At 40.9% G+C, this 56875-nt stretch overlaps 4 protein-coding genes across 4 annotated transcripts in view; all 4 read right to left on the reverse strand.

Annotated features, from left to right (window-relative positions):
• Positions 1–4842, reverse strand: part of arhgef40 (Rho guanine nucleotide exchange factor (GEF) 40) — a 33789-nt gene extending 28947 nt beyond the window's left edge. The window contains exons 1-3 of the mRNA XM_070855196.1: positions 4705–4842; positions 2328–2417; positions 1475–1582 (exon numbers count right to left, since the gene is read on the reverse strand). Coding sequence (XP_070711297.1) covers positions 1475–1582; positions 2328–2417; positions 4705–4842 — 336 coding nt within the window. The remainder of the gene's footprint in view (positions 1–1474; positions 1583–2327; positions 2418–4704) is intronic.
• An 11005-nt stretch (positions 4843–15847) lies between these two features.
• Positions 15848–19326, reverse strand: LOC139222850 (putative ferric-chelate reductase 1). Its single transcript, XM_070854741.1, has 7 exons — positions 19139–19326; positions 18065–18510; positions 17787–17978; positions 17571–17666; positions 17245–17380; positions 16951–17118; positions 15848–16829 (listed from the first exon to the last, which is right to left on the reverse strand). Exons 2-7 carry the CDS (start codon positions 18506–18508, stop codon positions 16786–16788), a joined length of 1080 nt encoding a protein of 359 aa, XP_070710842.1. The 5' UTR covers positions 18509–18510; positions 19139–19326; the 3' UTR covers positions 15848–16785.
• Positions 19327–26305: 6979 nt separating this feature from the next.
• On the reverse strand, positions 26306–35502 carry LOC139222874 (uncharacterized). The gene is made up of 20 exons (XM_070854769.1): positions 35435–35502; positions 35271–35336; positions 34998–35054; positions 34837–34902; positions 33537–33596; positions 33388–33447; positions 32344–32412; positions 32151–32213; positions 31860–31937; positions 31586–31645; positions 31411–31476; positions 31101–31160; positions 30623–30703; positions 30461–30514; positions 29931–29966; positions 28234–28311; positions 28077–28116; positions 27950–27995; positions 27408–27822; positions 26306–26975 (listed from the first exon to the last, which is right to left on the reverse strand). Exons 1-20 carry the CDS (start codon positions 35498–35500, stop codon positions 26493–26495), a joined length of 2004 nt encoding a protein of 667 aa, XP_070710870.1. The 5' UTR covers positions 35501–35502; the 3' UTR covers positions 26306–26492.
• A 3522-nt stretch (positions 35503–39024) lies between these two features.
• On the reverse strand, positions 39025–43939 carry LOC139223222 (uncharacterized; the record flags this gene model as incomplete). Its single annotated transcript, XM_070855197.1, has 18 exons — positions 43892–43939; positions 43634–43699; positions 43189–43272; positions 42969–43034; positions 42812–42877; positions 42620–42679; positions 42326–42385; positions 42011–42115; positions 41873–41923; positions 41677–41778; positions 41438–41527; positions 41219–41320; positions 41084–41128; positions 40918–40992; positions 40179–40247; positions 40027–40066; positions 39874–39931; positions 39025–39199 (listed from the first exon to the last, which is right to left on the reverse strand). Coding segments are annotated over exons 1-18 (1362 nt in total), but the record flags the coding sequence as incomplete, so codon positions are not given.
• Between the last annotated feature and the right edge of the window lie 12936 nt (positions 43940–56875).

Raw genomic sequence — 56875 nt, forward strand, 5'->3', positions numbered from 1 at the left:
TGTGTGTGTGTTGGAAAGTAAAATTAAAAAAAATGCTGTTCAGTATAAACCAGTTAAGTACATGGTGCATCTCATTTGCTGTTTGTCCTGTTCTGTGTGTGAGGGCACAAAGTGGACGCTGCATGTCTGCACACTGTTTGCATTATGTTTCCTCCAGCATACTGTTTCCATGCATCTGCTTTGTATATGTGGGAGTATGGCAATTACAGCCAGCGCTCTTTTATTTATCTTTTAGTTCACTGCATTTCATTTATCTCTGTCGACTTAGTGGAGCTTCCAAGGCAGGAAACCACCCCTTTTGTCTGCGTGTTACAGCGGCTGGTAAATCTCAAATTTCACCAGCCACTTTCACTAATTTTACCAGCCATCTAGAGTTTTAGAGTAGGCTCGACCCTCCACAGTGTAGTTAGTAACAAGTAAAGGGTCACACATGTGGCAAATTAGAAATGCCTTGAACTTTCCTTTGCCCTGGTGACACTATGTCATCAGGTACTGTGATACTGGACTGAAGACTCGGCACTTCGACGTAAGGCATAAAAACAAAGACTTTTTGAGAGACTGACATGACTTAACATTTGTGAGCAAAACATTCCAGTCATGGCTTTACCTTAACTTCACATCAATGATCCCAATAATAATGCTTGTTTTAAGACTGTTTGTGACTTGTCCTGGACTTGTGCTTACAGAGAAGACCTATGAATTTCGGAACTTGACTCAAGACTTGTCTCAATTGACTTGAGGCCTGACTTGAGACTTGCATTAGCAATAATTGAGACTTGACATGAGCTTGTCATTTAGATTTTGAAACTTGACGTAAGTCCTCTCAACTGAGAAACTGAAAAGACAAAAACAAGTCAAGCCTTAAGAAGTATTCCTCAGAGGAGAAGACTTGACTTAGGACGTTTTGACTGACCTGAAACTTGACTTGAGACTTGCTTAGGCAAGACATTATTCATGACTTGAACATTTCCCAAAAGACTTAAAAACAAGTCACCTTTTTGATGATATGGAGGTCTTGTGACTTGACTCAGGTTTGAACCTTAGAGCTTGAGACGAGACTGGAGACTTTCATTGTGAAGACTATTGACTTGACATGGATTTGTTCTTCATAACTTAACAATTGAACAAGTGAAGCCTCATGACGACTTGTGACTTGACGCCACCAGCACCTTGATAATTGTCTTGGATTTGTCTCAATTGACTTGAGTCACTCGAACAACCCCTTCAGGTCTTGACTCAAGTCTTTGTTTGACAGGACTGGTTAGACTTGACTTGGACTGGTTGCCCCAGAGACATAAAAACAGCTCTTCTAAACATCTACATAACAACGACTGGATGACCATCTTCACCAAAGGAATCAAAACAGCTGACAAATTTCTCACGCTATACTCTTTGCATTTGACAGCTGATTCTGTTTCTGATTATACAGCTATGTGTGTGTTCTCAGCCACAGTGTTTGCAATTTGGAACTCACACAGGCGTGCTGCTGGAGTTTGTGCAGGAGGTGCTTGGCAGGAACGAAGTAGTCCAGGAGGTAGCGAAGACTGTCGTGCTGATAGGTCGACTCCAGGACTGAAAAGACCTGGACATAAATGTGAAAAAGGGGCAAACACACTTGAGTTAACGTGGTTGTTCACAGTGCATTGGAGGATTAGATGCACAAAATAAAATGCAGAAGACTTTACATATCAGTGCTGATTGGGGAAACCATTTAATCTCCAGAATATCAGCTTCACATGAACTAAGAGCCTCCTTTGTTTCAGCTAGACCCCTTTGCATTTTTGAGTGTATCCAATGGATTTTGAAAGGGTTTCATTTGCTCAAGAGTGGAAGAATTTCCTCAGCCCAGACAGCATGTAATCAGAAATTAAAACACGGGGTTGCTTCATTTCATCCGCATCATCTTACCAAGCAGCTTTCTCCATTGCAACATGAGAAGCTACACGGCAACTTGGAACAAGCCGGTTACCAAATTCCCATACATGCAAAAGCATGAACAGTTTTGTCTAGTTGGCTTTTTCTTAAAATAAATTCTATAACTTAAAAAACAGAAGCAGTGTGTAGTTTTCAAGTCATATCAAGCTCCTGCTTGGAGGAAGAGGGTTTGGCTATAATTGACCAGCTGGCTGGACTTTGTTTGTGTTGGCTTCTGGCAGCAGTTTATATCTGGGGAAAGCCATGTTATCTGCACGTAACACCGCCTTCCCCTCATATTCCAACATGGCTTTATCGTTTAATTGGATCTGCATTATTTATATTCCTCTGTTTATTGCTGTTAATATGCAGGTAGGAATAAAGGTGTGTGTGTGTGTGCTGGTGAGACCTACCTGGGAGAGGAGGGGTGGTGCCGTGCTCTCAAAAGGAGGATAAAGCGATGAGAGCGCGCCCTGCACGCAATCCTCCATTGCCTCCGAACCCTGAGAGAGACGGTAAGAAAGGGTTAATCCTTAACCGGACGCTGAATCAACTCTAATGTCTGTGTTTGTGTTTAACAGTTGGGTTGTCTCACTTTTTGCTGACACAGACACACACACACAGATAAATATACACACATATTCTACTTTGAACTTCCTGTTGTATGGTCTGGGGAGTGTCAAACATTTCCTCCAAGGCCCAGTTAATGTAAGAACCCCCAGAACAAAAGAGTCAAAGCACTGCAACATGTTAACTCCCTCTCACACACACACACACACACACACACACACACACACACACACACACACACACCATACATGCATGCACATTTGCATGCATATTCACACACACACACATCATAACACTGGGCCGGCCTGTGAGGTGGAGGGTGACGGAGCAGTGCACGCAACACATACAGTGTTTATTTTTCTACATTGACCGTTGGCATGGCAACCTGCAACTTTTTTTCTCTCCCTTTTCCAGCTTTTCTCTTTCTCTCTCCCTCACTTCACATTTCCTCCCAAACCTCCCATCTGCCTCTCTCCCCCTTTACCTCAGTTTCATCCCCCTCCCAGCTCTTATTCTCCTCATCTCCTCTTTTTTTTTTTAACCCAACTTTCTTTGTTTCACCTCCATCCGACTCTCTGAATGTCATCTGACAACAATTACATTGGGATTCTCTTCAACAGTCGGCATATTGTGTTGAGTAACTACAACAGCCGAGGGAATGGATAGAAAGCCGTGGGAGAAAACCCAGGATGGGAGAACAGAGTGTACGGAAAAACTAAAGGGCGGCTAGCGAGAGAGGGGCCAGGAGGGAATGAGCTGGTGGTGGAGTGGGGGTTCATGGAAGAAGACCTAGGTTCAGCAGCGTTTGAAAATGATTTTTTTTGGTTTGTTTTTGTGTGCAGAGGGGGTTTGGGGTTAGCCACAGAGGAGGATAGAATGAGCATTACAAACAAGAAAGTATTTGTATTAGAGACAAACTGTAGTTTTCCTGTGACTAAAATCTTATGCAACGTATGCCCTAACAAAGTAAATTCAACAAGTCAGGCATCCAAACTAAGTTTGAAACAAATGTTGAGACTTATTTGCAATTGCTTTTTTGACCCGAGTCTGAAGGAGAGAGGGAGAAAAATGGAAATGTAGGCACAGAAAAGTACAAACAGTTGTAGGGAGGAACTGAAAAAAAGGCAATGGCCAGTAGGGGACTGAAAACTAAGGAGGAGAAAGTCTGAGACTTGTAAACAAAGCAAAACACAGATCTACAGTGGAACTCTGGTGGGATACCTGCTCTCCTGAGTTTGCTCAGGGTCACTCACAGGAGATGCTAGGCTCTGTTTCCTAACTATTCTCTTGGCTGCAAGGCAAATTTTTCAAGTGTGACTTCAGCTGTTATGGCACCAAAAGCAGAGTGGCACCCCTGGGCTCAAATTCTCGATGCGAGCTATACAGCAACTGTAAATGACAAAACCTCTGTAAATTTTGCTTAACTCAGCTCAGTTTTTGAGAAGCAGAGCAGCTCTAAGGTCACAATGGCTTTTTAGTAAACAGAACCGCTAAATCCCTATGGATGGTTTTTGGGAAGCTGCACATAAAATGTTCTTCTTGACAGAACATGGGTCTACAAATCATTCTTAATTCATCTTGAAAAAAAAAATTTGCTGCACAATTCCTGTTTGACAGAAGTTCATATCACTGCACTGAAAGATATTCTTTTATTGTGAAAAACAAAGCAAGACTTCTAAGACCAACACTAGATTACATGACTATCTATGGTGGACATTTTTATTATTTAGGGCCCATGTTCAGACTGATGACCGTCTTACAGACAAGTAACTGTAAGTTTGTGTAGAGACAGCAAGATGAGTGTACATCACCGATACAGGAGGAGGTGTAGACGACGGTAAACAACAGTCTGTCGGAGAGCATGTTGTAAAAGGTGTAGTGGTTGTAAAAGAGCCTTCTGGCTCACTGACAGAACATACTGAGTCTAGTAAAAGCTCAGCAGGGGGGTTCAGGGGATGCAAGGCAAGCCAGCAGGAACTTCCTCTTAGACTAAAGCCCTTCTTAAAGCATCCCACAAAACTTGAGTTAATTCAACACAACAGTAAATTAAAGCAGAAATTAAAACACGACAGTGGACCGACACTGATTTCCTTTCAGTGTCCATTTTCTCAAAGACAAAACTGTTAATGTGTCATCAGACTGTCTGTAAAGGCCAATCGAAGTGTGTGAAAAGCTCCTGTACTTTCAACTCTGGGAACAACTCTGCAATTTGAGCCCAACTGGCTCAATAGAGCCCCTCAGGATCACATATGCAGCTTGTGCCAGAGAGTGCAACTCAGTGAACCACTTCTCAAGCTTCATCACTTGAGTGTCGGTACAAATAGGCCACTCAGGTTTGGAGAAGTGTCCTAAAATCATGTTTATACTTGTTAGCGTCACAAATTTCTCACATTTAGACTGGCAGATAGCTAAACTCCATTCAGCTTATTTAGTGACAAGCTAGCTAGCCTGCAATAATATTTGGCTTGGATGTGTGATGTCCAATTGTATGCCACCAGCACCTTTTCCCCCCTATTTTTCTTCCGCTCAGTGTTTAACTGTGTTTGCATGCCTGCACGCACAACTTTCAACGGGATACGACTGCTCAAATCCAAAGAGTGAAATTGCAGTCTGATGCCACGATCACTCAAATACACTCTAATGTCTAATAGAAGGAAGCCAATAGTGCGGCAGTTACTCCACTAAACCACAAAATCCTTGTAAAAATGTGAATATCTCTATTTTCCCGTAAAAACCAGGGTAATGTGTTGGCAACACAGCTGTGTCGTGTGTTTTTTCTGAGTGAGGGGTCAAGTAGATTCATGTACACTTCGCTCCTGTCTAACCTACAGCTACAGTAGCAGTGCATTTAATGCAGTTAGTCGCTCCACTTTCCCATCACAGACCCATATGTGCTCGTGAAACAAAGCAGCCTTGAAATTGTAAATTAGATTTCCTTCCAGACTCCAAGACAGAAGAAAACTCTCCTGTAAAACCTTGTGCCTCATCAACAAGGGGCTAAAGGTGTAACTCAGTTACTCTTCAATCGGATACTTAATGCTAATCAACTCGCATGTCTTATTCATTGTTAATCACTTTGGACAAATCTGCACGAATGAAGTAGAATATCATGCAAATGAATCTGGAAATAGAGGCTTTGTTTTTATATACAGCACATTTTCCCACAAATGCCACTAGAACTATCTCCAGTGTCCTCTGGAGAAGTAGCTGTACTCACATTATCACCACATAAAGCCAAACTAGAAAGATGACGAAGAACAGATCTGAGTTAGGAGCTTGACAAGAAGCATGTTAGTTCATTTAAGGAATGCTAAGAATAGCTTTCACAAGAGAAGGGCACGACTGTCCTGAAATGTTCTAGAGGTTATAGACTTCTTTTTACGTGATACCTCACTGCAGCTAGTGCATGTCTGTCAAAGCACTGCCCGTTTTTCATGGAAATATTCAGAAGTGAGGGTGGTTTTGTTGTTTTAATGCAAAGTCTGTTCGATCTGAACCTGCATGCAGCGTCAATTGTAACACTGCACTGATTTTATGAAAAAGATTTTATGATTTCACCAAATGCATAGTCTATGGTGCACCTTTAAATATTTGCACACAGAGAAAACTGTCTAAAGATCAAAAAACCAAACATTAAGTGTTCCTTTATGGGTTGAGAAAATTCTCCTGCTTCTTCAGCTAAATTAACAGCTGGGTTCTGGATTTTGCATTTCATCCAATGCATTCGGCCACTTTTGCTCTGCACGCCGACTGTTGCTCAAATTGGTCAATACCAGTTGGACTACAAACGGAAACTACGATGCTTCTGATCACAAAATGTTGTCCCTTGTCGGCAGATTCTGCATTCCCATGTTGATATCTGCTTATAGAGATGAGACATGTATTGGCATGAAGCTGAAAACAACTTTATTTATGCAAAGTTATCACATAACAAAAGTTCCATTATGAGGACTGCATGATTAAAACTGAGCTTTCTCCATGACAACCGTGTAAACTCCATCCAATGTGGAGGACGGTGAATACTAAGTGGACCTTCACTTTTTTTTCAGTCAAACAATAAAAAGAGTTTTACTACTGATCCCAAGCTGCTCTACGACTGCAGATCTTGTTGTTCTGCCTCCTAATTGACAGATCAGCTTTCACCTGCTGTTCTGGCTACGTACAATTACAACATGGGCGGCAACTGCACATGCAGACGTCCTCTCTTCAAATCTACCAATCACAATGTCACGCGTGACATCTTAGTCACTTGGTCCACTGTTATTTTCAGTCTGTGGTCAATAAGTCACCGGAAATGTCTGTATGTGTGAGTGCTCATGAGGCACATAGAGTGTCAGTGAGGACAATCGGTGTGGATGAGTGAGTGTCGTCCTGTTTGTGTCAAATATGGACACACGGCACAGAATCAGAGTATGTCATTCTTGCGTCAGACTTCCTGTCTTTCTCCCCTGTGCACCGACTGAAAAGGAAGAGGGCAGTGGTAGTCTTTCACACAGATTGGCACAGAGGGAAAAACAGACAGAATGATAGACATCAAGAGGAAAATAGAGTGAGTGGTGATAAAATTGAGAGGACAAAGATAAAGAAATAAAGTGGATTTGGTATAAAAAACAGCACTTGAAGCGTCCTTCATACCTGTCCGCTTTATTGAAGTGTGAGTGAATTGAGAAACAGATTGAAAAAGAGACAGAGTGACGGACGAATTCAGAGAACCAGACAGACCCAGAGAGGCCGAGCGTTCAGACAGAAAAAGGAAAAGAGAAAAGAAAGAGGAGGAGGCTGACCAGTGGGAGAGATCGATGGGAAACAAGAGCAGCAGCAACCATGATAGAAACCAGATGTAGACCCCTACAGTACAAGACGGACAGAGGAATAGAGGAAGAGATATGGAGCAGAGAGGAACTCAGAGAAGGTGGGGGTGATAGAAGATGACATGATTAGGGGAAAAAATGAGAAAGATGCAGACGAGAGAATGAGGGAAAAGAAAAGAGGGGAGGTGAAGAAAGGAGACTGGGATAAGAAAGAAGCAGCCAGACAAAGGGAAAGGAGGATGAAGGGGAAGAAAGAGGAGAGGCCTGAGACTGATTTCCTCTCCTAAATCTTCCTGTAATCTAACCTGACCTACAGTAGGTCAAACAGCTTGCAGGGACTTTTTTTTTTTTTACAGATTGCTTTAGACGACGTAAGTGCTACAGTCCGTCACTGAATGGAGTAAAGGCCAGTTTCACAGTAGATATATTGTGCAAGACAGCACATGAATGTGACAATTGAACATGGAATTTGGTCACATTTATTGGTGCTGTTGGTCGCAGGTAGCACACAGTGGGTTTATCAGAGCACTCACACAGTTTTTGGCCATGGCATAATCGTCGACTGTATAGAAGCGGGCAGTGTAGACAAAGTGGGCACAGCCACTGATACAGACTGGGGACCGCCGTTTGGAAGCCTTGAGTTTCGCCCCCGTGAAAAGACCCGTTTCACCATCAGAATTTGAATTTTGATGGGAAGTCTAGATGAGCTGCACAATTAAATCAATTTATTCCCATTCATTATAGAGGAGGTTTAACAGAAAGTTAGCCGACTCGGCAGATCCGAGATGCTCCATGGGCCCAACAATGCAAAAGATCTTTTATACCGGAAGCCAAACATTTTTGACATCATGGGCCACTGAGAAACTTTCGTAGGAACGAACGGAGCCCCGCCTCCAACGCTGTATCCAGCTGTCTTTGTACATTCATGGCTTCAACACAGCATGATGTTCATTTGGTAAATTGTGGTCCCATTTAGAGGAACATAGACCATAAAGCAGGGTATGATTTGGTGGGACTGACCAATCAGTGAACTTACACTTCAAAAAAACGCTCCAAATAAACCAAGTAGCTGACGGCCTTCAAAACAAGATGGCGGCGCGCGTGAAGCTAAACTCAAGGCTGCAAAATGATGGTCTACCAACCAATGGGTGATATCGCGATGGCTACATCCATTTCTTATGTACAGTCCATGCTTGAAACTAGCACCTGAGACCATAAACTCATAAACACTATGTTGGATTATAGGGCAAAATAAAATGATTGGGTGCCCAATGAATGGGTCATAGGTGGCAAATCGCTGTGTGTAAATGTAGCCATCCTCAGTCTGTATGCACTGTACAGTATATGTCAGAGGGTCTTAACAATCACAGGAAACGGTTAATGAGAGATTTCTGTGATTGACAACATTGCTGACCCTGTCTGGATTGTTCTAGTGCTGTTATCTCCACCCACCTGGTGCTCCAAGCATGTTAGAATAAACACACACAATCATTTGCTGTAACTTTCAGGCATTTTTTCCCCCCCAGTCTGTACACCGGCCAGACTTAAGCACTGGTATATCCCATTAGCGTTTCAAAATCAGAGCTCACCAGACAGAGGGAATGGAAATACCCTCTGCCACATATTCTTGGCAAAGAAGCACTGATCTGCGTGTGTGGGTGTCGCTGTGCTGTATGACTCTGTTTGCATAACTGTTTGCTGATGCATTTTAACACCTATGTGCATGCGTTGGCAGCCATGTTTATCCCTGAGCGACTATGTGTGCACGCATTCATTCCCCAAGTGTTTTGGGACACATGTTGTTTGGAGGGTTATTTATTTGCTTCTGTTAAAGGGTTAAATCCACTCTGTTGAGCCTGGTGTTCGAGGAAAAGTTCAATTTCTATACATTTATAAGTTTATTGGTGCTATATTAGCTCTTCATGCGTACATCTGTTACCGCTTTCCACCCTAAACTTTCCCAACTGGTTATAGAGGAAGATGAAACTGTACTGCACATGTTCTCCCTTCCCTGAAGTCCATGCCATCCCTTGTTCCCCCTCTTTCTCTCTTTTTTCTTTTTCTCTCTCTCTCTCTCTCTCTCTCCCCTTTTCTCCCAGGTCCAATGTGGAAAATGCGGCATCACTGAAACCACTGTTGCTGCTCTCCAAGTCTCCTAAAATAAAAAAAGTAACCCTACCCTCCTCTTTTATTCCGCTCTTTCCCTCTCCAGCTCTCCCTTTCTCTCCGCTTTCTCTCCTGCCTGCCAAACTGCTCCACCCTGCCCAACACACAGAAGCGTGAATATAATCCAAATCTCTCTTAGCTCTTTTCTTTCTTCTTTAATCTAATTTGCCTCCCTGTGTGTACTGCATGCCCCCGCCTGACTCATCTCTATGCCTCTGAACGTCAGTGATCGGACCAGGAGTGGGTGGGAATGGTAAACAACATCCCCAGAGATGCAACAGAGAGCTCTTCTGGCTTTTTTTGTGACTCCCTTCTGCAAGTCAACCACAAACATCACCGACGTCACACAACTCAAATCATGTCACATAACTTGCTGCTGCTGGGACTAGACAGCTTTGCATGCTGCGAAGTGAGCGTTCTAACTGCTGACTAAACTTCAGATCAAAGGCACGCCTTTATGGGAAGCTAATGATTTAAGCAAAACACACATAAAAAGTGATGCTGTTTTGAGTTTTTGGAACACATATTCAAGTCTGGGTGTTTGTAAAATGTAAAAGTATCTCTATCAAGCATGTGCAAATCTTATAAATATACGTTCAAGTAGGTTTAAACCTGATAAAACCTAACTTAACAATGATAAAAATGAAAATAGACTTGAGGATACATGCACTTTGAGGCACTGAAGAAGTTTGGAATCTTTTTGTGGCAAACCTGCCAGAACCTGAACAGCATCAGTGTCTTTTCCTTATTGAAGAGGTAGATTATGTGAAGCATTTTCCAGACAAGCTTGAGTTGAGAGAAGGGGGACTTACCATGACTTCAGTCTGGAATTCCTACATAGTCCTCAGCTCCTTTCCTGCATTTGCTTCCTGTGCGCATTCTCCGCAAAAACTTTCTCCCCTCAGATTTGTCACCAAACAGCCTCCATTTCCTCCTCGGTCAGATTTTACGCCTTCAAATGTGTCTTTATGAGAAACTTCAGCGTGTGAGGACGGTCCTCCTCTCTTCTTCTCCACTGTGTTTCCCAGCCTGGGAATGTCCGAGCTGCATTTTTTTTTTCCCTCCCCTCCTCTCCCCTCCCCTCCCCTCCCCGTCTGCCCGGCGGTCCCACGCACTCCCACCTCCCTCCCTCCCTCCCCCTCCTCCTCTCACCTAACAAGAGCTCCACAGTCCCTCTCTTGCGCTCAAACTTTCCATTTTCCCCCCCAGAGTAACTTAAATGAATAGACAATGAAAAGCCGCCACCCCACCCAGGAGTAATTGCAAAAACAACCTCTGATCTTTTATTGTTCGACTATTTGGTTAAACTGTACGTTCTTTATTCTCAGTGGGAGATAATTAAGTCGATGCGTAATTTAGCTGAATTAGATTTTTTTTTTTTTTTTTAAAAACAGGGTTGGAGGTGTTTCTGTGTGTGTATATATTTATATGTAGTCCTAAATGTCTTCGCCAGCACGCCAAATTACATTCACAAAATGCTTATTTTTAGCAGAATGGCTTTTACTCCGCGACAACACTGAACCTGGCCTTTTGCCACTCATCTGATATGAAAGTAAGGTTAAAGTTCCTAAAGTCCTTTCTCCAGTTATTTAGTATGGCACTTCCACAACATTAGAAAACATACAAGAGACATTATTCTAAAGGATGGCTAAAATTGATGCAGCAGAGGTCGAGATATCCTGACTTTAACTCCCTAGTATGGATCCTACATTTCCCATAATGCAACTGTAACGTAATGTTTTGTTAGACTCCTCTGTTTTCATATGCGGCCTCTTTAAAGCTATTTACTAAAAAATACAACAGACTGATTTATACCAGGAGATACATTACTTGTGATGTTGATTAAAAGTGTCTGAGAATACAATTTAAACAGGCAGCATCGAAATGAAAAGTTACATTTGCGATATAATTACTGAGTATCAGATCTTATGGGAATCATTTGGTAACAAACCTTCTATCTACTCATGTTGAAGGGAAGATGTTCCTTAACTCACCAGTGTTGCATCATACAGGGTGTCTACATGTGTCTGCAAGTTGAATTTAAGACTTTTTAATGCCACCATTTAAATTTAAAGTCAATTTTGCAATAAACATAAACATCAAATGTGAAAATATGATCATAGAAATATGTATAATGTTGACTGGTTGGCTTAAAGAACATTTCAAAAAATTGTCCTTAACCCTTTCATGCATGAATTATGATAACCTCAGTCGGGATTTTTTTACCAAGTGTTTTTATTCATCTTTAGGCACAAAAAACAAGGTTTGAACTGTTTTAACCCATATTTTATAAAGATATATTCACATGTCCAGTAGTTTAAATATAGCTAGTCATGCATGATGTACAATTCAGTGGACATGTGATTAATCACAATTTCCTCCTAATATAAAATCAATACTTGGAAAATTTAGCAGTTGCAGGACTCCTTAGATGTTACTTGATGTCACCATTTCTTACCTGCAAGGTTGTTGTTTTTTTATAGAAGGTTTTTTTCTTCACTTGCAATGGCTTCCCACTGGGTAGCAGTGTATGAGATGATGCAGTAGCTTCCACTGTAGTTGCTGATGTGCAACTATGCCATCAAAACTCATGCATATACAAGAAAACAGCTTTTGAATAGCTGCACACTGTAGTGACCTCTATGCATGAAAGGGTTAATGATATTAATCAGTACAAACACTTTAACAGACATTTTAAGACTTCTTAGGGAGCCTGTGGCTGCCCTGTAAGAACTGTCATTTTGGCACAAGAGCATAACAAAGTGTGTTTAAAATGGACTTTACACTGTTATCCATGTAAGCCATGCGTTAATGCCATCCAGTAGACGTGCAGTGGAGAAACGCGGACATGATGGTGATAGATCTTTCCTAAAGTCACACTAAAAGCTTAAGTTGCCATTACTCACTTTTACTGCTTCACTGCTCCATAACTGGTTACTACACCACTGCTAAATTTACCCTCTCTGGTTCGAGTTCAGGCCACTAACAGAGAAGTTTTAAACATCTGTTCAACAGCGCCTTCACATGTTTGCTGTGTGATATTGCAATAATGGAAAAGAACAGGAGCTTTCTGTGAACAGAGATGATCTTCTACTAGTAAACTTCTTTGTTTAGTTATTATTCTATTTCCTAAATTACATGAAATGAATAAAAACAGGTGAAGGCAAACACTTCACCTCTTCTCTAAATCTCTTCTAAACTGAGTATTGTTCTTAAGTTAGTTTTTAAACACACTGTTTTTCCATTCATATCATTCCACTCCTTGATATTCCTGTCCATACTTGTACATTTCACATTTTATTTTATGATACATAGTGTAGATATTCCGTAATGTAAATATTCCATAGTGTAAATATTTATTTATCATCACAACACATGTTTATTTTGCTATTGCTTTATTTTCCAATGTTGCTTTTATTCACTGTTTCTTGTCTATTGTTGCTGCTGTAACATGTAAATTTCCCCCTATGGGGGATCAATAAAAGAAGTCTAAGTCTAAGTCTAAGTCTAAAGTCCAACATGGGCAACAAGATTCTTACTGTGTATAGATATGTGATATATTTTTTTAGCTTATTTTTTGGATTTATTATTTCACCAAAAAAAAAAATGTGGGTGAGAGTGATGGTGAAGAACTGAAAATTCAGCACACACACACATCTGGCAAAGACTCCTGGCAAGAATGACAAGAAGAACCAGGTAAATCTGTCCAGTCCCACCTGTCCAGGGTGTGAGTGTCCCTCCTGCATCTCTAGCTACGTTCACATTACACTCTTTATTCACACTTGGCACTTGTGCAGCTCATTTAAATGCTCAGATGTGTGTCTTTTAATGGTTCCTCTGTGGAACTGGGCCTTTCAAATTGTTCTGAATGGTGGAGCCATACACTGAACAGAAGGGGGCAGTGATAACAAGTGGTTAACCTGAGCAGGTAGATCATAAACCTCCACAGTTCAACATTCCACCAAAAGTTTATTTCCTTATTTATTTATCTCTGTTTGATTATTCAAAATTAACTCAATTCAACAAATCAGTCAATCAACTTTACTCACACTGCCTACCAAGACACTACTTGTATATTTTTGCATATTATGATGCACTGGCACGCTATGGAAGCTGATTAATCCTTTCCTACCTCAAGGTCAATCAGACAGACAATTACAGAATGAAAATGCAGCTGTATCACATTTTCTGTTTTTTCTGGGGTTTTTTTCAATGCAAATCTGACTACTTTTGATGTGGTGAACATTTCTATTGAGTTCTGCATTTAACATCTCCAAGGTCTTGTCACACATCACAAAACCGCAAGTTACATGACAACAGTAACAGCATAACAGCATAGATATGTAAAACATATTGAGGGGTGTATTATACAGAAATGTGAGCTCGCACTTTATTGTAAAGCGGTTATTTATGTTGATATTAGTAATGAGTACGAATTATGCATTCATAAGGTTTACATTTTGTTTAAAGTTGAAATCAGCGGTTCATGTATGATTTCAACTCAGTACGTTCAACAATGGAAGTGCTATTAACAAAAACCACACACCTGAAATGCTGAAATAATTCATGAGAAAAAATGATCTTATAACCTTGGTTTCAGTTAAATCATTTAAATGCTGGGACCACTTAAACATTATTAGATGTTAAAGTGCAGGAAATCGCTATTTCTAACTTCAAAATATACTTATTGTTAACCTTTACTGAGGACTCTTGGCTGTGCATGTGCACACATACCGTTTTATTAAACACCTCCCACCATTTTAGGGTGCCATGAAAACAAGCCTTCTGATGATTCTAATAAGTGTAACAAATCTCCCATTATTGCCACTCAGGAAAGCAAAATATAGCTTTTGTCAGCTCAGCATTATTAGTTTTCGACTTAGGTATCAAGAATAAAGCTGAAACTCTCTGATAGTCAGAGATTACACAACAAATATCAACTTCCATATTGATCTGTGTGAGTATTTATGACAACATATCCACTTTGACACGGCACTACTTACTCTGTTTTAGTTGCTGAATTTTGCTTTCTTTTGTTGCACTGGTTGCAAAATTAATGAGGCCCACTGGAAGGGACGGGGCTCGCTGACATCAAGGTTACTTAAAGGCAAGAAGAAATTATGCAAACTTCCTTCTGTGCCACATTGTATGACGATGTAAGATTCAACTGTTTTACACATCAGACATTTCAATTTTTTTTCTTATTGTTGAAATGTGTGAGGGGTGAATTGGAGCTCCCCAGAGGAAACTCCACAATACACACAGTGAAACATTGCAAACTCCAGTCTCCTGTTTTTTTTTTTTTTTAGTCATTGGCTAAGTGGGGCCCCAACTCAGAATGAATTCAGCAGTGTTATTGTGTAAATTCATGAAGACAGACAGGAGACACAATGAAGATGGTTAATTTTGGACACCACGGACGATGAGCAAGATGATATGTCACTTCCGGCGTCCATCTTTGTTTGGCTGGCGGAATAAAAAGTATAAGTTTAATGTTTGGGAAACTGGAAAAAGTCTGCATTGTACATCACGCAGAATATGTTGCGTTTCAGCTGGAGAGTCTTGAAGGCACCCCGAAAATATACTAACAGCGGTAAGTGTTGTCAGATGGCCTGTTTGGTTTGTGTTTAGCTGTAAGAAAAATAGCTACGCTACATCCAAACACGTTAAAAAGCACGGACTTGGGCTAGCTACTGCTAACTAATGTTATTTAACAACGTAACGCTAACAGCTACTGCCTATTAAGCTTTTTTTTTTTTTTTTTTACAACCGAAATAACCAAAGCCGTGCTTACTTGGCCATGTGAATTTACCCGGTTGCTTTGTTGCTAACGCTAAGCTAGCTATGCTATGTTATTTGATTAGCCAGTGTTGGCTAGGCTAGGCTATGCGGTGGCTACCGTTAGCTACACATTGCTTAATTTTACCAGCCCAGTTATCCAACTAACATGACAATAAAGTAATCAATGGTTAACTGAACATTTTCAGGAACTAACTAGGAGGTATTAATATTAAAGCTATTTTTTTTTTTCTTATAGTGAGTAGAAATTGGGACTACAACTTTAGTTATGTTGTGCAACCATGCTAATAAATAACTTTGCACCTTGGACTTTAGGGACACTGACAGAATCCCTTTTACCACTTTTAAAACAGCAGCTGTTCTATAGCACTACTATTCACTGCAATTCAGTTTCTTAGTTTGTTATAGTTGATTTTACCTTAGCCTAATTATATTAACCAGATATCATTGTACAACAATTGTAAACATGGTGTTTTAACCCAAATTAATGTAACATTATGTCTCAAATTCAAGAACATGTCCAAAATATTTTAGCACCATCTGCCAACAATATTTAACAATTTCTTAATGCCAATGAAATAAACAGCTTGTGGGAAATATTTATTCAATAAAAACTCTACTGTACTCGACATAATGCAATGTGCTAAATCAGTTTCACCAATATTTGGTATCATACATAGCACTCTTTAAGTGCTCATTTACATGTGGACTTGCACACAGACACGCACGTACAGGAAAATATCCGCCAATGAAGGCTTCATTGTAAAAGCATTGTTGCACCATCAATAATGGGTACATTTGTAATGATAATAACATAATACAAAAACACTTATCTGCCATTTGCTGCTATCATTATGTGTGACGGGAGAGGAGAAAACATTGCTGCTTTGCTTGTGCGTATCTGAAGAAACACGCGAATGTATAGTGATACACAGAAATAACTATGGTCCTTCACAAGGGCACATCTCACATCATGTGAGAGAAAACAAAATAATGTCATGGGTAAGTTCTTCATTAGTTCTTTAGTTTTTCTGCAAATAATTTTGATCCTCATACATTGGTGAAATTTGCCTGACAAATAGCCTGATGGCTCCAATAGGGTTGCCAAGTCATTTCCCCTGATGGTTACAATGTCAGCTGAAAAGGTAACCGGACAGTAAACCTAAAAGTTGTACAAAGCATGACATCTACTGGTTATAGCCAGGTACTGTTTCAATTGAACTGGATCTCAAACTCTCATTTGTTCCCCATTTTAGCCGTTCAAAGATTTACACCTTGAGCTGATTATTTGCCAGCAATTAAATTACTCAAAGGACAGAAATCCAGCAGTGCTATGGTTACAAAACAAACAAAAATGGATTATGCACACATAATCATGTTTAACGTGTTAAATTAAAAACTCTTCATAAGTAATTCCCCTGTTTCCCCAGAGCCCATAACAGATATGAAAGGAGATTGCAGAATTTAGATATGAATGGAAAAGTTGATGATTTTCTTGTCTTGATTCATGTGGGCTTCAGTTTCCTCATAGCATGGCCATACCCAGCACACCCACAGTTATCAGCAGAGCTGTAGTGGAGGATGGGAGAACAGAAAAAAAATAAATTAGACATTGTACAAACACATGTACTCCCTGACACATTTCGTGTAAGTTTGCTCTCTTAAGGAAAACAACTTTATCTCTGCTTACCTTGTGTCAGTGATTGCTGGAGTGTAATGGCGTGGTTAGTGGTCATGGCAATGGGGGGGGAAGTAGGGTTGTTGGTGGAAATCTCATTGCTGACAACGGTGCTGGGATTCTGCAGGTCTACAACTGTGCTTCTTAACCTGGTGTTGGGGTTTCCCAGAGCGCCAGAACCTGAGGGAGCAAGCAAACGACAAATAGATGGCTGATGTTATTAGCACTTGGGAAAACACTGACTGTTATCTGTTTTAGTTCACTGTTGAAGGTGTGTGGATAAGTATCTGTTATATGTTTGCTTACTGCTGTTGAAAGTTCCAGTGGAGATTCCGAGTGCAAAATTTGATGCTCTACTAGTAACTTGGCTTGGTACAGTGGCAGCAAATGTGCACTGGATTTTCTCTCCATTGACACTACCCTTCACAGAGTTCACGTTGAGCTAGAGAGCAAAAACAATTTCAGAGATATCATAGAAGGCTGTTTATATTACTGTTTCTAGTATTATTATAGTATAGTATAGTATAGATTCATAGCCAGACCAGATTAGCTTTATTTACTGCTGGTCACATTAATTACTGCATTTTTTCCAAGCATGCATTGTAGTTCAGTCTGAGGCAAGTAGAACTAACCATTGCCTCGATCAGCTGGCCATCGTTGAGGAAAGTGCCAATGAATTTTACAACACCATTGTCATTTGCACAGACGTAGGTGGTGTCGTTCCCTCCCTGTGGTGCAAAACCAGAAATGGTAAATTTACACAGATGACTTCAAGCAAACGTATGGTTGGGCCTTGGTTAGTCTTAGTTACTATGATTTGTTTGAATGATCTGGACAACTTGACATACCAATGAGGTGTCTGTTGACAAGGTGGCAGCAATGTAGCCTGTTGACTGTCCGGAGAGCCTAAATTCAAAGATTTGACCGCTCTGCTGCTCGACAGCCAAAAAGAAACATGATCCCGCTACGGAGGGATTGCATGCAGAGGGCTCAGCCGCACAGAGCTGTTGGCTCCCGCACCCTACATTAGAGATAGGCGTCTGAAGGGACAAGAAGCAAACATGTAAGCAGGAAAGTGTACACTCTGAAGTTCAACTTTTTTTTTTAGTTTTTTGGCATCACTCACCTCAAGAGTTTCCACTGTGACATTGGGCGTCAGTGGGGGAGCTGCAGCTACTGAAACATTTGTGCTTGCCATGGTGTTTCCAGTTGTTGTCATGCTTGACCCCGTCATTCCATTTGTTGTACTTGCCATGGTGTTTCCAGTTGTTGTCATGCTTGACCCCGTCATTCCATTTGTTGTACTTGCCATGGTGTTTCCAGTTGTTGTCATGCTTGACCCCGTCATTCCATTTGTTGTACTGGCCATGGTGTTTCCAGTTGTTGTCATGCTTGACCCCGTCATTCCATTTGTTGTACTGGCCATGGTGTTTCCAGTTGTTGTCATGCTTGACCCCGTCATTCCATTTGTTGTACTTGCCATGGTGTTTGCAGTTGTTGTCATCGAGGCGTCCACCGATAACCAGGCCAGTGTTACGAACAGGATGGCAAGGATCAATTTGTTGTCCATATCTGGAGTAGGAGGGGTACGTTTTTAAAATATTTAAAGGCAAAATATTTCATTAAACTTAATATCCAATCACTATAATCATGATGCAACATTGTATTCGTGAACAATTTACAAATATCCAGTCAGAAGGTACTGTCTTTGGGTGGTATAAGAACATACAATAGATTTTACTTTTAATGATAGCTCTGTTTGATTAAATTTGCTTTAAGGTGAAACACAGTATACCATGTGAAAACCAAATCCTAATTTTGTATAATGAATGTATATATTAAGGTTAAGAATAAAAATTTTTAAAAAGTTAAACAATATTAAATATGAATGCATTTCCATTAACACAGGAAAGCAGTTTTTGTGAATGCTGTTAACTGAAAACAAATCCAAATTATATAGAAATAGAAATGATAATATCATTATGCATTTTACTAGATATTACTAAAATGCTCACAGTTAACAATTACTCATTAATTAATTACTGTAATTTTAAGAACAAATATTTACAAAACAAGTGAATAACAAACCTAAATGGGAATCAAGGGGAAACTCATATTCCACTGATTACATGTACACCGTGTAGTCTAATGTTCCTTCAGATGTAATTTATTAATTGATTTAAGCATTGTTTTATCTTACCGGTAGGTTTTCTTGTCTTTATTTCCAGTGATGGGTAAAATTTGACAAAGAAGAAAAAAAGATTCCTTGAGTTCCTTGAGTTGAGGATCTCGTGTAGTTGTATTCTCAGGTGTGGCGTAGAGGTGGATTAATTTCGCCACCGATGCTCTGAACAGGATCCCTGGAAAGATGTGACACCTGTTTGTTTAGCATCACTATTTAAACTGGGGCTGGGGATAGTGACGGTATCAAACTCAAAAAAAAATGCGCACAACTTGACATCATGGAGGATGTTCCAAGAGGGTGGGTGGGGAATCAGGAATAACAGGTGTGTATGATGGAAACCAAATGAATTTTTGCCTTGTCACTGCATATTTAACTGTCTGTGTCAGCTTAGTTTCTCATTTGCATTACTTCCTTGACAACTCATAATGCACCTAACTGACCTGATTAACATGCTGAAGACAAGTATTGTCTTTATTGTCTATAGTGTTTTTGTCTGATAAAGCAAGTAGGAGGAGACAAATAGGGCTCCTCTAGTCTGACTAACTCATTTGAATTTTTGGGGAAATGCAGATTTGGTAATCTTGTCATTAGGCAGTTATTAGTAAGTTCAAGTAAAAGTCAAAATCTTCTTTCTGGGCCTACTCTACAACAAGTTGGTGTGGTTCTTTTTAAAAGAGAGACACTTTTGGAGATATTTCTACAAAATATCTCGCCATTTACATTCCTTTAATTCTCTCCCTTCACAAACATCCACCAGTAAGAGGAGGTCGTAAGAGGCAACAACAACATGTAGACGGCATATTTGTGTGCAAGTGAGTTCACGTTTAAAGTGTCACAGGTTTGTACATGAAACCAGTCATGAGACTGGTGGAACAATGTCCAGAACTGGTTTGTCAGTGGCAGTGCAAGCTCGTGTGTTTGCTTCAATACTCACGGTTGTGTTCTGTGGTTTCTTGTGAACATTTACCTTCCAAATCATCGAGCAGGCAACTCAGAAACGTCATATGTTATATGGTTGAGTGATCGCAGGAGCCGACTGAAATGTGATTTTATCAAAGAACCATGGTGGAAACACACTCTCCTAACACACTTTTTTTGTACTTTGTTTTTTGTATTTTGCACTATGAAAATGGACATGATATTAATGTGGGAAAGTATTATTGTAAATGCCCAAAAAGTTGAACAGGCAAGATAACTTCTCATGCACTGTCCTGGTGTAAGGTTAATTGTTTTGTGTTCCCATTAAGCATTCACTTCAAATACATAGCCTGCGTGTATCCACAAACTGTATAGCCTGCAGGTGTGAATTCTTTAGTGATCTCCGTAAAAGCCATTGTTTTATTTATGTAGTAATTTCCTGTGATGTGTGAAAAGGGGACATTTCACAACGACTGACAATAATATCAACATTGCAATAATGTGAACAGTGGCACTAGTCACTTGATCACATGGTTAAATGGTCATGAACATGAAGTAGATTAGAAGAACAAATGGTGCAAAGAGAAAAAACAATGGCACAGACTGACTCACCCTGTGGCATGGAAGTTTTGATCATGGCTTCTGATAAACCAGTCTGGTTGGCATGGTTGGAGTATGATTTCTTCTGAAAGGAAACTGGTCTTGTGATTTTTTTTTTTTTTTTTTTTTTTTCCAGCACATATTCATGGGATAACTCAGACACGAGTTACATAAAAGCTTGTTGCATTTAAGAATAGATGCCTTTAGTAGTATGTTGCAATATGACACAACAGCCTTGCAACATGCAGTTTGTCATGTTGTTACAAAGTAATGATAAGGTAGTCATTAGAGAAGTATGGGGTATAGTATACACACAAGTGTACTATGATTTCTTAGTCAGGTGATGCAGGCTGATATGGAAAGTTTTGTTACCCAGTGTGTAAGCGGGGAAAATAACAAAAATATTGAGAGTGGATCATCTGTGAGGCTTCTTGCTTTTCTTTTTTGTGCCAGTTTTCAATACCAAATACCTCAGTTTATTGCATTATTGGCTACAATCAGTAAGTCAATCATCTGAGGTTTCTGTAGAGAAAAACTCATAAAACTGGCTTTTGGTACAAGGAAGTGATAACAGGGTTTAGTTTGTTCATGGGGATTCAGTGTAAATTCTAGTTGTTTAGTAGAGAGATCAGCACGCTGAACGACTTTGCTGGTCCTGAGCTGACAAACAGGCATAAGTATAACTGTGTGTTTGCACTGTGCTTACTTACATCCACAAGTCTTAGACTGTATGCAAACCACATATTTACCAACCTCTCCTTCATCTCATTGTGTAAATATCCACCCAGCGCTGCTACAGTGTGTGAGGGAGTATAATGAGCATTGATTATAGCCTATGATGTTACCAGTGTATATGCTTTTGAATTCTCCACCATGGGTTTGAATAGTTATAAAACCAGACTGGTTATTGTCTCATGCTGCCTTTGTGCAGGCCTGCTGTCCTACGGTGCCATAATGTTCCTGCTGAGATACACAGACATGTCTTTGAAGTATGTCACAGCTCACCGTAGGTCAGCGGAGTGTGGTCCTGTCGCTGATTGTTTCCTCCAATATCCTGTCGAGATTTTTTTTCTTTCCTTACAGTGTTTATGCACACATTTCAGCGCATACACTGCCACAAATGATCAAGCAGATCACAGGAAACAAAATTCTTCAAGGCACTTAATGTATTTTGTCTTGTATTGGCCGTTGTGTCATTTCTCTTTGCGTTGTGGTTTCATGAAGATGACACTCTTCACTAGTGGACATACTTTATACCCTCAATCCTTACAAGTGAAGAAAAACACACATGAACGTGCCAGAACAGCACCCGTATATGTCTGCTTACATACAGCCCCCAGAAGGATTCCTGCTTTACCTGCATGTCCACAGAGCCTACTAGACTCTCCAGTCATACTAGAAACACAGAGTGACTAATGGTTATGTGATGGTAAAGGCAGTTAAACAGTCAGTGTCACCTGCGTTTTCACTTTTGCCCTCACACCTGATTAATTTCTAGAACAGACTGTTCCCAGCGCTAAACTGTGATACCTGCCATTCTTTTATCTGTGGGTGTGTTAGTTTCCGTTTGGTTTGATTCATTTCATCTCTTTGCGCTAATGTCAAATTTCATAGGAGAAAAAAAAATTGTTTAGGAAACAGGCCAATGGCAATCGTACTGTAGTTTTTTAAGACTTTCAGGGTTTAATATTGGACACATAAAAATCCTCTTGCAATGTTGTAATGTGAAATATTAAGATTATCGTCTAAAACTTGTTTGCAAAGTGTTCACTGTTGTCTTGTTTGCTCAAGGTTTGCCAAGAAAATGCTGCTCTGTTTGTTTGACAGTCAGTCAGTGCCACACTGTCACCCCCCCCTACCAGTAAATGGCAGAAAACAAATGACTGGCATCTCAGGCAAGCCAAATTCACAGAACGCTTGTCCTCTGAGAAAAGTAAATAAATGATTTCACCACATCCTTGTTGTTCCTAGGACAAGAGAAATATTGACGTAAGCACAGAGAAGACCGGTTTTGGAGCTGTCGCCATCAAACCAGGCTCCATCTGAATGGTCACTCACTGAACGATTCATTTACAGAGCATTTGTCTGTATTTTAAGTTTTCTAAAAAATGATACCATTAGAATATATTCAAATGTTATTATAATATATCATCATTTGGTTTGTAAGATTTTGACTTCCTTGTGAAGTCAGACCATAAGTGAACTTAATGACCTTTTCTTCTGAAGGGGTATCTGCTTTACTCTGCTGTCTTACTTACAACTTCATGTACAAAGTGCACAACTTACCATAACTTGCTTACTAAAACTACATTTATTGGGAGAGAGAAAGGGGTTTAAATTCACCATTTCACCAAATAAGATAAAGACTTAAATGGGACATTTTAACAATGTAAAAAATATTGATTCCAGTTGTAATCCTGTTTCCTGTCAGCACACGTAAGCAAGATTTAGTACGGCGTATAGTTTTCTCAGTGCTGTATGAAATGGCATCCACCAGTGTCCCTTTTCACAAAGGTAAAACAAATCTACCAAAACAAGTGGGTAAATTTGTTAAAAAGCAGTCAAAGGGGGAATGGGAAATGTTATTTCCATTAGATAAATGGTAAATCAAGACATTCATTTTTTAATAAATCTCATTTAGTCAATGAACACAGGCTAATCAAATGGAAGAATCAAGGAAAACCTTTCATGAAGGCAGACATTGCCTATAAATTGTAAATTTTAGTTTCCATAAAATTCAAAATATTGATTCCTTCATGTACTGAACACAGAATACCATTAATGGGGAGTTGAGTTTCAGTCTAACCCAGCTAATCTTTCTTGATCTTCAGTAGCAGTGAAGTTTCCTCATACTGTAACTGCATTCCTAGTCCTCCCTTTACTGTAAGCTCTTCACATTTGTTCTTCCTTCCCGTGGTTTAATTTTTAAAAGAAAACTTTGAGGTTTACGAGATTACATCTGCATACTTCCAGTAGATTGGATTATGTAGTGTACCGTGTGACATTAGAGGAAACCTTTAAGAATACAAGTGGCGTGGGGTTGTGGGACCCAAGAAAACCCCATGAGCATCAACATGTTGACAGCTGGTAGGGGTATTTTGAATTCTACACATTTTGGAGATTGTGCAGATTATATGGGCTGTACATTGTGTAAAACTCTCAGGTTCTCATTAAGCTGAATGGCAGCAGTCAGAAATGGTGGAACTGATATGACAACACTTCATGGCTATTAGCGCCCTTCACATTAGGACAATCTGCTCGCTCAGTGACTCCACAGTCAGTCTCATATTCATCTAAACTTGGAGAAATTTGAGGGAACTAACAAATTAGTCGAAATGTATGTTTTATTTCTTGTAAAGTATTACTGTAGTATACTGTAACCTCTTCAGGTTTCCACATGACTTTTGGCCAAAATGTCGTAATTGTAAAGGGTTGTTTCAACAGCCCTTAAGCTGGTGAAGCAGTTATGGCACATTTGCACAGTTCAGCCACAAAGCCTGCATCTCCGTCAGTTACCACGGATCCCTTGGTAAAGTTAAGTTTTATGGTTTAGATTTTATGGATTTTCACATCTAAGCACCTGATGCATTGCTTCAGCGTCTGGTGCACAATCAAAAAACAGAACTTTTTTGACTAAAAACTGGCAGTCAGAGTAAATTAATCTATTTTTTTTTTTACAATTTGTAATGAAGAATTTGTGTGTTTGTCTGATGTTAAATGTGCATTATTATATAATTTTAAATATTAACAGTGAATTAAATTAGTTTGTGTAAGCTTTCACCTCATTTGTCCAGTTTATGGATTGTATGATTGAGTCTCACCACTCTTATCATTCTTTAGATGTGCAGAGCTACAACTCCAATTGGTGCTGATGTTGGTGCTGTCCTGCTTGCTTTGGATGTCTATGCATTATGGAAACCGTACTTTTCTCCAGCTATTGAAGGTACAACAACACAAATAGATTATATAAATTATATATTTACTCGGTAACAAATAACTCCTTTTGACTGATGGAATCCCTGTAGCACTCAGTAAATATTAGACAGGCATTTACACAAGGTTAACACCCAACAAACTACTGTTCCTATTGCTGAACAAAATTCGTCTCTCACAGTCTGACATTTTGTGAAGGACAACACCTGCAACACCTTCATGATCTTTGAATGTCCTGATAATGTTAAGCAGATAAGTACAAGCAAATCAAACTGGCCTCAAGCACGTCACAACCGAAATGTTTTTTATTGAAGCTAGTTAAAGACTGAAACCTGTTCCACCAGAGGCTTCCACAGAAAACTGTCCATAGAAACCGTAAAGGGGAAGGCATGGTCACAAATTCCTTGTGATGGTAATCTTGCAAATTCAGCTGCCTTGCAAGGTTAAAAAGATAAACAAGAGGAGAGCAGACATATTTTCACACTGCACTGGCCCAGTGGAGACATTAAGGTCTAGAGGTTAGAGTACAGTCACCATAATCCCTGAGGGGCAAATTGTGTTGTAGCAAGCAGCTAAAAAGATATAATCATCAGCCTTATTTTGCAACTGTAATGGTTGGATTAACCATTACAGATGCAAAATAAGGCTTTAGACCTCTCATCCCATTGCCGCTTAAAGAGGCTGGATTTATATGATTGCTAAAAATTGCAAATTCCAGTTTTGCACTGGCACAGAATGTTTTTAGGAAGTTTTGTTTGTGCAGTTTTAGCTGTAGTGTAGTTCAGTATCAGAGCAAGTGTTTAAGGGGATCTTAATAAGTGGCCCACAGCTGGGCTGGGTCCCCCCCAGTAAATAAAAATAAAAACTTACCCTGTAAGGGGTACAAGAAAGTGTGACAACATTAATTTTTAACCTTTTGTTAGACAGTAGGTTCACATTTTCTCAAGTCTTAAATCTTAATTCAGTATTTAGACACTCTGTGAATTAAAGTGTTATTAGCCACTAAGAGATCCCTTCTTAAAGCACTGTCAATGTAAGTGTTGGGGGACAAAATGTACAGTCCTCACTTTTTACATAAATTAAGTCAAAGTTAAGCTAAAACTTACATCAAGCTTCAGAAATCTGTGTTAAATGAATCAATGGGGAATCTTACAAAATAAGTCTTTAGTACCATGAACTCTTTCTCCCCCAGTTAGTCTTTTAAGAACAAAACTTGATTTGTTTCACTCAGACTGCTGAAGCCTCTGAATAACCTAAACTTGATAACCTGAACATAAAACACTTTGCACTAAACTAATGTAGATTTTGGTCACCATGACTTGCAGCCAGATTGGACCACAAACAGGTTCAATGTACAAATGGGCATGAGAGTGTTACTCTAAGACTATTCCATAATTCATTTGGTCTATGGACCTTTTGGACTGTTTTCTTAACTTCCTGACATGGTGGATGAGCAAGATGTGATTAACAACTTGTGTTAACGTGGGGGAATTCATAAAGGGCTTAAAAAAACCAGACGGGCAGGATTGTTAACATTTTTCTGTTATTCATGCACAAGGTGATCACGTACATCCACCCCTGAATCCTCCACTTAAAACAAAAAGGTTTTACTCCTTCTGTTTGGTATCCTAATGTTCACAAGTAGTGCGATACAAAAAGGGACACGCAAAAAAAAAAGGCAAGAAAGCAACTTTTATTCAAGAAACTGCAATTAAATTCATTTGGATTAATACTTCATTAAAATTACTACTTTAAATAATAAATACTTTACTACAAAATAGCTCTAGGAAGAAACAATTACAGTAATAATCAATGATTGTAAAAACTACCTCAACTACAATGCCACCTCTGCTGAAAGTACATTAGATGTGGTAAGTGAATTATTAAGGCTTTCATTTGGTTTCATAATCACTGTCCCTCATTCTTCAAGCTCAAGAAGTTTTTTCAGGTCAGACTTCAACAGCTCTTCATCCACTTCCTCCTCCTCTACCTCCACCTCTATTCCATCCATGGTTTTCTGCAGCTGTTCCTTGATGCGGTTCAGCTCCAGCAGCCCGTCCTGCAGGTCCTTACAAACCTCTCGGATCTTAGTAGCAAACTCCGTCTTTGCGCCCTTTTTGAGCTCCATGGAATCCTTCGCCAGGAAGAAGACGTCGAGCGCGAGGAAGAGGCCCGACATGACTCCGGTGGTAACACTCATCACCTGGGCAGCTTTGGCGGCGCCCCCTGCAACGCCGAGGACCTGAACGGTACTAATCAGACTCTCCGTGTTGATCATTAAAGCCTTGCCGGCCCGGCCGCCCTCCTTCATTACGTGTTTAACATTCTGGTTGAGGTGCTTCTTTGAGATGCTCTCAGCGTACTTCTCGAAGTCCCACTCCTCTAGCGTCTCCATCCCCTCCTACAGGAAGGACAGCAGATTTTACATTAGGACCCAATAGTTGCTAACCAAAGCTGAAAAAAGAAAACCTTTAGTTCTGTGGTTGTCAGGTCTTTCATATTGACATATTGAGTATGTTCCTCTTATTTCAAATAGCTGCTCTAAATTTTGACTGAAAACCTGCGTATTAGCCATTGGCACAGGACTGAAAAACATGAAATTTCAAAATAAAACTTGGCTTACTGTTGTGTCTCAGAGTCTTGGTAGAATTTTTCATAGACAATTTAGACTTGTTTAGAGAGGTTAGTTGAAAAATATTGCAGCTCTCCATGTTTAGAGAAAGGTGGGTTATTATCTTAGATACATTTTAATATAATTTCTGATACACAAAATCATGAGGCTATGTTTTAACTCAAGCTTTACATGCAGCAGACACAATCTGCATCTTCTCACCTGCAAAAACTCCAGGCACTCCCTGATGTCCTTGATCTCCTCCTGGTAGTCCTGGATCATCTGCTCCACCTTCTTGCGGTCTGTCTTTGAATGGACTGTGTCTGTGATGTTGGCTGACGCAGACGCCACCCCACCAGCTGTAGCTACGCCGATGCCCACAGCTGTGACGATGAGCGATGCTCCCGCGGTGAACGGGGCCAGAATTAGGCCCGTGATGGTAGTGATAGACCCTGCAACACTGGCCACCCCACCGCCGACACTGGCTGTGACGGTTTTCTTGTGGAAAACGTCGGCTGAATCGGCCAAAGCGAGCAGCTCCAGGATACGCTGTTGGAGCGAGGCGCCGCGCTGGTTGAAAAAGCGAACAAAAAGACGAGCTGCCATGAAGACACGATCGGCTGCTTGTTCCACCACTCTGAGATGAGGAAAGACGTGTTATGGGAGAAACACCACAGCCGTAATGCAATTTTCCGTTCAAAATAAGTAATTAAGAAATATAACTCTACAGGTGAATTCATAACTTGTGTACATGTGCTGCTTACTCTTCAGCATCTTCATTCTGGCTTGCCTCATTCCACTCCTCCCAGCCTGATACGGAGAAGAGAAACCATCACAGCTGCAAGTCTCATCACCAATAAATGTACAAAGCACTGGCGATACACAACGTACCCTCTACTGTTCTCCACCATGCTAGAAGGCCGTCCTCATCCTGGAAGTGAACAAATTGAAGCTCGTTGGAATAATTCTGTACGTCCAGGGAAATTAAATTACAAATAAAACAAGTGTAATGTGACGGAATATTAAAAAGACATAAAAATAAGTTTACATCGAGAGGGTCCAGGACTGTCCCTTCACTAGGCGCCGGTATTTCAGCCATCTCTAGCACCTGAACTTCCACTGCCTCCTGGAGCAGAAAATACAGCACACTGTCAGTGGGCACCAATTATACACAGTAGTAAAATCCTGTTGTGCTGCCATCAAACTGGGGGGAACTTAACCCTGCTGCATTCTTTGGTCTCCTTCAAGAATACCATTGAGTTTTAATGCAACAATATTACACGGCTGTTAAACATGAGTAAGAGCTACAACTACAGCCAACTGACGACCCTTATGAACATGTCACTGATTATCTTGGCCAAAATATCAGTATACAATATTAACTACTATGAAGAAATATTAGCAATAATGTAAATAATAAACATTGACATATTTAAAAAAAGATGTCTACACTTATGGGTGGATTTTAGTTCCAGTGAAAAGGCATGACCTGTTGATGTTTAACGGCAGAGAGGCCACAGGCGTTTATCTCAGGTGGTTTAAAAAAAAAAAAAAAAAAAAATCTACAGCAATGAGAAGCGTGCAGGAACTTCAGCCTCGAACCAACGAGCTGTTCAAGCCTGAATGATGAATTAGGCCCAACCTCTGACAGCTAATACACATTTGGTTTATTCACGTGTCCATTTTGTGGATTACTTTACTTTCTTTTTTTTTTTTAAACTACCTTGGATCACCTGTTATGAAGTACAGATGGGGAATTAAGTTTTAATTCAGAATCATGTCTTCCTGTGCCTTTCGGTCGGTTCACATTATGAGTCTGTTTTAAGTTCACTGTTACACCTGTGTGGTGTTAGATGACTTCTAGTGTGAGCATGTTTACCCTGAGGTAACCAAATGTGTCGATGCAAGGTGTTGTAGTTTTATAATGTACTGCCCATGTTTTTAAATAATTCTTTTTGCTTTGAATTACATTTTATGTGCCTCGTACTATCAATGAAAGGTAAAAACAACATAACACAGTACAGATGTATTGAATTGCACCTCATCCAGTAGCCAATTTCTGTAAGTTAAGGGAAAAAGAAGAAAATAATATTGTTGGACAGTGGACCTACACTACAGACCAGACCGAAATATCAGATGCTGTATAATGAGTCCCTGTTTTCTAGAATGCATTATGGCATGCAAAGCAGGCCGAATGTCACTTTCCGTTGTACTTTACAGTAAATAGGCTGACCTGTCTCTTACGCTCAGAGTTTGCATGTGATTAAGGGATGTGGTTGCCAAAAGGAAATGATGTGGGAAAAATGCAGACTAGAATTCATCGAACAAACCACAGGCCGTCGTGTTTTGGTGCAGTTAAATATGTTCCAACAAACAGACACTGTCCTGTCCTCTGACTACACACCCCCTTTATGAAAATACTAGTATGCTTGGTTGATTGAAGCAGCCATAATGTGCCTTGATGGCTTTGTTTGCATAGCTTCAGAACGCCACTGCAAACTGATTTGCATGTGAGGACATGTGCTTGACAAGCACCAACTTAAATTTGCACAGTGGGAAATCCAGCTGCAGCTCAGCTCGTCCTCTATACTGCACTTTGTTTTTCTTTCCATTTGGCACTACAACCAAACAGTGTCCACCATTCTTCTGTTGGTTTTATTTAATTTTGTTCTGTTAAATTTGTTTGACTTGACCTGAAATGTGTTTGAAAGGTGCTTTACACATAAAGCTGCCTTGCCTACTCACCTGCGGCATCGCTTGAGAGTCGGATGTCGTCGAGTCCTGTGGAACCAAAAAAAAAGTAAATGATTTAAAAAAAAAGAAATTAAAAAAGTGTAAAAAAAAAAAAAAAAAACACTTTTTCAATAAAGAAAAAAGTTCCATTTTATATAACTCAAAGCACAGTGGAATATTTTAGTAGTAGGTGTGGACAAAATGCAGTATCACAAGGTACGGGAAAGAAGTCTATGAAAAATTCTACCAAGACTGAGACACAAAAGTAAGCCAAGTTTTATTTTGAAATTTCATGTTTTTCAGTCCTGTGCCAATGGCTAATACGCAGGTTTTCAGTCAAAATTTAGAGCAGCTATTTGAAATAAGAGGAACATACTCAATATGTCAATATGAAAGACCTGACAACCACAGAACTAAAGGTTTTCTTTTTTCAGCTTTGGTTAGCAACTATTGGGTCCTAATGTAAAATCTGCTGTCCTTCCTGTAGGAGGGGATATGTTGGACCCCTTCATTTAGCAGTGTAATGATGCGTTTACTTGTACCTTTGCTCCGGACCCAAACAGTGCACTGGGCAGAATCCTCTTCATTCTGAAAGTCTAAAGAAAAAGTGAAGAACACATCACTCATCGTTACAGACCCCCGTAAACCATAACTGCACAAGTAATAATACAAAAAAAAAAAAAAAAAAAGACTGTTTTACACACCATAGTTCTTTTCTTTGGCGCCTCTGTTGGCTCGCTTTTCACCTCACTGATGCTGCTGTTGGCATCTGTATACCAAACAGTCTGTGGACATGTTGAGGGGATTCGTTTTTAGATTAGTTCCTGTACTGTAGTTTGATTCACTGTATTTTTTCATTACTTTGAGAATAGATAGTTTAGCTCTAGAGCTGTTCGTTGTTCATGAAGGTGACTGGCACAAGCCTGTCGTTTTGTTTTCTCGTGGTATGTTTGCACATCATGTGCTTCTCCTTTGACAGAGATGCTTTTGATTTTTCTGGTTAGATGCGATGATGAGCATTAAAACCAAAAACAGACTGGATAAAGCATCTGGTAACTTTACATGTGTCAGCTGAGGATCATCTTTGGCAACAAAAAAAGCTCATTTAAATTCATCCAAGAAACTGGTGGTGGAAAAAAGCAAAGCATTCAAGAAAATGAGGAGATGCACTTCATGTCTCACTTGTCTCTCTATGGTGCTGTCACCCAGGCTTTCAGAGCTGGTGGAGTGCTCGCTGCTTCCCTGCTGAGACAATAAATGTTTGAAATGGAAACAAAGGACAAAAAAGAGAAATATCCAACGGTTGCTGGCATTTAGTTATGATAAACTGGGTGGTGAAGTTACGAACACGGACGAAGAATCAAGAATCTTCATCACTGTGGTCTGTGATTAATGCATGTGGTTCACCTCTGAAATATTCCAATTTAAAAAAAACAGAAAACTGGCCAACACCTCCATTCCTTTCATTAAGGGCATCATCATCATGCTGTACCTGCGTCTTCAATGAGGAAGCAGCATTCGCAGCCACAGAGTCTGTCTGACATTCCTCCTCTGGCATCTGTGACACAACAAAAAAACAATTGGCGACTCACCTTGTGCCATGTTTGCCTAATCGATCAAACAGGCAGTTACAAATTCTTAAGTTGAGGTTGGTCACCTGAACGTACCTGTGTGTAAGACTTAAAGGGATTTACTTTCAGCAGCATCCCTTTGAACATCCCAGGGGCCTAAAAGAAGAAAAAATAAAAGGTGAACATAAAGTATTTGGCACCCTTTGGTGGTAGTAATGAGAATAACACTGCAGGGTAAGCGGAGCAGGACCGTGTCATTTACTAAATGATCCCACTTCTGCTGTTCATAACATGACTTCATGAGGGTGATGTGAAGGCTGAGGGTCATTTTTATTTTGCCCAACACCCCTCAACAAAAACGCAGATCTACCTGCTTCTCTGGCAAGTTGTTGTTGTCTGCTAAGCTCCCCCTGCTGGAGGAGAGGTCGCTGTGCACAGGCCGGGGATCCTAAAAGATCAGGCACACGGGGGAGATGAAGAAAGGGTGAGGAGAGGGCAGCCGCCTTAGTGTGCACTTAAAGACTCCTTTTAGCCGACATGCTTGATAGAACGGAAACACCCTTTATTCACACTATGCTTTTCCTGCTTTGACAAGTCAAATTGTCTGTCATGAAAACAGAAAACATCCATTTAATGTCACCACCAGTATAATGACCAGTACCTTTGGCTGTGAGGCTTTGAAGGGGTTGACTTTCTGCATCATTCCTGCAATCATCCCTGGATTCTAAACAACACACACAGTTAGTGGACAATGGAGTCCAAGCACATCAAACAAAACTAATCCCAGTGCCATATAAACAAGCTGCACATATACCAGTCTTGCCTTTTAGGTTATTAGAGCAGACCGTGCTTACCTGTTTGCCTTGAAGTTCTTTGGACTCCGATGGATCTGCAGAATCGTTTGGAGAGTCGCTCTTTGGCACCTGCAGCCAAACAGGCAGATAAATAAAATAAAATCCTAACCAAGATTTGTGCTCTGCTGTGTGATCTTTATTTCCTTTATCTCCTCCCTCCTGTACCTCTGACTGCTGATTGCATGTGAACCTCTATGAAACCTTGAGACATAGATGTCGTCTATTTGCGTCTGTACATTTCTCCTGAATTCATTTCTTTAAAAAGGCCTTTTTTCTCGAACCCCGAGCCAGAAATCTCAACTCAGCAGCACTTACACACACCAAAATATATATGCTATAAACAAGATGGAAATTGTTTTATGCCTGTTGACAGTATTTTCTGATTTTTGGACTAATCTTAATAATAATAATAAAAAAAGAGACATCCACAATAAATGTCACTGTAAAAACATTTGGCTCCAACATGTCAACAAAATCTTTATCCAGTGTTCAGAGTTCTGTTCTGGAAATGTTTGCAGATTAATGCATATTTAATGACATAATGCACCATTTGCATATTCAAACAAAATTTCAGAGCACAAAAAATAATTCTAAGTAATCAATTCACAGTTTCCAATATCTGTTAGTTCAACTCTTTGCCTTTTTCACTTGAAGTCTCACTTCAAGCAGCTTCAACACCTGATTCAGTCTTTTTGATTCTTTTGAGATTAAAATCATTTAAACATCATTTTAAATCAAAGTAATAAGATTCATTTCAACACTCCCATTAAGTGTTTTGTGTCAGTTAGTCCCAATCAAAACGTCGGCTCAACATTTGCATCCCTAACCCTGTTTTTCCTGATACTTTGCCTCTTAAAATGATTTCTGGGTCGCTGGTCACCTCATGTTAAATGTGCAGAGGACATACTGCATAATACGACACCATCATCCTGAACTCCGCCACCATGTACACTGAGGTTTACGTTCATAGCGGTTTTGCAAATCTGAGTACATTAAGAGGACTCTGGTTTGGGGAAGTCATCATTTAAATCTCTCTTCACCCACCTGGTTAGAGTCTGAAACCCTTCTGTGTTCCTGTGACTCTGAAGATGGAGCTTCAGGGACCTGCGGGAGAAAACGGGCTGAGTGAATGCCTGACTGACTGACACAGATCCTCCATTACCTTTGGGACTTTCAGTCATTGCTGTGGTTACCTGGGAGGTAGACTTGAATGGGTTGACCTTCTGCACGACCCCTCGCAGCCCTCCGGGGCTCTGAAATACAAGTTTCAAATATTCAAATCAAATATAAACATTTGCTCTTGTCATTTCAAATGTCTCCAATCTGATGAGATGAAATATAAGACACTTATTTGTTGACCAGATCACAAATCTAATCACTGTCCGTCTCTGGTTTACTGGGCTGCAGGCACATGAGGGTGAGCCCTCCTCCAGTCGGTTTAAGCTGATGTTATTACAAGGACGATTCTGTCTGTGATATTCATGGACAGGATGCCCAGGTGGAGCTGAGGAGAGTTGAGCGTCCGGTTTGGGGACTAAAAGAACTTTCTGTTTTTTGCAGATGACGCTGGCCTGTTGGCTTCCTCAGACTGTGACCTCCAGCAGGCACTGGGGTCGTTTGCAGCCGAGTGAAACGGCCGGGATGAAAGTAAGCGCTTCCAAGTCAGAGGCCGGAAAACTGCAAATTGCCACGTCTGGGTTGGGAGTGAGTTGCTGCCCCCGAGTGGAGGAGTTCAAGTATTTCAGGGTCTTGTTCAAACGCTGAACATTTGATCTACCAAACTGCATTCCAACCCTTACCTATGTTCATGAGCTAAAAAATGAATAACAGATTGCAAAAGATAAGTTTTCACAAAAGCACTGAACTCATAGCCTACTTAACAACTTGTGTAAGGCAAACACACGTCCTTAAATTTGCAAATATTTGAACAGAATCTGGTTAGGATGTGTCTCAAATCTGGTTTCACCTACTGGATTTTAATCTTAACATAATAATATTTCTTGGATGCATTTACATTTGGACTCCATTTACACTCCATGCAAACTGGGTGGATCTCAAAAAGCCAAGTATAAACACAAGAAGCTAGGAGTAAATAAAAAGTCAATATCTGGATTTTGTCTGGATACGAGACACGTGAAAAGACGAGTGTAAATGGTGCCAAAGCATAAATGGGATCTAAGACACAAACAGCTTCACACTGTGCTTTCACTGCTAAACTGGTGTGTCTTGGCTTCTCACCATCAATTTCTCTTGACAAATTGAAAGAACTTTAAAATGAAGAAATCAGTTCATTTTTTTGCACTGACTTGCACGGGTCAGTTATTCAATCCGTGTAATTAAAATTAAATTTAAAATGTTACATCTATTGGCTCACGTTTGTCACAAAGAACCTCCTTAGAGTTTAGCTATGCTGTGTGGCTGCTTTCAATAAAACAGAAACCAATTAGACCCCCTGATACAAGTAAAGCTCAGTTATATTTGAGTCCTTCTCACCTGTGGGGAGTCCGTTCTCTGTTCTACGGATTCTGAGGAAGGCGCTTTGCTGATGGGGGTGGGAGCCTGAAGGGCAAAGAGCAAAACTTTAATAAAGACATTTTACATCAAGTAGTGGAAATTTTAACTAATACTTTTTTTAAAATGTTGTCATGTTTTACCTGTGCGGCAGACTTGAACGGGTTGACCTTGTTCATAACTCCCATCAGCCCAGTCCTCTGATGTTCATACACACAGATTCACAATGAAATAAAAACGCACCTGATTCTTTATGTAAAGATCATTTCTGCTAATAAAGCATATTGACGACCAATGGGAAACGACCGTACGTAAGGCTTTGTCATCTATGAATTCCCTGCTGTTTTCCTTCTATGAATAATCACAATAGAAATGTGAGCTCACAGCTTTGTGGAGGTTCGAGTTTGAATGCTCACCTGCGGGGCTGCGGTCGTTCCTGACTCCTGTTTGCTCAGGCTGTGTGTGATGGGGTTGTCTTGATCCTGGTGATGATTTAAGGCCTCAATTAATTGAACACACACACATGTAAACAAAAATGTCTATTAACCTCCTCCACCACCCTCTCACACACTCTGCATACCTCCTTGCTGGGTCTTGCTGGGACCACTGGAGTTGGGGCTGTTTGGCCCTTTCTGAACATATTCATGCTGAAATATATAGAGTGATAAATATTAAGGTGTGATTAAGGTTAACAAAATATAGCTCCAAATAAATACATTGTCATCAGCTGTTAAGGTCGTTGCTGTTCTCTTTTCTCTGTATAGGCTGACTCACCAAATCCCATTCAAATATTTACAAGTTTAAGGAAGTTGTTTACCTGGCCTTAGGCAAGTTGTTATGTAGGTTTTGAGTCAAGTGCTTTTGTGAGAACTTTTACTGAAGAAATCGGTGAAGAATTTTTTTTTTTCCACAGTATGTTAGGTCACGACACCCACTAGGCCCCCCCACTCCTTATGTCGAAAAAGTCAAACGATGACATTGCAGTAAGCCAATTAAAAAAGTTAGGATGCACTGGTACAAGTGATGCTTTGGTAAATATGAGTGCGCCGAATTGAAACACGTGTCCAACTGAGAGGTAATATGCGTTGAAGTGACTTTCTACAGCATTTAAAATAGCAAATAGGAACAATCATTTAAATTCACAGAATTTTGAACACAGTTTGGTTGTGTCGCTCTCGCACAGAAAAGAGCGTCACATCTCGCTCCTAGCAGTACCACGCATTGTTTGCCACCACAGAGGAATGTTTGACAACACTAAACGGCAGCAACAACACAATGAAAAGAGCAGGGTGCCTACCTCAGTGCTGCGACACACAGAAAAACAGCAAAACGACAAAAGAAAGAAACGCCGGGTTGCAAAGCACCGACAGTTTTAAAGTTCCTCAGTCCTTCACTTCCCCTTCATGACCCAGAGGCGTCAGACTGGTTTGGCAAAAACTGAGGCGGCCCTGAGCAGCGTCCGGTTACAGACTGTGCTCTGATTTCAGGGGGACTTTTGGTTAAAAGACGAACAATGAGCGGACACAGAGTATCAGTGGGAAGATGCTCCACACACCCTCAGACAGGTGTTTTGTTGGGAAAAGTCAGTCCCCCATCTTAGCTTGTGGCTTATTTAGGTCACCTGGGTTGGGGCGTGGCCTCTTTCTACACTTGGTGAAGTTCGTCTGAAGTTGGAGATTAGACCCCCCCTCCGGACCCTGCGGCGCCGCCTCACTCAGTGTCCCCGGGGTTGGCAGCAGGAGGACGGCCAGCTCACCTCCAGGAGCCCCGGGCTCCCCTGCTGGAGGCGGATTTAGGGATCATCAATAAATTACTGTTGCAAAAACATTTCTTTTCAATGCTCTCATGCTGACTTGACAATAGTAGTGAAAGTAATGATTACATAATTTTGCATACATATTTAATTAATCAAATTGATAAAGAAAAATGGGGTTTATTTCAATAGCTTTCATGTAATGTGATGTAGTGACTCTACAGGAAACTCTAAAACTCTAAACTCAAAAAGCTGTAATACTAGTTTTTATATGCAACTGAATACCATATAGTGAAATACTAACCCTTTAAACAACACTTGACAAAAGTCAGATTTGAAGAAAATTGGAGTTCAAACCACATAAACAGACTGATGGTCTGAAAAATACACCAAGTTCAGCGGTATTTACTTTTCCACATTATTCATTAAACCACTAATTGAATATTTAAGATTCTTATTATTACAGCTTCCATAAAAGAGCCTTCAAATTATGTATTTAGTACTGTATTTAGATCTGTGGATAATTTGAATTACTGGGTAAATCACACAATGTCAGGTACAGTTTTCACAGACAGAGACAGAGACACAGACACACACACACACACAGACAGAGGCAGGGAGGCTTGGAGCATCATCGAAGGCCAGAAATGTGCAAACAGGACACGTTGGCAAACAGTTTTTATTCACAGATTCAGTATTACATTAAAATATCCAAATATACTATAATAGAATTTAAGACTTTTATAAATACACTCTGATCAGGATAAAATAATGCAGGAAGGTCCACTGACAAATAAGAGAAAACTGTCCGTGCTCACAACATATGAACATAATAGTCAGCTTTAAGTTTGACAGTTAAATAAAACATTATAGAGGCACATACAGGTTAAAATCATTCAGGTTGGCATATCAGAACAGAAACTACAGAGATCCCAAAGGCTGTGTCCAATAAAATGGATTCTTTACAAACATAAATGGCAAAAATGTGCATAACATGTCTTTATAAGCAATTTAGGCTAGTGGGAATATATTTTTTGTGAAACCATTTTACATGCGGCTTTAAATGCAGGAAAACTTTCCCGACTGACCTGTGATACAAACTGTTGACGGTTTTGTAACTGATGTATCAAACCACAACCTACAGTTCAACCAGCACTAAATGTCGTTCGTCAACACTTCAGGTGTGTAGAAATTTGGCGTTTTGAAGCAATTATACAATGATATATCAAAAATAAATTACCCTATATACACAACATTAGTTTTATTGCGGCACATTGTTGCCACAACACGTCACGTGGGACACTCCCTGTATTTAAACCCTTTCTCCACAGATCAATGCATTCAGTGCTCAAAGAAGGAAAGGTGTCTATTTTAACCAGTCCCTGTGTGTACAATTAACATCTTACAATAAAATACAAGAATAAACTAGAGCTTCAAAAGTTACCAGACTTATTAATCAGCAACTATTTGCCAAAATCACAACTAAATGACGATTAGTAGCTTCACAGTGGTTGTGGTTTTTTTGCAGCAGTTTGCTGGAATATACGGTCACTTCCTGATAAAGTCTGGTTTTTAGCTAACTGATGTTAGAAAAACTTTGGCCTTATACACCCTTTTAATGTCTTAAACTGCCTTGTGAACAGTAGTTTTCCTTTAAAAGCAACAGTTCCTTCGTTTAGCCAGGAGAGGGGGTTGGTGATCTTTGAGAAACAACTGCAGTCAAAGTGGCATCAGGCTCAGATGCTGCCAGTAGCATCCTGTACCTCCTCTCTGATGGCATTGAGCTCCACTATCCCATCGTTGAGCACGTTCGCCACCTCTTTTATCTGACCCACCACCTCTTTCTTGCAGCCTTTCTTCAGCTCTCGGGAGTCCTTCATGAAGTACTTGTCCATGCCTTTGAAGAGTCCTTGGACCGAGGTGACTGCTGCGTCCGTTATCTCTGCTGCTCGCATCACGGGAGAGTCGACCAAGCTGATCATCTGCACGGCCCTGCGGATCTCCCAGTCCTGCGCGTAGTGCTGGGTTCCAGACCTGAGGAACGGATGGCCGCGCAGTTTGTACAAGCCCTGATTGAGAAAGTGGAGGATCTTCCCAATGTCTAGCAGGTGACCCTCATACGCCTGCAGGACTGTCTCCACCTGTGGAAGGAGAGGGAAAGACCACAGTGTTGGTTAGACATTGAACAAGTCAACGCTAAGTGATGTACTAGGGGACACTGCATGCATTGTAAAATTGCAGCCGACCTTCTTCCGTTCATGCATGTTGTTAACGTTATCCGAGATGGCCGCAGAGGCTGAAGTGATTCCGCCAGCCGTTGCCACGCCAACACCCACAGCGGTGACTAGGAGAGAGGCGCCGAAGGTGAAGGGTGCCAAAGCCAACCCGGCGATGGCCGTCACGCCACCCACAGCTGTGGTGGTGCCGCCGGTGATGCCGGCGATTTTGGCCTTGTGGTGGAAGTTGCTGATGTCGTCGGCGATGGCGTGCAGCATGAGAATGGACTGCCAGAGCACCTCAGCTCGCTCTGTGAAGACCTTGTTGAAGACACGCAGGCCGCGGTGAACCTTGTCTGCCAAGACGGTGAATGACCTGGGATTTGTTTGGGAGCCAAAGCAATGTTATGTTTGGTAATATTATAAAGACTACAATAACTTCAGTTCCTGCCTTGTGGTGGTTATGATGCCACAGTGAAGTCGACCTTTGACCTTTTGGATGTAACACCACAAAAATCTAATCAGTTCATCCACGAATCCAAATGAGCGTTTGTGCCAAATGTGAAGACATTCCCTGAAGGCTTTGCTGTCGTACCATTCTCAGACGGACACCCTGGACACCCATAATGCCTACGACCGCAGCTGTCACCACCGTGTTGTCCTAAAAACTAGTTCATGATCAGTTTAAACAGCTTTTGCCAATGGCAGGTTTATTTTGACGATATTTATGGGGTTTTTTGTTAAAATGTGATCCAGTTTGTTTATTAAGCCTTATAAAAAAAACCTCTGTATCCAAAACATTATGTTCCCTATGAACAGTGCAGACTGATGGATGGATGGATGGATGTCTGATGTTACTTATGCAGTATGGCTATGGCCATCTGTTGATCTATTAAGAGACCGACTAATTGTTTTAGCTCAATCTGCTCAATCCCCCATAACTACGGTTAAAGCAGCAGCAGAACCAATCCCTGCAACTTTCAAAGCATCAGCTCGGCCAGACCCGAACACTTTTACTTCCACCAAATTCATACAGACAGACAGACGTACTTGGACTCGTCCTCTTTTATGATCTTGTCCTCGTCATCTGATGGCACCTCATCCCATTCTGAAATACAACCAACCATCAGACGTTATTGAAAAAACGTTTCAGTTTCATTTGTCTGAATATGTTCAGTTAAAAGGAATCTGAGTGTGACTCACGCTCCACCGTGTACCACCACTCCATCAAACTGTCAGTGTCCTGTGACGAAACAAAGCACAGTGATTCACTACACTGCTGGAAAAGGTGAACACACATGTACGCAGGAAACATGTGGCGGTGAGGTGGAACATTTCTGTTAAGGGAGACTGACCCCTTCCTCGCTGTCATCCTCCAGACCTGCTGCAGCGTGTTCGTCCATCTGAGCGGCCAGCCACTCCGCCTGAGGGAGGGACGAGGGAGGGGGTGGATGGGACAGATTACTACTCGCTTTGCCATATTCACACAGAGTGGTCATCAAGCCCTGGCTTGGCTTAACCAAGCCTTTATTATAGATTAGAGCTTCTCAACGCCCTCGTTGGTGTGAGGGCTGGTGTGTATGCTATGCTGCAGAGCCGGCCCGGTCACATGCCGAAGGAATGTGTCCCATCAGGAACAGACAAATGGAGGTACATAAGCCAACAGTGGAAAAAAAACAACATGTGATACCAGTTTCTGAACTGTCCGTTTAAATTTTAAAAAGTGCCCTTGTATAATACCAGATACTCTTTAGTGTAGAGTTCAGGAGTTTTGAATAACACTGAGGCTCTGTGAGAACACACATGAAGAGAAAATCGACACAGAACTGTTTTATGCTGTAAGTCTGATCCAAGAGGTTAATTTCCGTAAGGCGAGGCAGCTCGAACTTGCTGGAAGATTCAAAACCAAAACAAAATGTGTCAAGTTGAGTGCGTTGCTGCATTATGAGTTACAGTCACATGATGGATTATGTGAAGGAAGTAAAGCTGTGGGTCAGACTAAGGAGAGACGCTACAGGCAAAAACTATTTTCATGCACTGGTCAAGTTTAACAAGTTTGGCTATTTCAATATCTTGAAAAAGGTGTGATCTCACCTTGGCGGCCTCTGACAGGTAGTCACTAGATGTCGCCCCTGGTGGGTCCTCATACTCTAGGTCCATGGATTTACTCTGGCAGCGACAAAGAGACAACCAGAAGTGAGAAAAGCTCTTCTCTCATTTTTAAAGATCTGACAGCAATAAGTTAGTAAGTTAGATTCACCTTAGCCTTGTGTTTTCTGAAGCCTTTGAGTTTCAGTGGCTTCTTCTGTAGAAAAATAAATAAACGTTTGAGACTATTATATTAAATAACCACAAAGTAAAGCGGTAAAAGTGAACATGAGGGCAGCAAACTTACCGGTTTGCAGGATTCCACTTCGTCTTGCCCGCTGTCGTACATCTCTCCGGGTCTCATGACGTCTTTTCCTGTTTGACTGATGTCGTCCTCGGCAAAGTCACCCTGCAGCAACATGTCAGAGATCAAGTCAATACAACAGAAACAAACAATCAAACAGAATTATTATATTGTCATAACGTCCCGTGCTTATGTTGTGCATTTCAGCAACATTTAACATACACTAGATGCTTGCTTGAATCCAAACGGTTCACTGTGGCCATTGGCTGCCTTGGGTTTGCGTGGGATGGGGCCTTTATATTTGGAATTCTTCTGAGAGAACAAACAGAAAGGACTGTATAAGTTAAGTAAAGTTCATGCTGCTGGGAGGAATAAAATAGGAATCTTCTTCTTTTCTGCAAAAAAATGTGAAGTAACTACAGTCAGTCAGTCTGATGCAGCGTCTTCAGATATAAAAATACCGGTTTGCAGTCCTCCATCCCGTTTAGTTCCCCGAGGTCCAGCTCCTCCGCTGAGAAGCTGCTCTTCTTTTTCTGAAGACTGGAGTCGTCCAGCATGTCCTCCTAGTTAAAAAAAAAGGTACATTTATGAAAAACCGAAATGTAACAAAACAATTCTTCTTACATGCAACCAAACATTTCACAGAGACACATTTACCTTCGAGCTTCGACGAACCATGTGCAGCAGTTTCATCTTCGTTGTTTTTTTCTATCGATGAAGGGAGGAAGCTTGTTATGTGAAAACACATAAAAAAATGTTCAATGAAATCTGAGTATTATGAGAAAAGAAAGCTACCGGTTTGCAGTCCTCCATTCCACATGGATCTTCATCTCCATACAGTCCAGCAGTCATATGGAGGGTTTTCTCATGCTGGATGTGCTCATCGTCCATAAAAGCAGCCTAAGTAACATAAAGAAACGACATTCTTAACAGGTAAGACAGGAATATTGGTACCTTAAGTCACAGAGGTTCAGTGAAAACTGTGCAGTATAGATATTCATCCATTAGTTGTTGTTTTTTTTAACCATGAATCAAGTCAACCATGAATATAAATGTCAATTTTTGCAATGTCAAACAACACATCTTATATATTATATATTAAAATAGCACCTTGCTGGTTGACTGAAGACTGTGACCTTGTATCTCCTCCACACCCTCATAAGCATCATCCTAAGAGTGAAATAACTATCAAAACCAAGTTGCTTCAGAATAAAGAAAGTGATGCAGTCATTTCATGTTACGGAAGTGGATTTTATTCAAAACTAAAAAAGGAATAAATGCTTCATATTTGCTAGACTGACTGAAAAAAAACCCTAAAAACGTGAATAAACCATGCCATAGCAATCATAATGTTCACCAGGTGGAGCTGGTTGTTGAGTTAAGTGAAGCGAATGTGACCGTTACCTGGGACTTCTTACGAGGTGTGTAGCCATGTGCGCCCAAAATGTCATCTTGTGATTTATCCTGAGGGGAGGAAAAAAAAAAAAGAAAGAAGATTCCAAACATGTTACGCTGCCTCGTCATTTTCATACCACAAATGCAACGCACGAGCAGAGCTCACACGCACAGCCTATGATAAAAAGTACACAGCCATACCTTTGAGCCTTTGCGAGGTGTGTATCCGTGCGCTCCCTTCGGCTTATCATCAGTCTGGAGGTGATGCTGCAGTTTTAATATGACACAATATGACACAACAGTATAAACAGAGATGATGCGAGATGGAGAAATGTAAAACACAGTAGAGATGCGATACCTTTTCTACAGTGATGGCAAATCCTCTGTGTGGCACAAACTTGATTTTCATCTTCTTTTTCGGCTTCTGGAGAAAGATCAGTTATACAATAACTCCAACTTTACGCTGAATGGTCAACAATTTTGCCGTGCTTTTAGTCATGACAACAACCAAACATTCACATGCACATTTCTATGCCTCATTCAGTATGACAAAACCATAGAAAACTGTGACCGTCCACCTGTTCGTGCTGGGCATCCCCTCCTTCCTCCTCCTCCTCCTCCTCCTCCTCCTCCTCACCACTGGTGCCATCGATAACGGTCCCCTGCAGGCACGGCGACAGAAACCCTCATGTTTACCCTTTAGGAAGACTAATACTAAAGGAATTAAAGCTGAAATAAATGAAATAAGTGAAAAATCTCCTCAAAAGACTGTAAACTATTGAGGAGAAAAAGAAATGTATTACTTATTCTCCAAGTGCTGACACTGGGATATGAATTAATGCACCATCTGCTTTCTTTTCAGCACTTTGAAATACAAAAAAAAAGCATTTGGGAGACAATTTGAAGTCTTTGGAAGTGAAGGGAAATGACGCCTCAGCTGTTGAGACTGTGTTTCTCATCCTCCTGCACCATGTCTGCAGCAGTCAGTTTATCATAGACTAGTTTGATAAACAGGTATGTTACCTCTGACCATCGGCGTATGGAGGGCTTCTTGCCGCTCGCCTTATTCAGGTCATCATCCTGTTGTGGCTTTACACAGAAAGAAAAAAAAAAAAAAGTCATCAGAGCTGCAGTATTGGTGCAAGAAGTCACGTACATGTAAGCTTTTCAGACACACTGTGCAACGGCTGGAATGTGTCGCTTCGCTTGCATGAAACTTCCTTGGCAGATTTAGAAGAAGATTTTAAGAACTAAATCAACAAAAACCTTCAGATCCAGTACCTTTAATCCTTGAGGTAAATGTCCGTTCGTGTGCTTTCCCTCCAGCATGGACGAAGTGGTGGATGCTCGTCTGAGCAGCTTACTGACTTTGGCTTTCAGGTGTTTCTTCTGCTGATGAAAAGAGGCGTTATTAAACCACCAGCGGTTCACTAACACTGCTCAGAAATGCATTGAGAAATCCATACTTTGTGGTCCGTCCCATTCTGCTCCAAGTCTTCATTCTCTCCTGCAACCATCTGCACATCTGGAAAATACTCCTGAGAAACAGAAGCACTCACTTTTACACTCTTTATAGACACACAGGTGTGTTCACATATAATGCTGTCATTTTTGTCTTGATTTATATGAGCAGGCTTTACTTCTGGGTCATGTGCTCCATTGGCTTTGCAGTATATCGTGTTCTCTGGACAGGACTGAAGTATTACCTTTGATGATTTGCGTGCGTTGGATAGTGTCCTGCTCCTCCCCTCCTTTGTGTCGTCAAACTTCTCCTACAAAGTGAAAATCATTTGTTTTATAAAAACACGCAAACACAATCACAAGCGGTCAAACTGCTATTTTGCATCATTTCATTTACCGCTGATTCTCTTCTGGTGAATCGGGACAATCTGAATTTTCTGTCCTTTTTCTGTTTACAAAAAAAAGGAATAAAATGATAAAAGGGACGTTAAACTATATCCTAGAAAATATATTGATAACAACCGCTGAATGTCACATGGCACCTTGCTGTGAGTCCCAGCACCGTCCTGATCCTCGCCACTTCCTCCATCAGAGTCAGCCTTCGTCTATGAGAAAAACTTTTTCAGCTTCGTTCTGCTTGTAAACAAACAATGCAAACTAGAGAAATAACTTCTTTCTTACTTTCATTGATTCTCGCCGTAGTCTGAATGTTCCAGACTTGAAAAAAGAAAGAAAGGAAAAACAAAAAACATGATTCATGAGCATTTGAGGTAGTATATAAAGTAACAAATTTAGGGCGAATGCGATGACAGAAATCACAGTTAATTACTGACAATCATTTCTTACTGGTTTGAAGTCGGGGTCAAGCTCGGGGCTGTCTTCAGGCCAGTCTTCAACACACCTTTCCTGTTTCAGGGTTTCAGTGAAGCAAACATTTATATGGGCAGCTTTACGTCTCCCTAGAGGGTTTTCCTGATACTGACTTAAAACACACCTGTCCAATGAGCAGGATGTCCTCAAAGACAGCATAGCTCTCAGGGTTGCTTGGTTTATTCTCCTGTAAAAAAAAAAACTAAATTCTTGAAATATGCCCATAGAAAGATGGTGGTCTATTCTCAAACCACCCATGTATTATGTACTACATTGGTATATGTATATCCTATATCCTAGAACATACTGTTGCCCGAGCTATATGGGCAGCGACTTGGGTCAAATTTCACTAGCATGCATACTGGAGTTTTCGGTTTGTGGGGAATAACGGGCCTCGGGGGCGGCCGGGGGGCTGGTTTAGGAGGAGTTTTTGGCACAGTTGGTTCAGGTTGAACCTAAACACAGTCCAAAGGAGACAAACAGCACAGCAGTTACAGCAGCAGAGAAATTAGGGAGTTAATCAAGCAGGGACATAACAACACTGTATTGCTCTTCGCATACATCATTTACTGGTGTGGGTGGCTTTTCTGGTTTCGGTGGCTTTTCAGGCCGGGGCGGCTTGTCTTTCCTTGGTGGTCTAGTTCGTGGAAGTGGTTTTGGTGGGCGTTTGAAGGTCGGAACCTGCAGGTTTGGTCATAAAACAAGATATAAAATGCAAGACATATAAAAGCAGAATGACAAGATGCATCCTACACTACAGCGGGCCACTCGGCAAAAGCTATTAGCAATAAATATTGAGTTAACGGTGGTCTAGGTATCAAATATCATCTGCTACATACATGAGTCATTTCTGGAGATGGGCTTGGTGACACGGACAGATTCCTGGCCTGAGTGAAGGGAGTCATCTGAAGAATATCATGCGTAGTTCCCTGAGGTGTCGTCAAGACAATATCACGCGGCCCGTCGGAGGACTTTGGCTGGACGTCTGGATGAGATTCAGGTTGCGTTGCCGTGAAGAGGTCTGGTGACGATCGCATGTCCAACCTCGTTTCTGGCAGACCGCTGAACAAAGGTGTGGAGTATGTGGGCTTTGAGGTGGTATTACTGGGGGTTATCTGAAATATATCTCTGCGGTCAGTCGTGGCAGGAAGTGGTTGGAAGATGTCTGGAGTCCCACTGGAAACATCTTGGAAGGGGTCGTTTTGTTTCGAGGTACCAAATGGGTCATCCGAACTGGAAAAGTCTTTGAATAAATCCCTTGTAATTGGGCTTGGGAATGGGTCGACAGTATTAGTGGATGAGGGTGAAAAAACATCCACATTTCCCTTAGAGGACATACCAAAAAGGTCCTCTTTCATAGACTGATCCTGTTTGTTTTCCTTGATGTGGAAGAGTTCTTCACTTTTATTTGGAACAGTTTGAAACAAATCTGCTCCTTTGGTCATGGCAGTGTAAAATGGGTTCGTCGCCACGGGTTGTGGAGACCGGAACAGATCATCCTCCATGTTTGAAGGAGACTTGAATGGGTCGAACATAACACTGGGAGATTTAGCGCGGAGGTTCACCTCTGAGGTGAGTTCAGTACGGAACAAATCCTCTCCTCTAGCAGCCTGGATGACAGCTTCCTCTTTGTTAAACAGGTCGAAGCTCTTTCTGGAGAGGTTCTGTGCTTGAGCGGGAACTGGCTTGAATACATTTGGTGAGTTTAGGGTAACATCATGAAAATGGCCATTGGCAGATGCATCTTGGGCCAATGTCGATGTCTGGAAGAGGCCTTGCGTACGGTTGTGGGTCAGGGCCTGGAATAAGTCCTTCTGAGGTTCTGAAAATCGAGCTCCATTTTCCACAGTCTTGATCTCAGGTTGAAGGTCCAGAGGTGAACTATGAAATTCAGGTGGAGGGGCAAAGATGGTGTCAAGGTTCACTTCTGATGTTTTCCATCCTGCTTCCTCCATTACATGACCTTTACTGCCCGATTCCTGTCAACAGGACAGAAGGTCATGAGGGGTGTGATCAATGAAAATGACAGCACTGATGTTAATGTTGTGATCAAGAGAAGTCTTTGTATGTACCAGACAATAATTATAAAAAGGATTAGTCCTGGCCAAATCCCCATTGACTCCATTCTGATAAACAAAGAAAGGGAAATGAGACGAAAAGGTGTTAGATTTCACTTCGACTGTTTGACGGAGTTTGCAGCGTTTAGCTGGCATCTAAAAACATACCTGAGGGCTCGAATGGAGGAGTTCCTGCACTCCATTCTGAAAGGATTGGACAGTGACACAGCAGGAATGTTACATGTTGAATGATTATTGGGGAGGAGGCAGTGCATATAATAAAAAAAAAAACACATAAGCAACATATTATATTGACTCTTTAGTGCCCCATTTGTTAATTTCAGACTACACACATAAAAATACACTGTCAACTTTATCCCATTCATATGCAGATGCTGACTTATTGATAGAAAAGTCTGGTCAGACTGCTTGTACACGCCCACATGTTGCGAAGTTCACATGATCAGTCGGTCACATTGTACTTCAAAAGGACAAAACAAGAGAGAGGGTGTGGATTTAACCTGCGTCACATCAGGGACGAGGTGATGATCCTCCATCTTCAAGCCGTTCTGAGGACAGAAGATTCGAGTTAATGGAAAAATATGAACAGTAGTTTCCAACAAGGCGCTATGAACGCAGGACTAACACACTCGCACGAACTACCCCTTAAACATGATCCGATTCATATGGCAAACTTGGGGCATTTCAGCTGAAGCTCACCTGTGCTGAGTGAAGCTGGTGGCCATCCGTCACATCTGTAGCAGCTGCTGAGAGATCACTGAGGGAGTCATCCTGCGGACCGAACACACGCTTATGAGCATTAAAACAAACCTATGGGAGGAAGCGTGGGAAGTCTCGCCTTGTGCTTTTCACGCATTCTGAATCGCAGCGATATGAATGTCATGTGACACTCGACAGAAATGTAAACACAAATTTGACAACACTTCTGGCTATTGAAATGATACCGCAGGAATTTCTACACTTGCTGTTGTTGTTGTTGTTTTCCAGCGACAAAGAATTTATGGTTTTTGTTGTCACCTCTGTGTTTAAACAAAAACAACATAGCTGGGAGTGTCTTAAAATACACATGTGAAATGTCAGTTTTCAACAAGGATTCCCGACCAACACTTTTATGTTGAGGCAGGGCTGAAAGCTGCCGTTATCGGTCTCTAACCTGTTTGTTTTGAGACTCGATTGCAGATGATCCACTGGAGGTTGATGAAACAAGAGTCTGACAGGGGCAGATACAGAAAAAATACACCACATTATCATAAGGAAGCTCATTTATTTATTCCTTTAAAAAGGAGGAGGGTCATAATAAAAGGAAGAGGAACCAAATGTGTTAAATCCTTTGTAGTGCAAGTGTGTGTTTACCTTGTACTGACTGTGGAAAGGGCTTTCGGAAACTTTCTTCAGCATATTTTGTAGTGCCACAATACTCTGAGGAAAAGACACAGTCCATATTAAAGCTGTGCCTCAATGAGAGGAACATATGGAGTATAGAATTGCAGATTTTGGCAGGTACAAAATTGAGGCTTATTGTCTTGATTCATATTAAAATGTGCAGGTACTTTTCTGTTGTATTATAATCTAAATTAGACGTAGACGAACTTAAATAACCATTAAATTAATTGTCTGATGCTGAAGTTCATCACTGTTGAACACAGAAAAACACACCTCTTCAGAATGATGCACTTGTGATGCTTTTCTATTAGATAACATGTTCAATTACTAAATTCTATTGATAGCAGGAACATGCATTTGACATTTCTGTCCTGTGGTTTGGGACAGAAAAGCCACATGATGAGGTCAAACCGCAGCGGGACAATAACAGATTCTTTCTGCTCTATGAGGCAAAAACAGCAGTCATGACACGACGGGGCTAAAGACATTCAGAGCAGCAGACATTATTATTTTCTGGGTTTGGCGAAATATGAAGATGCCAGCAAACAGTGTACTGAAATAAACTGTCCCACTTGTCCTGAACTGATGAGGGTGTTCACGTGTTTGAGCACAACATGTTAAATATGAAACAGGTGGAACAAGAGGGTGGAATTTAGGATCTGATTTCAGTGATTTCCCAACACCTTCAACAACAGACTCAGTTTAGAAAATAAAAAGCACTCACTGGTCTCCTTTCCCCAGAAACAGAAGTGTGTGTTGCTGCTGCTGCTGCTGCTGCTGCACTCTCTCCATGGTCATCCACCTCCTTCTCCTAATAAACATTTACATCAGAATCACATTTACTCGCCATGTGGACACAAACAAGGATTTTCACTCCAGTTTTTCCCACTGCTGTCATAGACACAGACATACTGCAAAACAAAGACACACAGCTGAACACAAGTATCAACATTTTAACTGGTGTACAGATGTAAATATACATATAAACACAAAAAGTGTGAACTAGAAGACAACAATGCAATAAAGCAGGTTATACTGGAAACAGAGTGGGAAACTAACTTTTACACAAGTTTCAAGCAAATTTGCAACCAATCATTCTCCTAAAACTTTAAAATTAACTTACCGATGCTGTGTCTCCCCTCATGATCACAAGCATTTAATTCTCTTAGAAAATAAAAGCAGATTAATTTTGGTATTTATACATTTCTGGTGATGAAGTTTCTGTTGCATGAAAACGCGTCAGTGTGTCCTATGGTGTGACAGGACTGTCGGTGTTAATTATCTCCCAGTTTCACACACCTGTGGGCAGCCGTGAGGAACACCTTCGCATCCGGCATGTAAGATTTTCAAAATAAAAGTCCCGATTTACGAGCGCTCAGTCTCGCTCTATTTCTGTCTGTCTTCAAATCATTGCTTGGATTCAAATGGACCAATCTGGAGCCATCCGGTGAAGTTTTAAGTTACTTGTCATATTTAAGAACAGAACATTTACTGATCCACCTGGAAAATCCTGGAACCAGTGCTTATTTGCATTTTTTTTTATTTCTTTGATGCCAAAGTGGGCTTTGAGAGCAGCGATTTACTAAATAAATTCTGAATCAACAATATTGGCCAAACTCTTGTACTCAAACATGGACTAGACTCCACATGACAAATCAAAGAAACTGGCTTATTTTTAAATTCAGACCCACATATTGCTCTATAATTCTGAAAGCAAACTTACTCTGCATACTATATAATACTTCCGGCCTCTTTGTGACTGGCTTCAGCAAAACTGTCACATTTCCATGGGCTGTCTTCATCTCAATGCAAACCGACCGGTTGTCCTGGCCCAGCCCAACATGAGGACACATGAGGAAACTCTGTTGGTGTTTTATTTATTGGCCTACACCTTCACACAGACAACAACTTCTTAACATGAACTCAAACACACACAGGAGATTACAATTTTTATTCCTTAATCAATTCCAGCAATTCAGTTAATTAAAACATTTTCTAATGGAAATAAAGCGATTATGTCACCTCAAACTCACTTTGTTCTGTTACATCTGGATATCTGGATTTATAACGCTGCTGTATTAATGTGGATGTTGCATTTTACTGCTGTAAACCGCTGAGTAGATGTCCTGACATTGCAGCAGTGGTGCGAACCTTGTCGCTACTAGGAGAACCAGCTCCGGCTGTTTGTGCCCCTGCTGTGGGTGAGAGTGCAGACAAAGCGGCAGGCTCTCCAGAACTGCAGCCAGGAGGACTGGGTCTCCCACTCAAAGTGACTGGTCAACCAGACTATGGGGGGCCTGACCGTCATTGGAGGCTTCTGACCTGGCACCAAGAAAGTCTGCAAGGATGTGCTGAGGCCTGCAGATAAAGATCCCTCACGCTGTTGATGGAAAGATCTCCTCCAGGTCATGGCTTTCGCTGCAGGTTTACTCGCTGCCTTATTTATAATTCCACTCATCCCATGTAGTAGCACACCGGCAGCTGCAGGTGGAGGAGGTGTGCAGCTGCAGCAGCATCTGTGAAGCCACACAGGGACTCAGTTTCTCTGTGTTGGCGTCCCACTCCCAATGCATGCATTTCTGATATCTCTATATCTAAAATTCTGTCTGTACATTCTTTCACACTTGGGGCAAAGAAACTCACACGTTTCATTAACAATTTAAATTATTTTACACACTCACCTACCAGGCTCTTGGTTGGGTTTCCAGGTACCACCACATGTATCTCACACGGACACTGAGAAACACTTGTTTCTGACAAATCTACCTGATTTATTCCACCTAAGCAATTAACAGGAGAAATTACCAAATGGGAACACAGCAGGAGGAAAAGTTAAAAACAGGGAGACTCAGAGAAAACAGGTGGCAGGTAAGCCAGCAACAGGTATTTGAGAGAGGAAGGAATGATGGTGTGATTTGAGCCATATACTCTTCTATATCCTGTGTAGAACAAGGCTTGAATTCATTTAAAATCATTCACAAGCTTAATATCAAATGCATAATGATCTGTTAAGGTGTCACAAGACTCGTTGTTATGCTTCCAAGAAAACACGTGATTGTGAAGAAAGTGAAAGAAAAAGTCAGTAAAGGTAGGGGGGGGGGATTTCTGTATGCAGACAACAAAGAAGTTTTGGCATGGTATGACTTTGGCCAACTACTCCTTCACACGGCATTTTTATTTATGGCTGTCATGTGAGCCAGTCCTACTCTACAAAGTGAAAGGTTTTGGGCTGAGCCAACACCTTTTTACATATAACTTTAACTCTGCGCTTTTTAGGTGGACTATTTCCCCACAAATCATATCAGAATATATATGCATGATGATGATTTGTTTTGCCTCTCGCCCGAAGTCAGCTGGGATAGTCTCCAGCTCCCCCCGCGACCCTGACGGATAAGCGGTATAGAAAATGGATGGATGGATGTTTTGCTTAGTCATGCCTTATGGTTTTATGTACTGATGCCCCTTTACAAATGAAAGAGAAATGTTTTTTGGGGGGAAAGATTGCAGTGGATCTGATCTAGAAATTAATATTCCATTGCCATGAAAATACATTGGATAACTTAGTTCATGATAAGTCCAACACACAAATCGAAAGAACGGCAGGGAATTCCCTCGGGGCGGGACCTTGGCACAAAAGAATAAAAGAGTCAAATCAGATGCAGATCATCTCAAACACACACCGCTTCTCATCGCCTTCATCTTGTTAACAGGTGAGTATCAGATCACTACCAAAATACATTAAAAAAGTTAAATTGCATTATACAATGAGCTGTTACGATGCCTGTGTGGATATACTGTGAGTGTTATAATACTGTGCAGTGTAAAGAGCTGATTAATATAAATTGTGAATTGTAAACCTGTTGAATATCAATACAAATGTGCACTACAGACAATAGTTGAATAACATAATCAAACACACAATTTTAATGTTGAATTGCAGCCACTAAACAATATTTTAAGAGAAAGGGTTCTTTTTCTCATCTCTCTTTTGACCAGATGTTTCTGTAAAATGGATGAATCTGACATGCATGCGAGAGTTGATGTGGTTCATGGATTCACAACATTACTAGCTGCACACGATGAAGTGCGTCTTCTCAACAAGCTGCAAGGACTGGTTTCAAATATCAAATGGAGCCCAAAGGATGTCGCTGGCTTGTTCGATGCTCTTCTGAAACGATTTGAGTCAACAGCAAATGACAGATCAAATCTCCTCTCATGGATGATGACAACGTTGCACTGTATAGAGATTAATTACATTACTCCCAGTTGGAGATGTCGAAATGGAAAAACACTTGTTGAGCTGGTCCAAGATCAGACTGTGACAGACGAGGCTCTCAAGAGATATTTAGCTGATGACTCAGAAAAACAACTGGATGAAATTCTTGAGGAAATCCTCCAACAAAAGCTAAATCAAATTGACGAAAAGCTTTTAGCTGATGTGAAAGACATTGTATCATCATTTAATAAGGTTCCTACTTCAAACAATGATGGATCACAGCTGGGTGCCTTGAAAAAGGACTTGCTGAGGCTGTATCAGGCTGCAGAAAAAAGTCACTACAGGCCACGGCTGACACAGATGGTGAGCTGGTGTATTATGGCTCTTTCTGAAACAGCCCTGTTAATTCAAGTGGGCACTGGGGAGGGGAAGTCCTGTATCGTGGCCATGTTCGCAGCTTTTCGAGCTATGAGAGGGGAGAAGGTGGACATCATGTCCAGTTCATCTGTCCTAGCAGAAAGAGATTTGAAAGAATGGCGAGGCTTTTATAAAGCTTTGGGAATAAGTGTCGACTGCAACACTAACAAAAGAGCTGAAGATTTAAAAGAGTGCTATGAGTGTCAGGTTGTTTATGGCACTGTGGAAGAGTTTGCTGGACACTGGCTTCTGCACCGCTTTCAAAGGATGGACATATTTGGGCAAAGGAAATTCCAGTGTGCAATTGTTGATGAAGTGGATTCCCTGATGTTGGATAAGGGTAATCATATAGTCTATTTAAGCAGTGATATGCCTGCTTTGCAACATCTCAATCCTCTCTTGGCATTGATATGGGCCACTGTTAGTCAGCACAGTGGAGCTGGCACAGATGAGGAGAGTGTGCTGACAGCTGTGGAGGCAGAAATAAATTGTGCTCTGCATTTTACACCATGTGAACGGAGCCAAGGTGAACGTAGCTGCTACGTCCCAGGCTTTCTCTCAGATCTGGTCAAGTCTAAACTAAAGGTTTGGATTAAAAATGCATTCCGCGCACAAACCATGACAATGGATCACGAATACGTTGTCGAGAGACACTGGGTTGTGCCTGTTGACTACAGCTGCACAGGTGTTGTTGAGAACAGCATGCAATGGACAGATGGGCTGCAGCAGTTTCTTGAAATGAAACATGAATCCAAGCTGAGTGACATGACAGCCATCACAAACTATATGTCCAATGTTGGCTTGTTACAAAAGTACGCTAACCAGATCTTTGGGGTCTCTGGGACTCTTGGCCAACAAGCAGAGACTGAGACCTTGCAGAAAATCTATGACGGCATCAGGACCTGCCGGATACCTTCATTCAAACGCAGAAAGCTGTTTGAAGTTGGAGGAGTGACTGTAGGTGACGAAAAAGAATGGGTTGAGAAAATATGCAATGTTGTCACTGCAGAAACCAACTCTACTCCATACAGGGCTCAGAGGGCAGTGTTGGTCATCTGTGAGACCATCAGACGAGCAAAGGTTCTTCACCAAGCTCTAGGAAATAAAGTCCCGAACAAAAAGTTATACATAAGCAACAACATGGACAATACTGCAATCTTTGCCAAGGATCTTGGAGCAGGAGACGTCATTATTGCAACAAATCTTGCAGGTTGTGGGACAGACCTTCAAGTTTCTGACCCAGTAAAGAGAGCTGGAGGTTTGTATGTTGTGCAGACCTTCCTGCCAAAGAATGCTCGTGTAGAGGCACAGGCATTTGGCCGCACTGCTAGACAAGGATCTCCTGGATCTGCACAACTCATTGTCTGCTCCAGCCATCTGCCAAAACCACTCCAATTGGTAATTTTAACAAGGGAGCTCCTCTCTTTACTGAACGATATAACAGATCTCACTCCACTTCATCAACATTGTTTTGTGAGGCAATTGAGGTTGTATCAAAAAATTCATGGGGGTGTCCAATCAAAAGATATGTCATCGATGCTGTCACGTATTCTGTCTGAGAACTCCAATTCGGTAATAGAGACAGTTAAAACAATCAGAGATGACTCAGTAGCAAAACATCTAGCAAGCTATTTGGAGTGTGACATCCCTGAGATTAAGAAGAAGGAAGAGCTCTTCAGTCAGTACCTGGACGTACTAGATGAGGTGTACAAAAGCAGTAACAACAAGCCAGCTAAGTCAGAGGTGTCTGCACTGAACGAATTCTGGGGTATGTGGCTACTCATTGACTTCAATGAGAATGACTCAATCATGGACTTAAAAAACAAACTCACCAAAGACCTGAAAACAGCCAGGGAAAAGCTCAGAGCAGGAGAATCACCCTCATCAAACCTGCACCACTACACTGAATTTGGCAATGAGCTGCGCAAAAAGGGACATCTTGCAGAAAGCATCAAGATGTACACTAAAGCCATAGAGCAGGACCACTGTTGGGCAGCATTTGCATACTATAACCGTGCTTTTACATCTTTAACCCAACAAGACTCGCATCAGGATCCAAACTGCATCGTTCAAGCTCTGCAGGATTTGCGAAATGCACTCAAGTCTGTTGAGTTCTACTGTGAACAAACTGCGGCCACTCATAGGTTCTCCAGACAAGTCAGGGACCTCAGTAGCAATTCAACCAACAGATTTGATGATCACATGATAGCCAGAGACACAGTGTTGGTCTGTTTCAAGGCAAACATTAATGAGGCAATAGATAAGTTAGACAGAGCCAGATTAGGTGGGTATGTAAAAGTGCAGGAGAGTCTAGTCTTCTTCCTGATTCCACTGATGCATCTTGTCCCCCTGCTAGTCCCTTCAACAAGATCACTGACTGTAATCCGCTCCAGAGACCCTCTGAGAATCCGCCAGCTCATCAGTGATCCCTCCTTTGACATTCTCCACGAACTAAGGAGTCTTGAGTGTCTCGGCCTGAGTCATGTCTACACCTTAGACAAACTGTTCTCTCTGGGTGGCTTTTTCTCAAAAATATTCGGGACCAAGCGCTAAGCTCTTATGAGATGGCAGGCATTCAACACTTGAGCAAAACAATCAAGCAAGCAATAAAGCAAACAATCATGTTGGCCACGAATATCCATCCATCCATCCATCCATCTTCAACCGCTTATCCAGAGTTGGGTCGTGGGGGCAGCAGTTTCAGCAGAGATGCCCCGGCCCCAGTCACCTCCACGAATGTCCACGGACTAAAAAATGCAGCCTAACTCCGGTTTGTAGTTTTTATGTTAATCTTTTTGGTTTTGAGGCTCCTTAATCACAGCATGTTTTGAGGAAATTCCTCATATTTTAGAAAACCATATGATCCCACCTAAACTTAAATCATTACAGTCAGAAGAAGAAAAGTTTCAGGTGTATTTTTGATATGATGTTAATCGTTTTAAGTTTTGTTTATTCTTACAGTACATATTATACGATTGTTTTTGTTTTATTAATTATTGTCACTTTGTACATTTTACAATTGCTAGTCATTTTTATTGTGCATTTAGCATTTTAGCATCATAACATACATATATTGTGCAATCCTAAATGTTTTTGCTCCATTTTGTTTGTAGTTTTGATCTTAACAAAATCCATTTACTTGATCCTTCATGTATATGTATACATCTACCTATGTATTTGTAGTACACACATTAAAATGACGAAAAGGATTAGTAAGAGTAATGTTGTGAAACAGATGCTACACTCATACTGTATTTAATGTTTTAGTTTTTGGTTTAAAAAAAATGTTTTAAAATTTGTATTTACAAAGTTACTGTTGATTGACATATTGGGATGTTTTTTGATTTACTGAAGGTTTATATTTTTAGAGAGCTATAAAGTTAAATATTTTTGGTAAAACATGTTGATTCTTTATATTAAAAATCAAGCTGAAGCCTGATGGTATTGACCAATCATTTGAAATTCATACCACTACATCAATAAAGAAAAGTCTAAGTCTACACTATGGGGTGACAATAATAAACAAATTGTAAGAAACAACTTTCACATGGTTAGATCATCAATTGTTTTCACAGCAATTATAACTGGTAAAGACATTCTTCACATAAACACAACATCGAACAGGCAGAGAGCATAAAGACTAAACACAGACTTTTATAATCAGACCATTACTGGCACTGTGTGGTATCATGTGGTACTGAAGTTTAGCCTGCACTGGAGACTGGAGTCATGCAATCTTCTTACAGCGATTTCTTTAGTATCATAACATTTTGTGAGATGCATAAATATTATACTACAGTATGTCATTATGCTACTTTTTGGCAAGTAAAAGGTTTAGGT

This window comes from Pempheris klunzingeri, chromosome 23 (assembly GCF_042242105.1).
Source record: "Pempheris klunzingeri isolate RE-2024b chromosome 23, fPemKlu1.hap1, whole genome shotgun sequence".
In the NCBI taxonomy this organism is placed as follows: Eukaryota; Metazoa; Chordata; class Actinopteri; order Acropomatiformes; family Pempheridae; genus Pempheris; species Pempheris klunzingeri.

What these genes read in the sequence shown, in the direction of transcription:
- LOC139222874 (XM_070854769.1), bottom strand. Translation starts at nt 35,500, where the DNA reads ATGAATATGTTCAGAAAGGGCCAAACAGCCCCAACTCCAGTGGTCCCA. An exon ending in TGTTTGGGTCCGGAGCAAAG is followed by an intron (nt 29,967 to 30,460) that starts GTACAAGTAAAC and finishes TTGGTTCCACAG; the next exon opens with GACTCGACGACATCCGACTC. An exon ending in CAGAATGAAGATGCTGAAGA is followed by an intron (nt 27,823 to 27,949) that starts GTAAGCAGCACA and finishes TCCTCATCTCAG; the next exon opens with AGTGGTGGAACAAGCAGCCG.
- LOC139222850 (XM_070854741.1), bottom strand. Translation starts at nt 18,508, where the DNA reads ATGGACAACAAATTGATCCTTGCCATCCTGTTCGTAACACTGGCCTGG. An exon ending in TGTCAACAGACACCTCATTG is followed by an intron (nt 17,667 to 17,786) that starts GTATGTCAAGTT and finishes TTTGCACCACAG; the next exon opens with GGAGGGAACGACACCACCTA. An exon ending in CCAGCAATCACTGACACAAG is followed by an intron (nt 16,830 to 16,950) that starts GTAAGCAGAGAT and finishes CCTCCACTACAG; the next exon opens with CTCTGCTGATAACTGTGGGT.